Source organism: Entelurus aequoreus, unplaced genomic scaffold, assembly GCF_033978785.1.
Source record: "Entelurus aequoreus isolate RoL-2023_Sb unplaced genomic scaffold, RoL_Eaeq_v1.1 HiC_scaffold_40, whole genome shotgun sequence".
Lineage (NCBI taxonomy): Eukaryota > Metazoa > Chordata > Actinopteri > Syngnathiformes > Syngnathidae > Entelurus > Entelurus aequoreus.
This window is the reverse complement of record NW_026907972.1, coordinates 302,995-375,083: the sequence shown is the minus strand read 5'-3', so window position 1 is coordinate 375,083 and position 72,089 is coordinate 302,995.

Genomic DNA, 72,089 nt, shown 5'->3' with positions numbered 1-72,089 from the left:
CAGCAGCACAATTCTGGTGCTGTAGTTGTAGGAGATGTCTCAAAACGTCATCAGGAGTCCCGACTAAACCCGTAAATGTAAGAAAATGTAAGAAAATGCATTTTTTAAGAAAAAGATTTTTTGCTAAAATGTCGTAAGGGGGGACCCTGTCGTAAAAATGCCAAAAAACGGACTTACTTCAGCAGTACAATTCTGGTGCTGTAGTTGTAGGAAATGTCTCAAAACGTCATCAGGAGTCCCTACAAAACCTAAAAATGGCATAAAATGCTTTTTTTGGGAAAACTTTTTTTTTACAAAAAAAAATTCCAAAAAACGGACTTGCTTCAGCAGCACAATTCTGGTGCTGTAGTTGTAGGAGATGTCTCAAAACGTCATCAGGAGTCCCGACTAAACCCGTAAATGTAAGAAAATGCATTTTTTAAGAAAAACATTTTTTGCTAAAATGTCGTCAGGGGGGACCCTGTCGTAAAAATGCCAAAAAACGGACTTGCTTCAGCAGCACAATTCTGGTGCTGTAGTTGTAGGAGATGTCTCAAAACGTCATCAGGAGTCCCTACAAAACCTAAAAATGGCATAAAATGCTTTTTTTGGGAAAACTTTTTTTTTACAAAAAAAAATTCAAAAAACAGACTTGCTTCAGCAGCACAATTCTGGTGCTGTAGTTGTAGGAGATGTCTCAAAACGTCATCAGGAGTCCCGACTAAACCCGTAAATGTAAGAAAATGTAAGAAAATGCATTTTTTACGAAAAACATTTTTTGCTAAAATGTCGTAAGGGGGGACCCTGTCGTAAAAATGCCAAAAAACGGACTTGCTTCAGCAGTACAATTCTGGTGCTGTAGTTGTAGGAGATGTCTCAAAACGTCATCAGGAGTCCCTACAAAACCTAAAAATGGCATAAAATGCTTTTTTTGGGAAAACTTTTTTTTTACAAAAAAAATTTCAAAAATCAGACTTGCTTCAGCAGCACAATTCTGGTGCTGTAGTTGTAGGAGATGTCTCAAAACGTCATCAGGAGTCCCGACTAAACCCGTAAATGTAAGAAAATGTAAGAAAATGCATTTTTTAAGAAAAACATTTTTTGCTAAAATGTCGTAAGGGGGGACCCTGTCGTAAAAATGCCAAAAAACCGACTTGCTTCAGCAGTACAATTCTGGTGCTGTAGTTGTAGGAGATGTCTCAAAACGTCATCAGGAGTCCCTACAAAACCTAAAAATGGCATAAAATGCTTTTTTGGGAAAACTTTTTTTTTACAAAAAAAAATTCAAAAATCAGACTTGCTTCAGCAGCACAATTCTGGTGCTGTAGTTGTAGGAGATGTCTCAAAACGTCATCAGGAGTCCCGACTAAACCCGTAAATGTAAGAAAATGTAAGAAAATGCATTTTTTAAGAAAAACATTTTTTGCTAAAATGTCGTAAGGGGGGACCCTGTCGTAAAAATGCCAAAAAACGGACTTGCTTCAGCAGCACAATTCTGGTGCTGTAGTTGTAGGAGATGTCTCAAAACGTCATCAGGAGTCCCGACTAAACCCGTAAATGTAAGAAAATGTAAGAAAATGCATTTTTTAAGAAAAACATTTTTTGCTAAAATGTCGTAAGGGGGGACCCTGTCGTAAAAATGCCAAAAAACTGATTTGCTTCAGCAGCACAATTGTGGTGCTGTAGTTGTAGGAGATGTCTCAAAACGTCATCAGGAGTCCCGACTAAACCCGTAAATGTAAGAAAATGTAAGAAAATGCATTTTTTACGAAAAAGATTTTTTGCTAAAATGTCGTAAGGGGGGACCCTGTCGTAAAAATTCCAAAAAACTGACTTGCTTCAGCAGCACAATTCTGGTGCTGTAGTTGTAGGAGATGTCTTAAAACGTCATCAGGAGTCCCTACAAAACCTAAAAATGGCATAAAATGCTTTTTTTGGGAAAACTTTTTTTTTACAAAAAAAAATTCAAAAAACAGACTTGCTTCAGCAGCACAATTCTGGTGCTGTAGTTGTAGGAGATGTCTCAAAACGTCATCAGGAGTCCCGACTAAACCCGTAAATGTAAGAAAATGTAAGAAAATGCATTTTTTAAGAAAAACATTTTTTGCTAAAATGTCGTAAGGGGGGACCCTGTCGTAAAAATGCCAAAAAACGGACTTACTTCAGCAGTACAATTCTGGTGCTGTAGTTGTAGGAAATGTCTCAAAACGTCATCAGGAGTCCCTACAAAACCTAAAAATGGCATAAAATGCTTTTTTTGGGAAAACTTTTTTTTTACAAAAAAAATTTCCAAAAAACGGACTTGCTTCAGCAGCACAATTCTGGTGCTGTAGTTGTAGGAGATGTCTCAAAACGTCATCAGGAGTCCCGACTAAACCCGTAAATGTAAGAAAATGCATTTTTTAAGAAAAACATTTTTTGCTAAAATGTCGTAAGGGGGGACCCTGTCGTAAAAATGCCAAAAAACGGACTTGCTTCAGCAGCACAATTCTGGTGCTGTAGTTGTAGGAGATGTCTCAAAACGTCATCAGGAGTCCCTACAAAACCTAAAAATGGCATAAAATGCTTTTTTTGGGAAAACTTTTTTTTTACAAAAAAAAATTCAAAAAACAGACTTGCTTCAGCAGCACAATTCTGGTGCTGTAGTTGTAGGAGATGTCTCAAAACGTCATCAGGAGTCCCGACTAAACCCGTAAATGTAAGAAAATGTAAGAAAATGCATTTTTTACGAAAAACATTTTTTGCTAAAATGTCGTAAGGGGGGACCCTGTCGTAAAAATGCCAAAAAACAGACTTGCTTCAGCAGTACAATTCTGGTGCTGTAGTTGTAGGAGATGTCTCAAAACGTCATCAGGAGTCCCTACAAAACCTAAAAATGGCATAAAATGCTTTTTTTGGGAAAACTTTTTTTTTACAAAAAAAAATTCAAAAATCAGACTTGCTTCAGCAGCACAATTCTGGTGCTGTAGTTGTAGGAGATGTCTCAAAACGTCATCAGGAGTCCCGACTAAACCCGTAAATGTAAGAAAATGTAAGAAAATGTATTTTTTACGAAAAACATTTTTTGCTAAAATGTCGTAAGGGGGGACCCTGTCGTAAAAATGCCAAAAAACCGACTTGCTTCAGCAGTACAATTCTGGTGCTGTAGTTGTAGGAGATGTCTCAAAACGTCATCAGGAGTCCCTACAAAACCTAAAAATGGCATAAAATGCTTTTTTGGGAAAACTTTTTTTTTACAAAAAAAAATTCAAAAATCAGACTTGCTTCAGCAGCACAATTCTGGTGCTGTAGTTGTAGGAGATGTCTCAAAACGTCATCAGGAGTCCCGACTAAACCCGTAAATGTAAGAAAATGTAAGAAAATGCATTTTTTAAGAAAAACATTTTTTGCTAAAATGTCGTAAGGGGGGACCCTGTCGTAAAAATGCCAAAAAACGGACTTGCTTCAGCAGCACAATTCTGGTGCTGTAGTTGTAGGAGATGTCTCAAAACGTCATCAGGAGTCCCGACTAAACCCGTAAATGTAAGAAAATGTAAGAAAATGCATTTTTTAAGAAAAACATTTTTTGCTAAAATGTCGTAAGGGGGGACCCTGTCGTAAAAATGCCAAAAAACGGACTTGCTTCAGCAGTACAATTCTGGTGCTGTAGTTGTAGGAGATGTCTCAAAACGTCATCAGGAGTCCCTACAAAACCTAAAAATGGCATAAAATGCTTTTTTTGGGAAAACTTTTTTTTTACAAAAAAAAATTCCAAAAAACGGACTTGCTTCAGCAGCACAATTCTGGTGCTGTAGTTGTAGGAGATGTCTCAAAACGTCATCAGGAGTCCCGACTAAACCCGTAAATGTAAGAAAATGTAAGAAAATGCATTTTTTACGAAAAAGATTTTTTGCTAAAATGTCGTAAGGGGGGACCCTGTCGTAAAAATTCCAAAAAACTGACTTGCTTCAGCAGCACAATTCTGGTGCTGTAGTTGTAGGAGATGTCTTAAAACGTCATCAGGAGTCCCTACAAAACCTAAAAATGGCATAAAATGCTTTTTTTGGGAAAACTTTTTTTTTACAAAAAAAAATTCAAAAAACAGACTTGCTTCAGCAGCACAATTCTGGTGCTGTAGTTGTAGGAGATGTCTCAAAACGTCATCAGGAGTCCCGACTAAACCCGTAAATGTAAGAAAATGTAAGAAAATGCATTTTTTAAGAAAAACATTTTTTGCTAAAATGTCGTAAGGGGGGACCCTGTCGTAAAAATGCCAAAAAACGGACTTACTTCAGCAGTACAATTCTGGTGCTGTAGTTGTAGGAAATGTCTCAAAACGTCATCAGGAGTCCCTACAAAACCTAAAAATGGCATAAAATGCTTTTTTTGGGAAAACTTTTTTTTTACAAAAAAAAATTCCAAAAAACGGACTTGCTTCAGCAGCACAATTCTGGTGCTGTAGTTGTAGGAGATGTCTCAAAACGTCATCAGGAGTCCCGACTAAACCCGTAAATGTAAGAAAATGCATTTTTTAAGAAAAACATTTTTTGCTAAAATGTCGTAAGGGGGGACCCTGTCGTAAAAATGCCAAAAAACGGACTTGCTTCAGCAGCACAATTCTGGTGCTGTAGTTGTAGGAGATGTCTCAAAACGTCATCAGGAGTCCCTACAAAACCTAAAAATGGCATAAAATGCTTTTTTTGGGAAAACTTTTTTTTTACAAAAAAAAATTCAAAAAACAGACTTGCTTCAGCAGCACAATTCTGGTGCTGTAGTTGTAGGAGATGTCTCAAAACGTCATCAGGAGTCCCGACTAAACCCGTAAATGTAAGAAAATGTAAGAAAATGCATTTTTTACGAAAAACATTTTTTGCTAAAATGTCGTAAGGGGGGACCCTGTCGTAAAAATGCCAAAAAACGGACTTGCTTCAGCAGTACAATTCTGGTGCTGTAGTTGTAGGAGATGTCTCAAAACGTCATCAGGAGTCCCTACAAAACCTAAAAATGGCATAAAATGCTTTTTTTGGGAAAACTTTTTTTTTACAAAAAAAAATTCAAAAATCAGACTTGCTTCAGCAGCACAATTCTGGTGCTGTAGTTGTAGGAGATGTCTCAAAACGTCATCAGGAGTCCCGACTAAACCCGTAAATGTAAGAAAATGTAAGAAAATGTATTTTTTACGAAAAACATTTTTTGCTAAAATGTCGTAAGGGGGGACCCTGTCGTAAAAATGCCAAAAAACCGACTTGCTTCAGCAGTACAATTCTGGTGCTGTAGTTGTAGGAGATGTCTCAAAACGTCATCAGGAGTCCCTACAAAACCTAAAAATGGCATAAAATGCTTTTTTGGGAAAACTTTTTTTTTACAAAAAAAAATTCAAAAATCAGACTTGCTTCAGCAGCACAATTCTGGTGCTGTAGTTGTAGGAGATGTCTCAAAACGTCATCAGGAGTCCCGACTAAACCCGTAAATGTAAGAAAATGTAAGAAAATGCATTTTTTAAGAAAAACATTTTTTGCTAAAATGTCGTAAGGGGGGACCCTGTCGTAAAAATGCCAAAAAACGGACTTGCTTCAGCAGCACAATTCTGGTGCTGTAGTTGTAGGAGATGTCTCAAAACGTCATCAGGAGTCCCGACTAAACCCGTAAATGTAAGAAAATGCATTTTTTAAGAAAAACATTTTTTGCTAAAATGTCGTAAGGGGGGACCCTGTCGTAAAAATTCCAAAAAACTGACTTGCTTCAGCAGCACAATTCTGGTGCTGTAGTTGTAGGAAATGTCTCAAAACGTCATCAGGAGTCCCTACAAAACCTAAAAATGGCATAAAATGCTTTTTTTGGGAAAACTTTTTTTTTACAAAAAAAAATTCAAAAAACAGACTTGCTTCAGCAGCACAATTCTGGTGCTGTAGTTGTAGGAGATGTCTCAAAACGTCATCAGGAGTCCCGACTAAACCCGTAAATGTAAGAAAATGTAAGAAAATGCATTTTTTACGAAAAACATTTTTTGCTAAAATGTCGTAAGGGGGGACCCTGTCGTAAAAATTCCAAAAAACTGACTTGCTTCAGCAGCACAATTCTGGTGCTGTAGTTGTAGGAGATGTCTTAAAACGTCATCAGGAGTCCCTACAAAACCTAAAAATGGCATAAAATGCTTTTTTTGGGAAAACTTTTTTTTTACAAAAAAAAATTCAAAAAACAGACTTGCTTCAGCAGCACAATTCTGGTGCTGTAGTTGTAGGAGATGTCTCAAAACGTCATCAGGAGTCCCGACTAAACCCGTAAATGTAAGAAAATGCATTTTTTACGAAAAACATTTTTTGCTAAAATGTCGTAAGGGGGGACCCTGTCGTAAAAATGCCAAAAAACGGACTTGCTTCAGCAGTACAATTCTGGTGCTGTAGTTGTAGGAGATGTCTCAAAACATCATCAGGAGTCCCTACAAAACCTAAAAATGGCATAAAATGCTTTTTTTGGGAAAACTTTTTTTTTACAAAAAAAAATTCCAAAAAACGGACTTGCTTCAGCAGCACAATTCTGGTGCTGTAGTTGTAGGAGATGTCTCAAAACGTCATCAGGAGTCCCGACTAAACCCGTAAATGTAAGAAAATGTAAGAAAATGCATTTTTTACGAAAAACATTTTTTGCTAAAATGTCGTAAGGGGGGACCCTGTCGTAAAAATGCCAAAAAACTGACTTGCTTCAGCAGTACAATTCTGGTGCTGTAGTTGTAGGAGATGTCTCAAAACGTCATCAGGAGTCCCTACAAAACCTAAAAATGGCATGAAATGCTTTTTTTGGGAAAACTTTTTTTTTACAAAAAAAAATTCAAAAAACAGACTTGCTTCAGCAGCACAATTCTGGTGCTGTAGTTGTAGGAGATGTCTTAAAACGTCATCAGGAGTCCCTACAAAACCTAAAAATGGCATAAAATGCTTTTTTTGGGAAAACTCTTTTTTTACAAAAAAAAATTCAAAAAACAGACTTGCTTCAGCAGCACAATTCTGGTGCTGTAGTTATAGGAGACGTCTCAAAACGTCATCAGGAGTCCCGACTAAACCCGTAAATGTAAGAAAATGTAAGAAAATGCATTTTTTAAGAAAAACATGTTTTGCTAAAATGTCGTAAGGGGGGACCCTGTCGTAAAAATGCCAAAAAACTGACTTTCTTCAGCAGTACAATTCTGGTGCTGTAGTTGTAGGAGATGTCTCAAAACGTCATCAGGAGTCCCTACAAAACCTAAAAATGGCATAAAATGCTTTTTTTGGGAAAACTTTTTTTTTACAAAAAAAAATTCAAAAATCAGACTTGCTTCAGCAGCACAATTCTGGTGCTGTAGTTGTAGGAGATGTCTCAAAACGTCATCAGGAGTCCCGACTAAACCCGTAAATGTAAGAAAATGTAAGAAAATGCATTTTTTACGAAAAACATTTTTTGCTAAAATGTCGTAAGGGGGGACCCTGTCGTAAAAATGCCAAAAAAGGGACTTGCTTCAGCAGTACAATTCTGGTGCTGTAGTTGTAGGAGATGTCTCAAAACGTCATCAGGAGTCCCTACAAAACCTAAAAATGGCATAAAATGCTTTTTTGGGAAAACTTTTTTTTTACAAAAAAAAATTCCAAAAAACGGACTTGCTTCAGCAGCACAATTCTGGTGCTGTAGTTGTAGGAGATGTCTCAAAACGTCATCAGGAGTCCCGACTAAACCCGTAAATGTAAGAAAATGCATTTTTTACGAAAAACATTTTTTGCTAAAACGTCGTAAGGGGGGACCCTGTCGTAAAAATGCCAAAAAACCGACTTGCTTCAGCAGTACAATTCTGGTGCTGTAGTTGTAGGAGATGTCTCAAAACGTCATCAGGAGTCCCTACAAAACCTAAAAATGGCATAAAATGCTTTTTTTGGGAAAACTTTTTTTTATAAAAAATTTTTCAAAAAACAGACTTACTTCAGCAGCACAATTCTGGTGCTGTAGTTGTAGGAGATGTCTCAAAACGTCATCAGGAGTCCCGACTAAACCCGTAAATGTAAGAAAATGCATTTTTTAAGAAAAACATTTTTTGCTAAAATGTCGTAAGGGGGGACCCTGTCGTAAAAATGCCAAAAAACGGACTTGCTTCAGCAGCACAATTCTGGTGCTGTAGTTGTAGGAGATGTCTCAAAACGTCATCAGGAGTCCCGACTAAACCCGTAAATGTAAGAAAATGTAAGAAAATGCATTTTTTACGAAAAACATTTTTTGCTAAAATGTCGTAAGGGGGGACCCTGTCATAAAAATTCCAAAAAACTGACTTGCTTCAGCAGCACAATTCTGGTGCTGTAGTTGTAGGAGATGTCTTAAAACGTCATCAGGAGTCCCTACAAAACCTAAAAATGGCATAAAATGCTTTTTTTGGGAAAACTTTTTTTTTACAAAAAAAAATTCAAAAAACAGACTTGCTTCAGCAGCACAATTCTGGTGCTGTAGTTGTAGGAGATGTCTCAAAACGTCATCAGGAGTCCCGACTAAACCCGTAAATGTAAGAAAATGCATTTTTTACGAAAAACATTTTTTGCTAAAATGTCGTAAGGGGGGACCCTGTCGTAAAAATGCCAAAAAACGGACTTGCTTCAGCAGTACAATTCTGGTGCTGTAGTTGTAGGAGATGTCTCAAAACGTCATCGGGAGTCCCTACAAAACCTAAAAATGGCATAAAATGCTTTTTTTGGGAAAACTTTTTTTTTACAAAAAAAATTTCCAAAAAACGGACTTGCTTCAGCAGCACAATTCTGGTGCTGTAGTTGTAGGAGATGTCTCAAAACGTCATCAGGAGTCCCGACTAAACCCGTAAATGTAAGAAAATGTAAGAAAATGCATTTTTTACGAAAAACATTTTTTGCTAAAACGTCGTAAGGGGGGACCCTGTCGTAAAAATGCCAAAAAACGGACTTGCTTCAGCAGCACAATTCTGGTGCTGTAGTTGTAGTAGATGTCTCAAAACGTCATCAGGAGTCCCTACAAAACCTAAAAATGGCATAAAATGCTTTTTTTGGGAAAACTTTTTTTTATAAAAAAAAATTCAAAAAACAGACTTACTTCAGCAGCACAATTCTGGTGCTGTAGTTGTAGGAGATGTCTCAAAACGTCATCAGGAGTCCCGACTAAACCCGTAAATGTAAGAAAATGTAAGAAAATGCATTTTTTACGAAAAACATTTTTTGCTAAAATGTCGTAAGGGGGGACCCTGTCGTAAAAATGCCAAAAAACGGACTTGCTTCAGCAGCACAATTCTGGTGCTGTAGTTGTAGGAGATGTCTCAAAACGTCATCAGGAGTCCCTACAAAACCTAAAAATGGCATAAAATGTTTTTTTTGGAAAACTTTTTTTTTACAAAAAAAAATTCCAAAAAACGGACTTGCTTCAGCAGCACAATTCTGGTGCTGTAGTTGTAGGAGATGTCTCAAAACGTCATCAGGAGTCCCGACTAAACCCGTAAATGTAAGAAAATGTAAGAAAATGCATTTTTTACGAAAAACATTTTTTGCTAAAATGTCGTAAGGGGGGACCCTGTCGTAAAAATGCCAAAAAAGGGACTTGCTTCAGCAGTACAATTCTGGTGCTGTAGTTGTAGGAGATGTCTCAAAACGTCATCAGGAGTCCCTACAAAACCTAAAAATGGCATAAAATGCTTTTTTTGGGAAAACTTTTTTTTTACAAAAAAAAATTCCAAAAAACGGACTTGCTTCAGCAGCACAATTCTGGTGCTGTAGTTGTAGGCGATGTCTCAAAACGTCATCAGGAGTCCCGACTAAATCCGTAAATGTAAGAAAATGTAAGAAAATGCATTTTTTACGAAAAACATTTTTTGCTAAAATGTCGTAAGGAGGGACCCTGTCGTAAAAATTCCAAAAAACTGACTTGCTTCAGCAGCACAATTCTGGTGCTGTAGTTGTAGGAGATGTCTCAAAACGTCATCAGGAGTCCCGACTAAACCCGTAAATGTAAGAAAATGCATTTTTTACGAAAAACATTTTTTGCTAAAATGTCGTAAGGGGGGACCCTGTCGTAAAAATGCCAAAAAAGTGACTTGCTTCAGCAGTACAATTCTGGTGCTGTAGTTGTAGGAGATGTCTCAAAACGTCATCAGGAGTCCCTACAAAACCTAAAAATGGCATGAAATGCTTTTTTTGGGAAAACTTTTTTTTTACAAAAGAAATTTCAAAAAACAGACTTGCTTCAGCAGCACAATTCTGGTGCTGTAGTTGTAGGAGATGTCTCAAAACGTCATCAGGAGTCCCGACTAAACCCGTAAATGTAAGAAAATGCATTTTTTAAGAAAAACATTTTTTGCTAAAATGTCGTAAGGGGGGACCCTGTCGTAAAAATGCCAAAAAACGGACTTGCTTCAGCAGCACAATTCTGGTGCTGTAGTTGTAGGAGATGTCTCAAAACGTCATCAGGAGTCCCTACAAAACCTAAAAATGGCATAAAATGCTTTTTTTGGGAAAACTTTTTTTTTACAAAAAAAAATTCAAAAAACAGACTTGCTTCAGCAGCACAATTCTGGTGCTGTAGTTGTAGGAGATGTCTCAAAACGTCATCAGGAGTCCCGACTAAACCCGTAAATGTAAGAAAATGTAAGAAAATGCATTTTTTACGAAAAACATTTTTTGCTAAAATGTCGTAAGGGGGGACCCTGTCGTAAAAATTCCAAAAAACTGACTTGCTTCAGCAGCACAATTCTGGTGCTGTAGTTGTAGGAGATGTCTTAAAACGTCATCAGGAGTCCCTACAAAACCTAAAAATGGCATAAAATGCTTTTTTTGGGAAAACTTTTTTTTTACAAAAAAAAATTCAAAAAACAGACTTGCTTCAGCAGCACAATTCTGGTGCTGTAGTTGTAGGAGATGTCTCAAAACGTCATCAGGAGTCCCGACTAAACCCGTAAATGTAAGAAAATGCATTTTTTACGAAAAACATTTTTTGCTAAAATGTCGTAAGGGGGGACCCTGTCGTAAAAATGCCAAAAAACCGACTTGCTTCAGCAGTACAATTCTGGTGCTGTAGTTGTAGGAGATGTCTCAAAACGTCATCAGGAGTCCCTACAAAACCTAAAAATGGCATAAAATGCTTTTTTGGGAAAACTTTTTTTTTACAAAAAAAAATTCCAAAAAACGGACTTGCTTCAGCAGCACAATTCTGGTGCTGTAGTTGTAGGAGATGTCTCAAAACGTCATCAGGAGTCCCGACTAAACCCGTAAATGTAAGAAAATGTAAGAAAATGCATTTTTTACGAAAAACATTTTTTGCTAAAACGTCGTAAGGGGGGACCCTGTCGTAAAAATGCCAAAAAACCGACTTGCTTCAGCAGTACAATTCTGGTGCTGTAGTTGTAGGAGATGTCTCAAAACGTCATCAGGAGTCCCTACAAAACCTAAAAATGGCATAAAATGCTTTTTTTGGGAAAACTTTTTTTTATAAAAAAATTTTCAAAAAACAGACTTACTTCAGCAGCACAATTCTGGTGCTGTAGTTGTAGGAGATGTCTCAAAACGTCATCAGGAGTCCCGACTAAACCCGTAAATGTAAGAAAATGCATTTTTTAAGAAAAACATTTTTTGCTAAAATGTCGTAAGGGGGGACCTGTCGTAAAAATGCCAAAAAACGGACTTGCTTCAGCAGCACAATTCTGGTGCTGTAGTTGTAGGAGATGTCTCAAAACGTCATCAGGAGTCCCTACAAAACCTAAAAATGGCATAAAATGCTTTTTTTGGGAAAACTTTTTTTTTACAAAAAAAAATTCAAAAAACAGACTTGCTTCAGCAGCACAATTCTGGTGCTGTAGTTGTAGGAGATGTCTCAAAACGTCATCAGGAGTCCCGACTAAACCCGTAAATGTAAGAAAATGTAAGAAAATGCATTTTTTACGAAAAACATTTTTTGCTAAAATGTCGTAAGGGGGGCATAAAAATTCCAAAAAACTGACTTGCTTCAGCAGCACAATTCTGGTGCTGTAGTTGTAGGAGATGTCTTAAAACGTCATCAGGAGTCCCTACAAAACCTAAAAATGGCATAAAATGCTTTTTTTGGGAAAACTTTTTTTTTACAAAAAAAAATTCAAAAAACAGACTTGCTTCAGCAGCACAATTCTGGTGCTGTAGTTGTAGGAGATGTCTCAAAACGTCATCAGGAGTCCCGACTAAACCCGTAAATGTAAGAAAATGCATTTTTTACGAAAAACATTTTTTGCTAAAATGTCGTAAGGGGGGACCCTGTCGTAAAAATGCCAAAAAACGGACTTGCTTCAGCAGTACAATTCTGGTGCTGTAGTTGTAGGAGATGTCTCAAAACATCATCGGGAGTCCCTACAAAACCTAAAAATGGCATAAAATGCTTTTTTTGGGAAAACTTTTTTTTTACAAAAATTTTTTCCAAAAAACGGACTTGCTTCAGCAGCACAATTCTGGTGCTGTAGTTGTAGGAGATGTCTCAAAACGTCATCAGGAGTCCCGACTAAACCCGTAAATGTAAGAAAATGTAAGAAAATGCATTTTTTACGAAAAACATTTTTTGCTAAAACGTCGTAAGGGGGGACCCTGTCGTAAAAATGCCAAAAAAACGACTTGCTTCAGCAGTACAATTCTGGTGCTGTAGTTGTAGGAGATGTCTCAAAACGTCATCAGGAGTCCCTACAAAACCTAAAAATGGCATAAAATGCTTTTTTTGGGAAAACTTTTTTTTATAAAAAAAAATTCAAAAAACAGACTTACTTCAGCAGCACAATTCTGGTGCTGTAGTTGTAGGAGATGTCTCAAAACGTCATCAGGAGTCCCGACTAAACCCGTAAATGTAAGAAAATGTAAGAAAATGCATTTTTTACGAAAAACATTTTTTGCTAAAATGTCGTAAGGGGGGACCCTGTCGTAAAAATGCCAAAAAACGGACTTGCTTCAGCAGTACAATTCTGGTGCTGTAGTTGTAGGAGATGTCTCAAAACGTCATCAGGAGTCCCTACAAAACCTAAAAATGGCATAAAATGTTTTTTTTGGAAAACTTTTTTTTTACAAAAAAAAATTCCAAAAAACGGACTTGCTTCAGCAGCACAATTCTGGTGCTGTAGTTGTAGGAGATGTCTCAAAACGTCATCAGGAGTCCCGACTAAACCCGTAAATGTAAGAAAATGTAAGAAAATGCATTTTTTAAGAAAAACATTTTTTGCTAAAATGTCGTAAGGGGGGACCCTGTCGTAAAAATGCCAAAAAACGGACTTGCTTCAGCAGTACAATTCTGGTGCTGTAGTTGTAGGAGATGTCTCAAAACGTCATCAGGAGTCCCTACAAAACCTAAAAATGGCATAAAATGCTTTTTTTGGGAAAACTTTTTTTTTACAAAAAAATTTTCCAAAAAACGGACTTGCTTCAGCAGCACAATTCTGGTGCTGTAGTTGTAGGAGATGTCTCAAAACGTCATCAGGAGTCCCGACTAAATCCGTAAATGTAAGAAAATGTAAGAAAATGCATTTTTTACGAAAAACATTTTTTGCTAAAATGTCGTAAGGAGGGACCCTGTCGTAAAAATTCCAAAAAACTGACTTGCTTCAGCAGCACAATTCTGGTGCTGTAGTTGTAGGAGATGTCTCAAAACGTCATCAGGAGTCCCGACTAAACCCGTAAATGTAAGAAAATGCATTTTTTACGAAAAACATTTTTTGCTAAAATGTCGTAAGGGGGGACCCTGTCGTAAAAATGCCAAAAAAGTGACTTGCTTCAGCAGTACAATTCTGGTGCTGTAGTTGTAGGAGATGTCTCAAAACGTCATCAGGAGTCCCTACAAAACCTAAAAATGGCATGAAATGCTTTTTTTGGGAAAACTTTTTTTTTACAAAAAAAATTTCAAAAAACAGACTTGCTTCAGCAGCACAATTCTGGTGCTGTAGTTGTAGGAGATGTCTCAAAACGTCATCAGGAGTCCCGACTAAACCCGTAAATGTAAGAAAATGCATTTTTTAAGAAAAACATTTTTTGCTAAAATGTCGTAAGGGGGGACCCTGTCGTAAAAATGCCAAAAAACGGACTTGCTTCAGCAGCACAATTCTGGTGCTGTAGTTGTAGGAGATGTCTCAAAACGTCATCAGGAGTCCCTACAAAACCTAAAAATGGCATAAAATGCTTTTTTTGGGAAAACTTTTTTTTTACAAAAAAAAATTCAAAAAACAGACTTGCTTCAGCAGCACAATTCTGGTGCTGTAGTTGTAGGAGATGTCTCAAAACGTCATCAGGAGTCCCGACTAAACCCGTAAATGTAAGAAAATGTAAGAAAATGCATTTTTTACGAAAAACATTTTTTGCTAAAATGTCGTAAGGGGGGACCCTGTCATAAAAATTCCAAAAAACTGACTTGCTTCAGCAGCACAATTCTGGTGCTGTAGTTGTAGGAGATGTCTCAAAACGTCATCAGGAGTCCCGACTAAACCCGTAAATGTAAGAAAATGCATTTTTTACGAAAAACATTTTTTGCTAAAATGTCGTAAGGGGGGACCCTGTCGTAAAAATGCCAAAAAACGGACTTGCTTCAGCAGTACAATTCTGGTGCTGTAGTTGTAGGAGATGTCTCAAAACATCATCGGGAGTCCCTACAAAACCTAAAAATGGCATAAAATGCTTTTTTTGGGAAAACTTTTTTTTTACAAAAATTTTTTCCAAAAAACGGACTTGCTTCAGCAGCACAATTCTGGTGCTGTAGTTGTAGGAGATGTCTCAAAACGTCATCAGGAGTCCCGACTAAACCCGTAAATGTAAGAAAATGTAAGAAAATGCATTTTTTACGAAAAACATTTTTTGCTAAAACGTCGTAAGGGGGGACCCTGTCGTAAAAATGCCAAAAAAACGACTTGCTTCAGCAGTACAATTCTGGTGCTGTAGTTGTAGGAGATGTCTCAAAACGTCATCAGGAGTCCCTACAAAACCTAAAAATGGCATAAAATGCTTTTTTTGGGAAAACTTTTTTTTATAAAAAAAAATTCAAAAAACAGACTTACTTCAGCAGCACAATTCTGGTGCTGTAGTTGTAGGAGATGTCTCAAAACGTCATCAGGAGTCCCGACTAAACCCGTAAATGTAAGAAAATGTAAGAAAATGCATTTTTTACGAAAAACATTTTTTGCTAAAATGTCGTAAGGGGGGACCCTGTCGTAAAAATGCCAAAAAACGGACTTGCTTCAGCAGTACAATTCTGGTGCTGTAGTTGTAGGAGATGTCTCAAAACGTCATCAGGAGTCCCTACAAAACCTAAAAATGGCATAAAATGTTTTTTTTGGAAAACTTTTTTTTTACAAAAAAAATTCCAAAAAACGGACTTGCTTCAGCAGCACAATTCTGGTGCTGTAGTTGTAGGAGATGTCTCAAAACGTCATCAGGAGTCCCGACTAAACCCGTAAATGTAAGAAAATGTAAGAAAATGCATTTTTTAAGAAAAACATTTTTTGCTAAAATGTCGTAAGGGGGGACCCTGTCGTAAAAATGCCAAAAAACGGACTTGCTTCAGCAGTACAATTCTGGTGCTGTAGTTGTAGGAGATGTCTCAAAACGTCATCAGGAGTCCCTACAAAACCTAAAAATGGCATAAAATGCTTTTTTTGGGAAAACTTTTTTTTTACAAAAAAAAATTCCAAAAAACGGACTTGCTTCAGCAGCACAATTCTGGTGCTGTAGTTGTAGGAGATGTCTCAAAACGTCATCAGGAGTCCCTACAAAACCTAAAAATGGCATAAAATGCTTTTTTTGGGAAAACTTTTTTTTTACAAAAAAAAATTCAAAAAACAGACTTGCTTCAGCAGCACAATTCTGGTGCTGTAGTTGTAGGAGATGTCTCAAAACGTCATCAGGAGTCCCGACTAAACCCGTAAATGTAAGAAAATGCATTTTTTACGAAAAACATTTTTTGCTAAAATGTCGTAAGGGGGGACCCTGTCGTAAAAATGCCAAAAAACTGACTTGCTTCAGCAGTACAATTCTGGTGCTGTAGTTGTAGGAGATGTCTCAAAACGTCATCAGGAGTCCCTACAAAACCTAAAAATGGCATGAAATGCTTTTTTTGGGAAAACTTTTTTTTTACAAAAAATTTTTCAAAAAACAGACTTGCTTCAGCAGCACAATTCTGGTGCTGTAGTTGTAGGAGATGTCTCAAAACGTCATCAGGAGTCCCGACTAAACCCGTAAATGTAAGAAAATGTAAGAAAATGCATTTTTTAAGAAAAACATTTTTTGCTAAAATGTCGTAAGGGGGGACCCTGTCGTAAAAATGCCAAAAAACCGACTTGCTTCAGCAGTACAATTCTGGTGCTGTAGTTGTAGGAGATGTCTCAAAACGTCATCAGGAGTCCCTACAAAACCTAAAAATGGCATAAAATGCTTTTTTTGGGAAAACTTTTTTTTTACAAAAAAAAATTCAAAAAACAGACTTGCTTCAGCAGCACAATTCTGGTGCTGTAGTTGTAGGAGATGTCTCAAAACGTCATCAGGAGTCCCGACTAAACCCGTAAATGTAAGAAAATGCATTTTTTACGAAAAACATTTTTTGCTAAAATGTCGTAAGGGGGGACCCTGTCGTAAAAATGCCAAAAAACGGACTTGCTTCAGCAGTACAATTCTGGTGCTGTAGTTGTAGGAGATGTCTCAAAACATCATCAGGAGTCCCTACAAAACCTAAAAATGGCATAAAATGCTTTTTTTGGGAAAACTTTTTTTTTACAAAATTTTTTTCAAAAAACAGACTTGCTTCAGCAGCACAATTCTGGTGCTGTAGTTGTAGGAGATGTCTCAAAACGTCATCAGGAGTCCCGACTAAACCCGTAAATGTAAGAAAATGTAAGAAAATGCATTTTTTACGAAAAACATTTTTTGCTAAAATGTCGTAAGGGGGGACCCTGTCGTAAAAATTCCAAAAAACTGACTTGCTTCAGCAGCACAATTCTGGTGCTGTAGTTGTAGGAGATGTCTTAAAACGTCATCAGGAGTCCCTACAAAACCTAAAAATGGCATAAAATGCTTTTTTTGGGAAAACTTTTTTTTTACAAAAAAAAATTCAAAAAACAGACTTGCTTCAGCAGCACAATTCTGGTGCTGTAGTTGTAGGAGATGTCTCAAAACGTCATCAGGAGTCCCGACTAAACCCGTAAATGTAAGAAAATGTAAGAAAATGCATTTTTTAAGAAAAACATGTTTTGCTAAAATGTCGTAAGGGGGGACCCTGTCGTAAAAATGCCAAAAAACTGACTTGCTTCAGCAGTACAATTCTGGTGCTGTAGTTGTAGGAGATGTCTCAAAACGTCATCAGGAGTCCCTACAAAACCTAAAAATGGCATGAAATGCTTTTTTTGGGAAAACTTTTTTTTTACAAAAAAAAATTCAAAAAACAGACTTGCTTCAGCAGCACAATTCTGGTGCTGTAGTTGTAGGAGATGTCTTAAAACGTCATCAGGAGTCCCTACAAAACCTAAAAATGGCATAAAATGCTTTTTTTGGGAAAACTCTTTTTTTACAAAAAAAAATTCAAAAAACAGACTTGCTTCAGCAGCACAATTCTGGTGCTGTAGTTATAGGAGATGTCTCAAAACGTCATCAGGAGTCCCGACTAAACCCGTAAATGTAAGAAAATGTAAGAAAATGCATTTTTTACGAAAAACATTTTTTGCTAAAATGTCGTAAGGGGGGACCCTGTCGTAAAAATGCCAAAAAACTGACTTTCTTCAGCAGTACAATTCTGGTGCTGTAGTTGTAGGAGATGTCTCAAAACGTCATCAGGAGTCCCTACAAAACCTAAAAATGGCATAAAATGCTTTTTTTGGGAAAACTTTTTTTTTACAAAAAAAAATTCAAAAATCAGACTTGCTTCAGCAGCACAATTCTGGTGCTGTAGTTGTAGGAGATGTCTCAAAACGTCATCAGGAGTCCCGACTAAACCCGTAAATGTAAGAAAATGTAAGAAAATGCATTTTTTACGAAAAACATTTTTTGCTAAAATGTCGTAAGGGGGGACCCTGTCGTAAAAATGCCAAAAAACGGACTTGCTTCAGCAGTACAATTCTGGTGCTGTAGTTGTAGGAGATGTCTCAAAACGTCATCAGGAGTCCCTACAAAACCTAAAAATGGCATAAAATGCTTTTTTTGGGAAAACTTTTTTTTTATAAAAAATTTTTCAAAAAACAGACTTACTTCAGCAGCACAATTCTGGTGCTGTAGTTGTCGGAGATGTCTCAAAACGTCATCAGGAGTCCCGACTAAACCCGTAAATGTAAGAAAATGTAAGAAAATGCATTTTTTACGAAAAACATTTTTTGCTAAAATGTCGTAAGGGGGGAGGGACCCTGTCGTAAAAATGCCAAAAAACGGACTTGCTTCAGCAGTACAATTCTGGTGCTGTAGTTGTAGGAGATGTCTCAAAACGTCATCAGGAGTCCCTACAAAACCTAAAAATGGCATAAAATGTTTTTTTTGGAAAACTTTTTTTTTACAAAAATTTTTTCCAAAAAACGGACTTGCTTCAGCAGCACAATTCTGGTGCTGTAGTTGTAGGAGATGTCTCAAAACGTCATCAGGAGTCCCGACTAAACCCGTAAATGTAAGAAAATGCATTTTTTAAGAAAAACATTTATTGCTAAAATGTCGTAAGGGGGGACCCTGTCGTAAAAATGCCAAAAAACGGACTTGCTTCAGCAGTACAATTCTGGTGCTGTAGTTGTAGGAGATGTCTCAAAACGTCATCAGGAGTCCCTACAAAACCTAAAAATGGCATAAAATGCTTTTTTTGGGAAAACTTTTTTTTTACAAAAAAAAATTCCAAAAAACGGACTTGCTTCAGCAGCACAATTCTGGTGCTGTAGTTGTAGGAGATGTCTCAAAACGTCATCAGGAGTCCCGACTAAACCCGTAAATGTAAGAAAATGTAAGAAAATGCATTTTTTACGAAAAAAAATTTTTGCTAAAATGTCGTAAGGGGGGACCCTGTCGTAAAAATGCCAAAAAACGGACTTGCTTCAGCAGCACAATTCTGGTGCTGTAGTTGTAGGAGATGTCTTAAAACGTCATCAGGAGTCCCTACAAAACCTAAAAATGGCATAAAATGCTTTTTTTGGGAAAACTTTTTTTTTACAAAAAAAAATTCAAAAAACAGACTTGCTTCAGTAGCACAATTCTGGTGCTGTAGTTGTAGGAGATGTCTCAAAACGTCATCAGGAGTCCCGACTAAACCCGTAAATGTAAGAAAATGTAAGAAAATGCATTTTTTACGAAAAACATTTTTTGCTAAAATGTCGTAAGGGGGGACCCTGTCGTAAAAATGCCAAAAAACCGACTTGCTTCAGCAGTACAATTCTGGTGCTGTAGTTGTAGGAGATGTCTCAAAACGTCATCAGGAGTCCCTACAAAACCTAAAAATGGCATAAAATGCTTTTTTGGGAAAACTTTTTTTTTACAAAAAAAAATTCAAAAATCAGACTTGCTTCAGCAGCACAATTCTGGTGCTGTAGTTGTAGGAGATGTCTCAAAACGTCATCAGGAGTCCCGACTAAACCCGTAAATGTAAGAAAATGTAAGAAAATGCATTTTTTACGAAAAACATTTTTTGCTAAAATGTCGTAAGGGGGGACCCTGTCGTAAAAATTCCAAAAAACTGACTTGCTTCAGCAGCACAATTCTGGTGCTGTAGTTGTAGGAGATGTCTTAAAACGTCATCAGGAGTCCCTACAAAACCTAAAAATGGCATAAAATGCTTTTTTTGGGAAAACTTTTTTTTTACAAAAAAAATTTCAAAAAACAGACTTGCTTCAGCAGCACAATTCTGGTGCTGTAGTTGTAGGAGATGTCTCAAAACGTCATCAGGAGTCCCGACTAAACCCGTAAATGTAAGAAAATGCATTTTTTACGAAAAACATTTTTTGCTAAAATGTCGTAAGGGGGCACCCTGTCGTAAAAATGCCAAAAAACGGACTTGCTTCAGCAGTACAATTCTGGTGCTGTAGTTGTAGGAGATGTCTCAAAACATCATCAGGAGTCCCTACAAAACCTAAAAATGGCATAAAATGCTTTTTTTGGGAAAACTTTTTTTTTACAAAAAAAAATTCCAAAAAACGGACTTGCTTCAGCAGCACAATTCTGGTGCTGTAGTTGTAGGAGATGTCTCAAAACGTCATCAGGAGTCCCGACTAAACCCGTAAATGTAAGAAAATGTAAGAAAATGCATTTTTTACGAAAAACATTTTTTGTCGTAAAAATTCCAAAAAACTGACTTGCTTCAGCAGCACAATTCTGGTGCTGTAGTTGTAGGAGATGTCTTAAAACGTCATCAGGAGTCCCTACAAAACCTAAAAATGGCATAAAATGCTTTTTTTGGGAAAACTTTTTTTTTACAAAAAAAAATTCAAAAAACAGACTTGCTTCAGCAGCACAATTCTGGTGCTGTAGTTGTAGGAGATGTCTTAAAACGTCATCAGGAGACCCTACAAAACCTAAAAATGGCATAAAATGCTTTTTTTGGGAAAACTTTTTTTTTACAAAATTTTTTTCAAAAAACAGACTTGCTTCAGCAGCACAATTCTGGTGCTGTAGTTGTAGGAGATGTCTCAAAACGTCATCAGGAGTCCCGACTAAACCCGTAAATGTAAGAAAATGCATTTTTTACGAAAAACATTTTTTGCTAAAATGTCGTAAGGGGGGACCCTGTCGTAAAAATTCCAAAAAACTGACTTGCTTCAGCAGCACAATTCTGGTGCTGTAGTTGTAGGAGATGTCTTAAAACGTCATCAGGAGACCCTACAAAACCTAAAAATGGCATAAAATGCTTTTTTTGGGAAAACTTTTTTTTTACAAAATTTTTTTCAAAAAACAGACTTGCTTCAGCAGCACAATTCTGGTGCTGTAGTTGTAGGAGATGTCTCAAAACGTCATCAGGAGTCCCGACTAAACCCGTAAATGTAAGAAAATGCATTTTTTACGAAAAACATTTTTTGCTAAAATGTCGTAAGGGGGGACCCTGTCGTAAAAATGCCAAAAAACGGACTTGCTTCAGCAGTACAATTCTGGTGCTGTAGTTGTAGGAGATGTCTCAAAACGTCATCAGGAGTCCCTACAAAACCTAAAAATGGCATAAAATGCTTTTTTTGGGAAAACTTTTTTTTTACAAAAAAAAATTCAAAAAACAGACTTGCTTCAGCAGCACAATTCTGGTGCTGTAGTTGTAGGAGATGTCTCAAAACGTCATCAGGAGTCCCGACTAAACCCGTAAATGTAAGAAAATGTAAGAAAATGCATTTTTTAAGAAAAACATGTTTTGCTAAAATGTCGTAAGGGGGGACCCTGTCGTAAAAATGCCAAAAAACTGACTTGCTTCAGCAGCACAATTCTGGTGCTGTAGTTGTAGGAGATGTCTTAAAACGTCATCAGGAGTCCCTACAAAACCTAAAAATGGCATAAAATGCTTTTTTTGGGAAAACTTTTTTTTTACAAAAAAAATTTCAAAAAACAGACTTGCTTCAGCAGCACAATTCTGGTGCTGTAGTTGTAGGAGATGTCTCAAAACGTCATCAGGAGTCCCGACTAAACTCGCAAATGTAAGAAAATGCATTTTTTACGAAAAACATTTTTTGCTAAAATGTCGTAAGGGGGGAGACCCTGTCGTAAAAATGCCAAAAAACCGACTTGCTTCAGCAGTACAATTCTGGTGCTGTAGTTGTAGGAGATGTCTCAAAACGTCATCAGGAGTCCCTACAAAACCTAAAAATGGCATAAAATGCTTTTTTTGGGAAAACTTTTTTTTTACAAATTTTTTTTCCAAAAAACGGACATGCTTCAGCAGCACAATTCTGGTGCTATAGTTGTAGGAGATGTCTCAAAACGTCATCAGGAGTCCCGACTAAACCCCTAAATGTAAGAAAATTTAAGAAAATGCATTTTTTACGAAAAACATTTTTTGCTTAAACGTCGTAAGGGGGGACCCTGTCGTAAAAATGCCAAAAAACCGACTTGCTTCAGCAGTACAATTCTGGTGCTGTAGTTGTAGGAGATGTCTCAAAACGTCATCAGGAGTCCCTACCAAACCTAAAAATGGCATAAAATGCTTTTTTTGGGAAAACTTTTTTTTTATAAAAATTTTTTCAAAAAACAGACTTGCTTCAGCAGCACAATTCTGGTGCTGTAGTTGTAGGAGATGTCTCAAAACGTCATCAGGAGTCCCGACTAAACCCGTAAATGTAAGAAAATGCATTTTTTACGAAAAAGATTTTTTGCTAAAATGTCGTAAGGGGGGACCCTGTCGTAAAAATGCCAAAAAACGGACTTGCTTCAGCAGCACAATTCTGGTGCTGTAGTTGTAGGAGATGTCTTAAAACGTCATCAGGAGTCCCTACAAAACCTAAAAATGGCATAAAATGCTTTTTTTGGGAAAACTTTTTTTTTACAAAAAAAAATTCAAAAAACAGACTTGCTTCAGCAGCACAATTCTGGTGCTGTAGTTGAAGGAGATGTCTCAAAACGTCATCAGGAGTCCCGACTAAACCCGTAAATGTAAGAAAATGTAAGAAAATGCATTTTTTACGGAAAACATTTTTTGCTAAAATGTCGTAAAAATGCCAAAAAACCGACTTGCTTCAGCAGTACAATTCTGGTGCTGTAGTTGTAGGAGATGTCTCAAAACGTCATCAGGAGTCCCTACAAAACCTAAAAATGGCATAAAATGCTTTTTTTGGGAAAACTTTTTTTTTACAAAAAAAATTTCAAAAAACAGACTTGCTTCAGCAGCACAATTCTGGTGCTGTAGTTGTAGGAGATGTCTCAAAACGTCATCAGGAGTCCCGACTAAACCCGTAAATGTAAGAAAATGCATTTTTTAAGAAAACATTCTTTTGCTAAAATGTCGTAAGGGGGGACCCTGTCGTAAAAATGCCAAAAAACGGACTTGCTTCAGCAGCACAATTCTGGTGCTGTAGTTGTAGGAGATGTCTCAAAACGTCATCAGGAGTCCCGACTAAACCCGTAAATGTAAGAAAATGTAAGAAAATGCATTTTTTAAGAAAAACATTTTTTGCTAAAATGTCGTAAGGGGGGACCCTGTCGTAAAAATGCCAAAAAACGGACTTGCTTCAGCAGCACAATTCTGGTGCTGTAGTTGTAGGAGATGTCTCAAAACGTCATCAGGAGTCCCGACTAAACCCGAAAATGGAAGAAATTAGAAGAAAATGCATATTTTACGGAAAAAAAATATTTTGCAAAATGTCGTAAAAAAAATTCAAAAAGACGGACTTGCTTCAGCAGCACAATTCTGGTGCTGTAGTTGTAGGAGATTTCTCAAAACGTCATCAGGAGTCCCGACTAAACCCGTAAATGTAAGAAAATGTAAGGAAATGCATTTTTTACGAAAAACATTTTTTGCTAAAATGTCGTAAGGGGGGACCCTGTCGTTAAAATTCCAAAAAACTGACTTGCTTCAGCAGCACAATTCTGGTGCTGTAGTTGTAGGAGATGTCTCAAAACGTCATCAGGAGTCCCTACAAAACCTAAAAATGGCATAAAATGCTTTTTTTGGGAAAACTTTTTTTTTACAAAAAAAAATTCAAAAAACAGACTTGCTTCAGCAGCACAATTCTGGTGCTGTAGTTGTAGGAGATGTCTCAAAACGTCATCAGGAGTCCCGACTAAACCCGTAAATGTAAGAAAATGTAAGAAAATGCATTTTTTACGAAAAACATTTTTTGCTAAAACGTCGTAAGGGGGGACCCTGTCGTAAAAATGCCAAAAAACGACTTGCTTCAGCAGTACAATTCTGGTGCTGCAGTTGTAGGAGATGTCTCAAAACGTCATCAGGAGTCCCTACAAAACCTAAAAATGGCATAAAATGCTTTTTTTGGGAAAACTTTTTTTTATAAAAAAAATTTCAAAAAACAGACTTACTTCAGCAGCACAATTCTGGTGCTGTAGTTGTAGGAGATGTCTCAAAACGTCATCAGGAGTGCCGACTAAACCCGTAAATGTAAGAAAATGTAAGAAAATGCATTTTTTACGAAAAACATTTTTTGCTAAAATGTCGTAAGGGGGGACCCTGTCGTAAAAATTCCAAAAAACTGACTTGCTTCAGCATCACAATTCTGGTGCTGTAGTTGTAGGAGATGTCTCAAAACGTCATCAGGAGTCCCTACAAAACCTAAAAATGGCATAAAATGCTTTTTTTGGGAAAACTTTTTTTTTACAAAAAAAAATTCCAAAAAACGGACTTGCTTCAGCAGCACAATTCTGGTGCTGTAGTTGTAGGAGATGTCTCAAAACGTCATCAGGAGTCCCGACTAAACCCGTAAATGTAAGAAAATGCATTTTTTAAGAAAAACATTTTTTGCTAAAATGTCGTAAGGGGGGACCCTGTCGTAAAAATGCCAAAAAACGGACTTGCTTCAGCAGCACAATTCTGGTGCTGTAGTTGTAGGAGATGTCTCAAAACGTCATCAGGAGTCCCTACAAAACCTAAAAATGGCATAAAATGCTTTTTTTGGGAAAACTTTTTTTTTACAAAAAAAAATTCAAAAAACAGACTTGCTTCAGCAGCACAATTCTGGTGCTGTAGTTGTAGGAGATGTCTCAAAACGTCATCAGGAGTCCCGACTAAACCCGTAAATGTAAGAAAATGTAAGAAAATGCATTTTTTACGAAAAACATTTTTTGCTAAAATGTCGTAAGGGGGGACCCTGTCGTAAAAATTCCAAAAAACTGACTTGCTTCAGCATCACAATTCTGGTGCTGTAGTTGTAGGAGATGTCTCAAAACGTCATCAGGAGTCCCTACAAAACCTAAAAATGGCATAAAATGCTTTTTTTGGGAAAACTTTTTTTTTACAAAAAAAAATTCCAAAAAACGGACTTGCTTCAGCAGCACAATTCTGGTGCTGTAGTTGTAGGAGATGTCTCAAAACGTCATCAGGAGTCCCGACTAAACCCGTAAATGTAAGAAAATGCATTTTTTAAGAAAAACATTTTTTGCTAAAATGTCGTAAGGGGGGACCCTGTCGTAAAAATGCCAAAAAACGGACTTGCTTCAGCAGCACAATTCTGGTGCTGTAGTTGTAGGAGATGTCTCAAAACGTCATCAGGAGTCCCTACAAAACCTAAAAATGGCATAAAATGCTTTTTTTGGGAAAACTTTTTTTTTACAAAAAAAAATTCAAAAAACAGACTTGCTTCAGCAGCACAATTCTGGTGCTGTAGTTGTAGGAGATGTCTCAAAACGTCATCAGGAGTCCCGACTAAACCCGTAAATGTAAGAAAATGTAAGAAAATGCATTTTTTACGAAAAACATTTTTTGCTAAAATGTCGTAAGGGGGGACCCTGTCGTAAAAATTCCAAAAAACTGACTTGCTTCAGCATCACAATTCTGGTGCTGTAGTTGTAGGAGATGTCTCAAAACGTCATCAGGAGTCCCTACAAAACCTAAAAATGGCATAAAATGCTTTTTTTGGGAAAACTTTTTTTTTACAAAAAAAAATTCCAAAAAACGGACTTGCTTCAGCAGCACAATTCTGGTGCTGTAGTTGTAGGAGATGTCTCAAAACGTCATCAGGAGTCCCGACTAAACCCGTAAATGTAAGAAAATGCATTTTTTAAGAAAAACATTTTTTGCTAAAATGTCGTAAGGGGGGACCCTGTCGTAAAAATGCCAAAAAACGGACTTGCTTCAGCAGCACAATTCTGGTGCTGTAGTTGTAGGAGATGTCTCAAAACGTCATCAGGAGTCCCTACAAAACCTAAAAATGGCATAAAATGCTTTTTTTGGGAAAACTTTTTTTTTACAAAAAAAAATTCAAAAAACAGACTTGCTTCAGCAGCACAATTCTGGTGCTGTAGTTGTAGGAGATGTCTCAAAACGTCATCAGGAGTCCCGACTAAACCCGTAAATGTAAGAAAATGTAAGAAAATGCATTTTTTACGAAAAACATTTTTTGCTAAAATGTCGTAAGGGCCCTGTTGTAAAAATGCCAAAAAACTGACTTGCTTCAGCAGTACAATTCTGGTGCTGTAGTTGTAGGAGATGTCTCAAAACGTCATCAGGAGTCCCTACAAAACCTAAAAATGGCATGAAATGCTTTTTTTGGGAAAACTTTTTTTTTACAAAAAATTTTTCAAAAAACAGACTTGCTTCAGCAGCACAATTCTGGTGCTGTAGTTGTAGGAGATGTCTCAAAACGTCATCAGGAGTCCCGACTAAACCCCTAAATGTAAGAAAATGTAAGAAAATGCATTTTTTACGAAAAACATTTTTTGCTAAAACATCGTAAGGGGGGACCCTGTCGTAAAAATGCCAAAAAACCGACTTGCTTCAGCAGTACAATTCTGGTGCTGTAGTTGTAGGAGATGTCTCAAAACGTCATCAGGAGTCCCTACAAAACCTAAAAATGGCATAAAATGCTTTTTTTGGGAAAAAAAAATTTTTACAAAAAAAAATTCAAAAAACAGACTTGCTTCAGCAGCACAATTCTGGTGCTGTAGTTGTAGGAGATGTCTCAAAACGTCATCAGGAGTCCCGACTAAACCCGTAAATGTAAGAAAATGTAAGAAAATGCATTTTTTAAGAAAAACATTTTTTGCTAAAATGTCGTAAGGGGGGACCCTGTCGTAAAAATGCCAAAAAACGGACTTGCTTCAGCAGTACAATTCTGGTGCTGTAGTTGTAGGAGATGTCTCAAAACGTCATCAGGAGTCCCTACAAAACCTAAAAATGGCATAAAATGCTTTTTTTGGGAAAACTTTTTTTTTACAAAAAAAAATTCAAAAAACAGACTTGCTTCAGCAGCACAATTCTGGTGCTGTAGTTGTAGATGTCTCAAAACGTCATCAGGAGTCCCGACTAAACCCGTAAATGTAAGAAAATGTAAGAAAATGCATTTTTTAAGAAAAACATGTTTTGCTAAAATGTCGTAAGGGGGGACCCTGTCGTAAAAATGCCAAAAAACTGACTTGCTTCAGCAGCACAATTCTGGTGCTGTAGTTGTAGGAGATGTCTTAAAACGTCATCAGGAGTCCCTACAAAACCTAAAAATGGCATAAAATGCTTTTTTTGGGAAAACTTTTTTTTTACAAAAAAAAATTCAAAAAACAGACTTGCTTCAGCAGCACAATTCTGGTGCTGTAGTTGTAGGAGATGTCTCAAAACGTCATCAGGAGTCCCGACTAAACCCGTAAATGTAAGAAAATGTAAGAAAATGCATTTTTTAAGAAAAACATTTTTTGCTAAAATGTCGTAAGGGGGGACCCTGTCGTAAAAATGCCAAAAAACGGACTTGCTTCAGCAGCACAATTCTGGTGCTGTAGTTGTAGGAGATGTCTCAAAACGTCATCAGGAGTCCCGACTAAACCCGAAAATGGAAGAAATTAGAAGAAAATGCATATTTTACGGAAAAAAAATATTTTGCAAAATGTCGTAAAAAAAATTCAAAAAGACGGACTTGCTTCAGCAGCACAATTCTGGTGCTGTAGTTGTAGGAGATGTCTCAAAACATCATCAGGAGTCCCTACAAAACCTAAAAATGGCATAAAATGCTTTTTTTGGGAACACTTTTTTTTTACAAAAAAAAATTCCAAAAAACGGACTTGCTTCAGCAGCACAATTCTGGTGCTGTAGTTGTAGGAGATGTCTCAAAACGTCATCAGGAGTCCCGACTAAACCCGTAAATGTAAGAAAATGTAAGAAAATGCATTTTTTACGAAAAACATTTTTTGCTAAAATGTCGTAAGGGGGGACCCTGTCGTAAAAATTCCAAAAAACTGACTTGCTTCAGCAGCACAATTCTGGTGCTGTAGTTGTAGGAGATGTCTTAAAACGTCATCAGGAGTCCCTACAAAACCTAAAAATGGCATAAAATGCTTTTTTTGGGAAAACTTTTTTTTTACAAAAAAAAATTCAAAAAACAGACTTGCTTCAGCAGCACAATTCTGGTGCTGTAGTTGTAGGAGATGTCTCAAAACGTCATCAGGAGTCCCGACTAAACCCGTAAATGTAAGAAAATGTAAGAAAATGCATTTTTTAAGAAAAACATTTTTTGCTAAAATGTCGTAAAAATGCCAAAAAACGGACTTGCTTCAGCAGTACAATTCTGGTGCTGTAGTTGTAGGAGATGTCTCAAAACGTCATCAGGAGTCCCTACTAAACCTAAAAATGGCATAAAATGCTTTTTTTGGGAAAACTTTTTTTTTACAAAAAAAAATTCGAAAAACAGACTTGCTTCAGCAGCACAATTCTGGTGCTGTAGTTGTAGGAGATGTCTCAAAACGTCATCAGGAGTCCCTACAAAACCTAAAAATGGCATAAAATGCTTTTTTTGGGAAAACTTTTTTTTTACAAAAAAAAATTCAAAAATCAGACTTGCTTCAGCAGCACAATTCTGGTGCTGTAGTTGTAGGAGATGTCTCAAAACGTCATCAGGAGTCCCGACTAAACCCGTAAATGTAAGAAAATGTAAGAAAATGCATTTTTTTACGAAAAACATTTTTTGCTAAAATGTCGTAAGGGGGGACCCTGTCGTAAAAATGCCAAAAAACCGACTTGCTTCAGCAGTACAATTCTGGTGCTGTAGTTGTAGGAGATGTCTCAAAACGTCATCAGGAGTCCCTACAAAACCTAAAAATGGCATAAAATGCTTTTTTTGGGAAAACTTTTTTTTTACAAAAAAAATTTCCAAAAAACGGACTTGCTTCAGCAGCACAATTCTGGTGCTGTAGTTGTAGGAGATGTCTCAAAACGTCATCAGGAGTCCCGACTAAACCCGTAAATGTAAGAAAATGTAAGAAAATGCATTTTTTACGAAAAACATTTTTTGCTAAAACGTCGTAAGGGGGGACCCTGTCGTAAAAATGCCAAAAAACCGACTTGCTTCAGCAGTACAATTCTGGTGCTGTAGTTGTAGGAGATGTCTCAAAACGTCATCAGGAGTCCCTACAAAACCTAAAAATGGCATAAAATGCTTTTTTTGGGAAAACTTTTTTTTTATAAAAAAAATTTCAAAAAACAGACTTACTTCAGCAGCACAATTCTGGTGCTGTAGTTGTCGGAGATGTCTCAAAACGTCATCAGGAGTCCCGACTAAACCCGTAAATGTAAGAAAATGTAAGAAAATGCATTTTTTACGAAAAACATTTTTTGCTAAAATGTCGTAAGGGGGGACCCTGTCGTAAAAATGCCAAAAAACGGACTTGCTTCAGCAGTACAATTCTGGTGCTGTAGTTGTAGGAGATGTCTCAAAACGTCATCAGGAGTCCCTACAAAACCTAAAAATGGCATAAAATGTTTTTTTTGGAAAACTTTTTTTTTACAAAAATTTTTTCCAAAAAACGGACTTGCTTCAGCAGCACAATTCTGGTGCTGTAGTTGTAGGAGATGTCTCAAAACGTCATCAGGAGTCCCGACTAAACCCGTAAATGTAAGAAAATGTAAGAAAATGCATTTTTTAAGAAAAACATTTATTGCTAAAATGTCGTAAGGGGGGACCCTGTCGTAAAAATGCCAAAAAACGGACTTGCTTCAGCAGTACAATTCTGGTGCTGTAGTTGTAGGAGATGTCTCAAAACGTCATCAGGAGTCCCTACAAAACCTAAAAATGGCATAAAATGCTTTTTTTGGGAAAACTTTTTTTTTACAAAAAAAAATTCCAAAAAACGGACTTGCTTCAGCAGCACAATTCTGGTGCTGTAGTTGTAGGAGATGTCTTAAAACGTCATCAGGAGTCCCTACAAAACTTAAAAATGGCATAAAATGCTTTTTTTGGGAAAACTTTTTTTTTTAAAAAAAAAATTCAAAAAACAGACTTGCTTCAGCAGCACAATTCTGGTGCTGTAGTTGTAGGAGATGTCTCAAAACGTCATCAGGAGTCCCGACTAAACCCGTAAATGTAAGAAAATGTAAGAAAATGCATTTTTTACGAAAAACATTTTTTGCTAAAATGTCGTAAGGGGGGACCCTGTCGTAAAAATGCCAAAAAACCGACTTGCTTCAGCAGTACAATTCTGGTGCTGTAGTTGTAGGAGATGTCTCAAAACGTCATCAGGAGTCCCTACAAAACCTAAAAATGGCATAAAATGCTTTTTTGGGAAAACTTTTTTTTTACAAAAAAAAATTCAAAAATCAGACTTGCTTCAGCAGCACAATTCTGGTGCTGTAGTTGTAGGAGATGTCTCAAAACGTCATCAGGAGTCCCGACTAAACCCGTAAATGTAAGAAAATGTAAGAAAATGCATTTTTTACGAAAAACATTTTTTGCTAAAATGTCGTAAGGGGGGACCCTGTCGTAAAAATTCCAAAAAACTGACTTGCTTCAGCAGCACAATTCTGGTGCTGTAGTTGTAGGAGATGTCTCAAAACGTCATCAGGAGTCCCTACAAAACCTAAAAATGGCATAAAATGCTTTTTTTGGGAAAACTTTTTTTTTACAAAAAAAAATTCAAAAAACAGACTTGCTTCAGCAGCACAATTCTGGTGCTGTAGTTGTAGGAGATGTCTCAAAACGTCATCAGGAGTCCCGACTAAACCCGTAAATGTAAGAAAATGCATTTTTTACGAAAAACATTTTTTGCTAAAATGTCGTAAGGGGGGACCCTGTCGTAAAAATGCCAAAAAACGGACTTGCTTCAGCAGTACAATTCTGGTGCTGTAGTTGTAGGAGATGTCTCAAAACATCATCAGGAGTCCCTACAAAACCTAAAAATGGCATAAAATGCTTTTTTTGGGAAAACTTTTTTTTTACAAAAAAAAATTCCAAAAAACGGACTTGCTTCAGCAGCACAATTCTGGTGCTGTAGTTGTAGGAGATGTCTCAAAACGTCATCAGGAGTCCCGACTAAACCCGTAAATGTAAGAAAATGTAAGAAAATGCATTTTTTACGAAAAACATTTTTTGTCGTAAAAATTCCAAAAAACTGACTTGCTTCAGCAGCACAATTCTGGTGCTGTAGTTGTAGGAGATGTCTTAAAACGTCATCAGGAGTCCCTACAAAACCTAAAAATGGCATAAAATGCTTTTTTTGGGAAAACTTTTTTTTTACAAAAAAAAATTCAAAAAACAGACTTGCTTCAGCAGCACAATTCTGGTGCTGTAGTTGTAGGAGATGTCTTAAAACGTCATCAGGAGACCCTACAAAACCTAAAAATGGCATAAAATGCTTTTTTTGGGAAAACTTTTTTTTTACAAAATTTTTTTCAAAAAACAGACTTGCTTCAGCAGCACAATTCTGGTGCTGTAGTTGTAGGAGATGTCTCAAAACGTCATCAGGAGTCCCGACTAAACCCGTAAATGTAAGAAAATGCATTTTTTACGAAAAAAATTTTTTGCTAAAATGTCGTAAGGGGGGACCCTGTCGTAAAAATGCCAAAAAACGGACTTGCTTCAGCAGTACAATTCTGGTGCTGTAGTTGTAGGAGATGTCTCAAAACGTCATCAGGAGTCCCTACAAAACCTAAAAATGGCATAAAATGCTTTTTTTGGGAAAACTTTTTTTTTACAAAAAAAATTTCAAAAAACAGACTTGCTTCAGCAGCACAATTCTGGTGCTGTAGTTGTAGGAGATGTCTCAAAACGTCATCAGGAGTCCCGACTAAACTCGCAAATGTAAGAAAATGCATTTTTTACGAAAAACATTTTTTGCTAAAATGTCGTAAGGGGGGAGACCCTGTCGTAAAAATGCCAAAAAACCGACTTGCTTCAGCAGTACAATTCTGGTGCTGTAGTTGTAGGAGATGTCTCAAAACGTCATCAGGAGTCCCTACAAAACCTAAAAATGGCATAAAATGCTTTTTTTGGGAAAACTTTTTTTTTACAAATTTTTTTTCCAAAAAACGGACATGCTTCAGCAGCACAATTCTGGTGCTATAGTTGTAGGAGATGTCTCAAAACGTCATCAGGAGTCCCGACTAAACCCCTAAATGTAAGAAAATTTAAGAAAATGCATTTTTTACGAAAAACATTTTTTGCTTAAACGTCGTAAGGGGGGACCCTGTCGTAAAAATGCCAAAAAACCGACTTGCTTCAGCAGTACAATTCTGGTGCTGTAGTTGTAGGAGATGTCTCAAAACGTCATCAGGAGTCCCTACCAAACCTAAAAATGGCATAAAATGCTTTTTTTGGGAAAACTTTTTTTTTACAAAAAAAAATTCAAAAAACAGACTTGCTTCAGCAGCACAATTCTGGTGCTGTAGTTGTAGGAGATGTCTCAAAACGTCATCAGGAGTCCCGACTAAACCCGTAAATGTAAGAAAATGCATTTTTTACGAAAAACATTTTTTGCTAAAATGTCGTAAGGGGGGACCCTGTCGTAAAAATGCCAAAAAACGGACTTGCTTCAGCAGCACAATTCTGGTGCTGTAGTTGTAGGAGATGTCTTAAAACGTCATCAGGAGTCCCTACAAAACCTAAAAATGGCATAAAATGCTTTTTTTGGGAAAACTTTTTTTTTACAAAAAAAAATTCAAAAAACAGACTTGCTTCAGCAGCACAATTCTGGTGCTGTAGTTGAAGGAGATGTCTCAAAACGTCATCAGGAGTCCCGACTAAACCCGTAAATGTAAGAAAATGTAAGAAAATGCATTTTTTACGGAAAACATTTTTTGCTAAAATGTCGTAAAAATGCCAAAAAACCGACTTGCTTCAGCAGTACAATTCTGGTGCTGTAGTTGTAGGAGATGTCTCAAAACGTCATCAGGAGTCCCTACAAAACCTAAAAATGGCATAAAATGCTTTTTTTGGGAAAACTTTTTTTTTACAAAAAAAAATTCAAAAAACAGACTTGCTTCAGCAGCACAATTCTGGTGCTGTAGTTGTAGGAGATGTCTCAAAACGTCATCAGGAGTCCCGACTAAACCCGTAAATGTAAGAAAATGCATTTTTTAAGAAAACATTCTTTTGCTAAAATGTCGTAAGGGGGGACCCTGTCGTAAAAATGCCAAAAAACGGACTTGCTTCAGCAGTACAATTCTGGTGCTGTAGTTGTAGGAGATGTCTCAAAACGTAATCAGGAGTCCCTACAAAACCTAAAAATGGCATAAAATGCTTTTTTTGGGCAAACTTTTTTTTTACAAAAAAAAATTCAAAAAACAGACTTGCTTCAGCAGCACAATTCTGGTGCTGTAGTTGTAGGAGATGTCTCAAAACGTCATCAGGAGTCCCGACTAAACCCGTAAATGTAAGAAAATGCATTTTTTAAGAAAAACATTTTTTGCTAAAATGTCGTAAGGGGGGACCCTGTCGTAAAAATGCCAAAAAACGGACTTGCTTCAGCAGCACAATTCTGGTGCTGTAGTTGTAGGAGATGTCTCAAAACGTCATCAGGAGTCCCGACTAAACCCGAAAATGGAAGAAATTAGAAGAAAATGCATATTTTACGGAAAAAAAATATTTTGCAAAATGTCGTAAAAAAAAATCAAAAAGACGGACTTGCTTCAGCAGCACAATTCTGGTGCTGTAGTTGTAGGAGATTTCTCAAAACGTCATCAGGAGTCCCGACTAAACCCGTAAATGTAAGAAAATGTAATAAAATGCATTTTTTACGAAAAACATTTTTTGCTAAAATGTCGTAAGGGGGGACCCTGTCGTAAAAATTCCAAAAAACTGACTTGCTTCAGCAGCACAATTTTGGTGCTGTAGTTGTAGGAGATGTCTTAAAACGTCATCAGGAGTCCCTACAAAACCTAAAAATGGCATAAAATGCTTTTTTTGGGAAAACTTTTTTTTTACAAAAAAAAATTCAAAAAACAGACTTGCTTCAGCAGCACAATTCTGGTGCTGTAGTTGTAGGAGATGTCTCAAAACGTCATCAGGAGTCCCGACTAAACCCGTAAATGTAAGAAAATGCATTTTTTACGAAAAACATTTTTTGCTAAAATGTCGTAAGGGGGGACCCTGTCGTAAAAATGCCAAAAAACTGACTTGCTTCAGCAGTACAATTCTGGTGCTGTAGTTGTAGGAGATGTCTCAAAACGTCATCAGGAGTCCCTACAAAACCTAAAAATGGCATAAAATGCTTTTTTTGGGAAAACTTTTTTTTATAAAAAAAATTTCAAAAAACAGACTTACTTCAGCAGCACAATTCTGGTGCTGTAGTTGTAGGAGATGTCTCAAAACGTCATCAGGAGTGCCGACTAAACCCGTAAATGTAAGAAAATGTAAGAAAATGCATTTTTTACGAAAAACATTTTTTGCTAAAATGTCGTAAGGGGGGACCCTGTCGTAAAAATTCCAAAAAACTGACTTGCTTCAGCATCACAATTCTGGTGCTGTAGTTGTAGGAGATGTCTCAAAACGTCATCAGGAGTCCCTACAAAACCTAAAAATGGCATAAAATGCTTTTTTTGGGAAAACTTTTTTTTTACAAAAAAAAATTCCAAAAAACGGACTTGCTTCAGCAGCACAATTCTGGTGCTGTAGTTGTAGGAGATGTCTCAAAACGTCATCAGGAGTCCCGACTAAACCCGTAAATGTAAGAAAATGCATTTTTTAAGAAAAACATTTTTTGCTAAAATGTCGTAAGGGGGGACCCTGTCGTAAAAATGCCAAAAAACGGACTTGCTTCAGCAGCACAATTCTGGTGCTGTAGTTGTAGGAGATGTCTCAAAACGTCATCAGGAGTCCCTACAAAACCTAAAAATGGCATAAAATGCTTTTTTTGGGAAAACTTTTTTTTTACAAAAAAAAATTCAAAAAACAGACTTGCTTCAGCAGCACAATTCTGGTGCTGTAGTTGTAGGAGATGTCTCAAAACGTCATCAGGAGTCCCAACTAAACCCGTAAATGTAAGAAAATGTAAGAAAATGCATTTTTTACGAAAAACATTTTTTGCTAAAATGTCGTAAGGGGGGACCCTGTCGTAAAAATTCCAAAAAACTGACTTGCTTCAGCATCACAATTCTGGTGCTGTAGTTGTAGGAGATGTCTTAAAACGTCATCAGGAGTCCCTACAAAACCTAAAAATGGCATAAAATGCTTTTTTTGGGAAAACTTTTTTTTTACAAAAAAAAATTCAAAAAACAGACTTGCTTCAGCAGCACAATTCTGGTGCTGTAGTTGTAGGAGATGTCTCAAAACGTCATCAGGAGTCCCGACTAAACCCGTAAATGTAAGAAAATGCATTTTTTACGAAAAACATTTTTTGCTAAAATGTCGTAAGGGGGGACCCTGTCGTAAAAATGCCAAAAAACGGACTTGCTTCAGCAGTACAATTCTGGTGCTGTAGTTGTAGGAGATGTCTCAAAACATCATCAGGAGTCCCTACAAAACCTAAAAATGGCATAAAATGCTTTTTTTGGGAAAACTTTTTTTTTACAAAAAAAAATTCCAAAAAACGGACTTGCTTCAGCAGCACAATTCTGGTGCTGTAGTTGTAGGAGATGTCTCAAAACGTCATCAGGAGTCCCGACTAAACCCGTAAATGTAAGAAAATGTAAGAAAATGCATTTTTTACGAAAAACATTTTTTGCTAAAATGTCGTAAGGGGGGACCCTGTCGTAAAAATTCCAAAAAACTGACTTGCTTCAGCAGCACAATTCTGGTGCTGTAGTTGTAGGAGATGTCTTAAAACGTCATCAGGAGTCCCTACAAAACCTAAAAATGGCATAAAATGCTTTTTTTGGGAAAACTTTTTTTTTACAAAAAAAAATTCCAAAAAACGGACTTGCTTCAGCAGCACAATTCTGGTGCTGTAGTTGTAGGAGATGTCTCAAAACGTCATCAGGAGTCCCGACTAAACCCGTAAATGTAAGAAAATGTAAGAAAATGCATTTTTTACGAAAAACATTTTTTGCTAAAATGTCGTAAGGGGGGACCCTGTCGTAAAAATTCCAAAAAACTGACTTGCTTCAGCAGCACAATTCTGGTGCTGTAGTTGTAGGAGATGTCTTAAAACGTCATCAGGAGTCCCTACAAAACCTAAAAATGGCATAAAATGCTTTTTTTGGGAAAACTTTTTTTTTACAAAAAAAAATTCAAAAAACAGACTTGCTTCAGCAGCACAATTCTGGTGCTGTAGTTGTAGGAGATGTCTTAAAACGTCATCAGGAGTCCCTACAAAACCTAAAAATGGCATAAAATGCTTTTTTTGGGAAAACTTTTTTTTTACAAAAAAAAATTCAAAAAACAGACTTGCTTCAGCAGCACAATTCTGGTGCTGTAGTTATAGGAGATGTCTCAAAACGTCATCAGGAGTCCCGACTAAACCCGTAAATGTAAGAAAATGTAAGAAAATGCATTTTTTAAGAAAAACATGTTTTGCTAAAATGTCGTAAGGGGGGACCCTGTCGTAAAAATGCCAAAAAACTGACTTTCTTCAGCAGTACAATTCTGGTGCTGTAGTTGTAGGAGATGTCTCAAAACGTCATCAGGAGTCCCTACAAAACCTAAAAATGGCATGAAATGCTTTTTTTGGGAAAACTTTTTTTTTACAAAAAAAATTTCAAAAAACAGACTTGCTTCAGCAGCACAATTCTGGTGCTGTAGTTGTAGGAGATGTCTCAAAACGTCATCAGGAGTCCCGACTAAACCCCTAAATGTAAGAAAATGTAAGAAAATGCATTTTTTACGAAAAACATTTTTTGCTAAAACATCGTAAGGGGGGACCCTGTCGTAAAAATGCCAAAAAACCGACTTGCTTCAGCAGTACAATTCTGGTGCTGTAGTTGTAGGAGATGTCTCAAAACGTCATCAGGAGTCCCTACAAAACCTAAAAATGGCATAAAATGCTTTTTTTGGGAAAAAAAATTTCAAAAAACAGACTTGCTTCAGCAGCACAATTCTGGTGCTGTAGTTGTAGGAGATGTCTCAAAACGTCATCAGGAGTCCCGACTAAACCCGTAAATGTAAGAAAATGTAAGAAAATGCATTTTTTAAGAAAAACATTTTTTGCTAAAATGTCGTAAAAATGCCAAAAAACGGACTTGCTTCAGCAGTACAATTCTGGTGCTGTAGTTGTAGGAGATTTCTCAAAACGTCATCAGGAGTCCCGACTAAACCCGTAAATGTAAGAAAATGTAAGAAAATGCATTTTTTACGAAAAACATTTTTTGCTAAAATGTCGTAAGGGGGGACCCTGTCGTAAAAATTCCAAAAAACTGACTTGCTTCAGCAGCACAATTCTGGTGTTGTAGTTGTAGGAGATGTCTTAAAACGTCATCAGGAGTCCCTACAAAACCTAAAAATGGCATAAAATGCTTTTTTTGGGAAAACTTTTTTTTTACAAAAAAAAATTCAAAAAACAGACTTGCTTCAGCAGCACAATTCTGGTGCTGTAGTTGTAGGAGATGTCTCAAAACGTCATCAGGAGTCCCGACTAAACCCGTAAATGTAAGAAAATGCATTTTTTACGAAAAACATTTTTTGCTAAAATGTCGTAAGGGGGGACCCTGTCGTAAAAATGCCAAAAAACTGACTTGCTTCAGCAGTACAATTCTGGTGCTGTAGTTGTAGGAGATGTCTCAAAACGTCATCAGGAGTCCCTACAAAACCTAAAAATGGCATGAAATGCTTTTTTTGGGAAAACTTTTTTTTTACAAAAAAAATTTCAAAAAACAGACTTGCTTCAGCAGCACAATTCTGGTGCTGTAGTTGTAGGAGATGTCTCAAAACGTCATCAGGAGTCCCGACTAAACCCGTAAATGTAAGAAAATGTAAGAAAATGCATTTTTTAAGAAAAACATTTTTTGCTAAAATGTCGTAAGGGGGACCCTGTCGTAAAAATGCCAAAAAACGGACTTGCTTCAGCAGTACAATTCTGGTGCTGTTGTTGTAGGAAATGTCTCAAAACGTCATCAGGAGTCCCTACAAAACCTAAAAATGGCATAAAATGCTTTTTTGGGAAAACTTTTTTTTTACAAAAAAAAATTCCAAAAAACGGACTTGCTTCAGCAGCACAATTCTGGTGCTGTAGTTGTAGGAGATGTCTCAAAACGTCATCAGGAGTCCCGACTAAACCCGTAAATGTAAGAAAATGTAAGAAAATGCATTTTTTACGAAAAACATTTTTTGCTAAAACGTCGTAAGGGGGGACCCTGTCGTAAAAATGCCAAAAAACGACTTGCTTCAGCAGTACAATTCTGGTGCTGTAGTTGTAGGAGATTTCTCAAAACGTCATCAGGAGTCCCTACAAAACCTAAAAATGGCATAAAATGCTTTTTTTGGGAAAACTTTTTTTTATAAAAAAATTTTCAAAAAACAGACTTACTTCAGCAGCACAATTCTGGTGCTGTAGTTGTAGGAGATGTCTCAAAACGTCATCAGGAGTGCCGACTAAACCCGTAAATGTAAGAAAATGTAAGAAAATGCATTTTTTACGAAAAACATTTTTTTCTAAAATGTCGTAAGGGGGGACCCTGTCGTAAAAATTCCAAAAAACTGACTTGCTTCAGCATCACAATTCTGGTGCTGTAGTTGTAGGAGATGTCTCAAAACGTCATCAGGAGTCCCTACAAAACCTAAAAATGGCATAAAATGCTTTTTTTGGGAAAACTTTTTTTTTACAAAAAAAAATTCCAAAAAACGGACTTGCTTCAGCAGCACAATTCTGGTGCTGTAGTTGTAGGAGATGTCTCAAAACGTCATCAGGAGTCCCGACTAAACCCGTAAATGTAAGAAAATGCATTTTTTAAGAAAAACATTTTTTGCTAAAATGTCGTAAGGGGGGACCCTGTCGTAAAAATGCCAAAAAACGGACTTGCTTCAGCAGCACAATTCTGGTGCTGTAGTTGTAGGAGATGTCTCAAAACGTCATCAGGAGTCCCTACAAAACCTAAAAATGGCATAAAATGCTTTTTTTGGGAAAACTTTTTTTTTACAAAAAAAAATTCAAAAAACAGACTTGCTTCAGCAGCACAATTCTGGTGCTGTAGTTGTAGGAGATGTCTCAAAACGTCATCAGGAGTCCCGACTAAACCCGTAAATGTAAGAAAATGTAAGAAAATGCATTTTTTACGAAAAACATTTTTTGCTAAAATTTCGTAAGGGGGGACCCTGTCGTAAAAATTCCAAAAAACTGACTTGCTTCAGCATCACAATTCTGGTGCTGTAGTTGTAGGAGATGTCTTAAAACGTCATCAGGAGTCCCTACAAAACCTAAAAATGGCATAAAATGCTTTTTTTGGGAAAACTTTTTTTTTACAAAAAAAAATTCAAAAAACAGACTTGCTTCAGCAGCACAATTCTGGTGCTGTAGTTGTAGGAGATGTCTCAAAACGTCATCAGGAGTCCCGACTAAACCCGTAAATGTAAGAAAATGTAAGAAAATGCATTTTTTACGAAAAACATTTTTTGCTAAAATGTCGTAAGGGGGGACCCTGTCGTAAAAATGCCAAAAAACGGACTTGCTTCAGCAGTACAATTCTGGTGCTGTAGTTGTAGGAGATGTCTCAAAACATCATCAGGAGTCCCTACAAAACCTAAAAATGGCATAAAATGCTTTTTTTGGGAAAACTTTTTTTTTACAAAAAAAATTTCCAAAAAACGGACTTGCTTCAGCAGCACAATTCTGGTGCTGTAGTTGTAGGAGATGTCTCAAAACGTCATCAGGAGTCCCGACTAAACCCGTAAATGTAAGAAAATGTAAGAAAATGCATTTTTTACGAAAAACATTTTTTGCTAAAATGTCGTAAGGGGGGACCCTGTCGTAAAAATTCCAAAAAACTGACTTGCTTCAGCAGCACAATTCTGGTGCTGTAGTTGTAGGAGATGTCTTAAAACGTCATCAGGAGTCCCTACAAAACCTAAAAATGGCATAAAATGCTTTTTTTGGGAAAACTTTTTTTTTACAAAAAAAAATGCCAAAAAACGGACTTGCTTCAGCAGTACAATTCTGGTGCTGTAGTTGTAGGAGATGTCTCAAAACGTCATCAGGAGTCCCTACAAAACCTAAAAATGGCATAAAATGCTTTTTTTGGGAAAACTTTTTTTTTACAAAAAAAAATTCAAAAAACAGACTTGCTTCAGCAGCACAATTCTGGTGCTGTAGTTATAGGAGATGTCTCAAAACGTCATCAGGAGTCCCGACTAAACCCGTAAATGTAAGAAAATGTAAGAAAATGCATTTTTTAAGAAAAACATGTTTTGCTAAAATGTCGTAAGGGGGGACCCTGTCGTAAAAATGCCAAAAAACTGACTTTCTTCAGCAGTACAATTCTGGTGCTGTAGTTGTAGGAGATGTCTTAAAACGTCATCAGGAGTCCCTACAAAACCTAAAAATGGCATAAAATGCTTTTTTTGGGAAAACTTTTTTTTTACAAAAAAAAATTCAAAAAACAGACTTGCTTCAGCAGCACAATTCTGGTGCTGTAGTTGTAGGAGATGTCTCAAAACGTCATCAGGAGTCCCGACTAAACTCGCAAATGTAAGAAAATGTAAGAAAATGCATTTTTTACGAAAAACATTTTTTGCTAAAATGTCGTAAGGGGGGAGACCCTGTCGTAAAAATGCCAAAAAACCGACTTGCTTCAGCAGTACAATTCTGGTGCTGTAGTTGTAGGAGATGTCTCAAAACGTCATCAGGAGTCCCTACAAAACCTAAAAATGGCATAAAATGCTTTTTTTGGGAAGACTTTTTTTTTATAAAAAAATTTTCAAAAAACAGACTTGCTTCAGCAGCACAATTCTGGTGCTGTAGTTGTAGGAGATGTCTCAAAACGTCATCAGGAGTCCCTACAAAACCTAAAAATGGCATAAAATGCTTTTTTTGGGAAAACTTTTTTTTTACAAAAAAAAATTCAAAAAACAGACTTGCTTCAGCAGCACAATTCTGGTGCTGTAGTTATAGGAGATGTCTCAAAACGTCATCAGGAGTCCCGACTAAACCCGTAAATGTAAGAAAATGTAAGAAAATGCATTTTTTAAGAAAAACATGTTTTGCTAAAATGTCGTAAGGGGGGACCCTGTCGTAAAAATGCCAAAAAACTGACTTTCTTCAGCAGTACAATTCTGGTGCTGTAGTTGTAGGAGATGTCTTAAAACGTCATCAGGAGTCCCTACAAAACCTAAAAATGGCATAAAATGCTTTTTTTGGGAAAACTTTTTTTTTACAAAAAAAAATTCAAAAAACAGACTTGCTTCAGCAGCACAATTCTGGTGCTGTAGTTGTAGGAGATGTCTCAAAACGTCATCAGGAGTCCCGACTAAACTCGCAAATGTAAGAAAATGTAAGAAAATGCATTTTTTACGAAAAACATTTTTTGCTAAAATGTCGTAAGGGGGGAGACCCTGTCGTAAAAATGCCAAAAAACCGACTTGCTTCAGCAGTACAATTCTGGTGCTGTAGTTGTAGGAGATGTCTCAAAACGTCATCAGGAGTCCCTACAAAACCTAAAAATGGCATAAAATGCTTTTTTTGGGAAGACTTTTTTTTTATAAAAAAATTTTCAAAAAACAGACTTGCTTCAGCAGCACAATTCTGGTGCTGTAGTTGTAGGAGATGTCTCAAAACGTCATCAGGAGTCCCGACTAAACCCGTAAATGTAAGAAAATGCATTTTTTACGAAAAATATTTTTTGCTAAAATGTCGTAAGGGGGGACCCTGTCGTAAAAATGCCAAAAAACGGACTTGCTTCAGCAGCACAATTCTGGTGCTGTAGTTGTAGGAGATGTCTCAAAACGTCATCAGGAGTCCCGACTAAACCCGTAAATGTAAGAAAATGTAAGAAAATGCATTTTTTACGGAAAACATTTTTTGCTAAAATGTCGTAAAAATGCCAAAAAAACGACTTGCTTCAGCAGTACAATTCTGGTGCTGTAGTTGTAGGAGATGTCTCAAAACGTCATCAGGAGTCCCTACAAAACCTAAAAATGGCATAAAATGCTTTTTTTGGGAAAACTTTTTTTTTACAAAATAAAATTCAAAAAACAGACTTGCTTCAGCAGCACAATTCTGGTGCTGTAGTTGTAGGAGATGTCTCAAAACGTCATCAGGAGTCCCGACTAAACCCGTAAATGTAAGAAAATGCATTTTTTAAGAAAACATTCTTTTGCTAAAATGTCGTAAGGGGGGACCCTGTCGTAAAAATGCCAAAAAACGGACTTGCTTCAGCAGTACAATTCTGGTGCTGTAGTTGTAGGAGATGTCTCAAAACGTCATCAGGAGTCCCTACAAAACCTAAAAATGGCATAAAATGCTTTTTTTGGGCAAACTTTTTTTTTACAAAAAAAAATTCAAAAAACAGACTTGCTTCAGCAGCACAATTCTGGTGCTGTAGTTGTAGGAGATGTCTCAAAACGTCATCAGGAGTCCCGACTAAACCCGTAAATGTAAGAAAATGTAAGAAAATGCATTTTTTACGAAAAACATTTTTTGCTAAAATGTCGTAAGGGGGGACCCTGTCGTAAAAATGCCAAAAAACGGACTTGCTTCAGCAGCACAATTCTGGTGCTGTAGTTGTAGGAGATGTCTCAAAACGTCATCAGGAGTCCCGACTAAACCCGTAAATGTAAGAAAATGTAAGAAAATGCATTTTTTAAGAAAAAATTTTTTTGCTAAAATGTCGTAAGGGGGGACCCTGTCGTAAAAATGCCAAAAAACGGACTTGCTTCAGCAGCACAATTCTGGTGCTGTAGTTGTAGGAGATGTCTCAAAACGTCATCAGGAGTCCCGACTAAACCCGTAAATGTAAGAAAATGTAAGAAAATGCATATTTTACGGAAAAAAAATATTTTGCAAAATGTCGTAAAAAAAATTCAAAAAGACGGACTTGCTTCAGCAGCACAATTCTGGTGCTGTAGTTGTAGGAGATGTCTCAAAACGTCATCAGGAGTCCCGACTAAACCCGTAAATGTAAGAAAATGTAAGAAAATGCATTTTTTACGATAAACATTTTTTGCTAAAATGTCGTAAGGGGGGACTCTGTCGTAAAAATTCCAAAAAACGGACTTGCTTCAGCAGCACAATTCTGGTGCTGTAGTTGTAGGAGATGTCTCAAAACGTCATCAGGAGTCCCGACTAAACCCGTAAATGTAAGAAAATGTAAGAAAATGATTTTTTAAGAAACATTTTTTTTGCTAAAATGTAAGGGGGGCCCTGTCGTAAAAATGCCAAAAAACGGACTTGCTTCAGCAGCACAATTCTGGTGCTGTAGTTGTAGGAGATGTCTCAAAACGTCATCAGGAGTCCCGACTAAACCCGAAAATGGAAGAAATTAGAAGAAAATGCATATTTTACGGAAAAAAAATATTTTGCAAAATGTCGAAAAAAAAATTCAAAAAAACGGACTTGCTTCAGCAGCACAATTCTGGTGCTGTAGTTGTAGGAGATGTCTCAAAACGTCATCAGGAGTCCCGACTAAACCCGTAAATGTAAGAAAATGTAAGAAAATGCATTTTTAAAGAAAAACATTTTTTGCTAAAATGTCGTAAGGGGGGACCCTGTCGTAAAAATGCCAAAAAACGGACTTTCTTCAGCAGCACAATTCTGGTGCTGTAGTTGTAGGAGATGTCTCAAAACGTCATCAGGAGTCCCTACAAAACCTAAAAATGGCATAAAATGCTTTTTTTGGGAAAACTTTTTTTTTACAAAAAAAAATTCAAAAAACGGACTTGTTTGAGCAGCACAATTCTGGTGCTGTAGTTATAGGAGATGTCTCAAAACGTCATCAGGAGTCCCGACTAAACCCGTAAATGTAAGAAAATGTAAGAAAATGCATTTTTTACGAAAAACATTTTTTGCTAAAATGTCGTAAAAATTCCAAAAAACGGACTTGCTTCAGCAGCACAATTCTGGTGCTGTAGTTGTAGGAGATGTCTCAAAACGTCATCAGGAGTCCCGACTAAACCCGTAAATGTAAGACAATGTAAGAAAATGCATTTTTTAAGAAAAAACATTTTTGCTAAAATGTCGTAAGGGGGGACCCTGTCGTAAAAATGCCAAAAAACGGACTTGCTTCAGCAGCGCAATTCTGGTGCTGTAGTTGTAGGAGATGTCTCAAAACGTCATCAGGAGTCCCGACTAAACCCGTAAATGTAAGAAAATGCATTTTTTTAGAAAAACATTTTTTGCTAAAATGTCGTAAGGGGGGACCCTGTCGTAAAAATGCCAAAAAACGGACTTGCTTCAGCAGCACAATTCTGGTGCTGTAGTTGTAGGAGATGTCTCAAAACGTCATCAGGAGTCCCGACTAAACCCGTAAATGTAAGAAAATGTAAGAAAATGCATTTTTTAAGAAAAAATTTTTTTGCTAAAATGTCGTAAGGGGGGACCCTGTCGTAAAAATGCCAAAAAACGGACTTGCTTCAGCAGTACAATTCTGGTGCTGTAGTTGTAGGAGATGTCTCAAAACGTCATCAGGAGTCCCGACTAAACCCGTAAATGTAAGAAAATGTAAGAAAATGCATTTTTTAAGAAAAACATTTTTTGCTAAAATGTCGTAAGGGGGGACCCTGTCGTAAAAATGCCAGAAAACGGACTTGCTTCAGCAGCACAATTCTGGTGCTGTAGTTGTAGGAGATGTCTCAAAACGTCATCAGGAGTCCCGACTAAACCCGTAAATGTAAGAAAATGTAAGAAAATGCATTTTTTAAGAAAAACATTTTTTGCTAAAATGTCGTAAGGGGGGACCCTGTCGTAAAAATGCCAAAAAACGGACTTGCTTCAGCAGCACAATTCTGGTGCTGTAGTTGTAGGAGATGTCTCAAAACGTCATCAGGAGTCCCGACTAAACCCGAAAATGGAAGAAATTAGAAGAAAATGCATATTTTACGGAAAAAAAATATTTTGCAAAATGTCGTAAAAAAAATTCAAAAAGACGGACTTGCTTCAGCAGCACAATTCTGGTGCTGTAGTTGTAGGAGATGTCTCAAAACGTCATCAGGAGTCCCGACTAAACCCGTAAATGTAAGAAAATGTAAGAAAATGCATTTTTTACGATAAACATTTTTTGCTAAAATGTCGTAAGGGGGGACTCTGTCGTAAAAATTCCAAAAAACGGACTTGCTTCAGCAGCACAATTCTGGTGCTGTAGTTGTAGGAGATGTCTCAAAACGTCATCAGGAGTCCCGACTAAACCCGTAAATGTAAGAAAATGTAAGAAAATGATTTTTTAAGAAACATTTTTTTTGCTAAAATGTAAGGGGGGCCCTGTCGTAAAAATGCCAAAAAACGGACTTGCTTCAGCAGCACAATTCTGGTGCTGTAGTTGTAGGAGATGTCTCAAAACGTCATCAGGAGTCCCGACTAAACCCGAAAATGGAAGAAATTAGAAGAAAATGCATATTTTACGGAAAAAAAATATTTTGCAAAATGTCGAAAAAAAAATTCAAAAAAACGGACTTGCTTCAGCAGCACAATTCTGGTGCTGTAGTTGTAGGAGATGTCTCAAAACGTCATCAGGAGTCCCGACTAAACCCGTAAATGTAAGAAAATGTAAGAAAATGCATTTTTAAAGAAAAACATTTTTTGCTAAAATGTCGTAAGGGGGGACCCTGTCGTAAAAATGCCAAAAAACGGACTTGCTTCAGCAGCACAATTCTGGTGCTGTAGTTGTAGGAGATGTCTCAAAACGTCATCAGGAGTCCCGACTAAACCCGTAAATGTAAGACAATGTAAGAAAATGCATTTTTTAAGAAAAAACATTTTTGCTAAAATGTCGTAAGGGGGGACCCTGTCGTAAAAATGCCAAAAAACGGACTTGCTTCAGCAGCGCAATTCTGGTGCTGTAGTTGTAGGAGATTTCTCAAAACGTCATCAGGAGTCCCGACTAAACCCGTAAATGTAAGAAAATGCATTTTTTTAGAAAAACATTTTTTGCTAAAATGTCGTAAGGGGGGACCCTGTCGTAAAAATGCCAAAAAACGGACTTGCTTCAGCAGTACAATTCTGGTGCTGTAGTTGTAGGAGATGTCTCAAAACGTCATCAGGAGTCCCTACAAAACCTAAAAATGGCATAAAATGCTTTTTTTGGGCAAACTTTTTTTTTACAAAAAAAAATTCAAAAAACAGACTTGCTTCAGCAGCACAATTCTGGTGCTGTAGTTGTAGGAGATGTCTCAAAACGTCATCAGGAGTCCCGACTAAACCCGTAAATGTAAGAAAATGTAAGAAAATGCATTTTTTAAGAAAAACATTTTTTGCTAAAATGTCGTAAGGGGGGACCCTGTCGTAAAAATGCCAAAAAACGGACTTGCTTCAGCAGTACAATTCTGGTGCTGTAGTTGTAGGAGATGTCTCAAAACGTCATCAGGAGTCCCTACAAAACCTAAAAATGACATAAAATGCTTTTTTTGGGAAAACTTTTTTTTTACAAAAAAAAATTCCAAAAAACGGACTTGCTTCAGCAGCACAATTCTGGTGCTGTAGTTGTAGGAGATGTCTCAAAACGTCATCAGGAGTCCCGACTAAACCCGTAAATGTAAGAAAATGTAAGAAAATGCATTTTTTAAGAAAAACATTTTTTGCTAAAATGTCGTAAGGGGGGACCCTGTCGTAAAAATGCCAAAAAACGGACTTGCTTCAGCAGCACAATTCTGGTGCTTTAGTTGTAGGAGATGTCTCAAAACGTCATCAGGAGTCCCTACAAAACCTAAAAATTGCATAAAATGCTTTTTTTGGGAAAACTTCTTTTTTACAAAAAAAAATTCAAAAAACGGACTTGTTTGAGCAGCACAATTCTGGTGCTGTAGTTGTAGGAGATGTCTCAAAACGTCATCAGGAGTCCCGACTAAACCCGTAAATGTAAGAAAATGTAAGAAAATGCATTTTTTACGAAAAACATTTTTTGCTAAAATGTCGTAAAAATGCCAAAAAACCGACTTGCTTCAGCAGTACAATTCTGGTGCTGTAGTTGTAGGAGATGTCTCAAAACGTCATCAGGAGTCCCTACAAAACCTAAAAATGGCATAAAATGCTTTTTTTGGGAAAACTTTTTTTTTACAAAAAAAAATTCAAAAAACAGACTTGCTTCAGCAGCACAATTCTGGTGCTGTAGTTGTAGGAGATGTCTCAAAACGTCATCAGGAGTCCCGACTAAACCCGTAAATGTAAGAAAATGTAAGAAAATGCATTTTTTACGAAAAACATTTTTTGCTAAAATGTCGTAAGGGGGGACCCTGTCGTAAAAATGCCAAAAAACGGACTTGCTTCAGCAGCACAATTCTGGTGCTGTAGTTGTAGGAGATGTCTCAAAACGTCATCAAGAGTCCCGACTAAACCCGTAAATGTAAGAAAATGTAAGAAAATGCATTTTTTAAGAAAAAAATTTTTTGCTAAAATGTCGTAAGGGGGGACCCTGTCGTAAAAATGCCAAAAAACGGACTTGCTTCAGCAGCACAATTCTGGTGCTGTAGTTGTAGGAGATGTCTCAAAACGTCATCAGGAGTCCCGACTAAACCCGAAAATGGAAGAAATTAGAAGAAAATGCATATTTTACGGAAAAAAAATATTTTGCAAAATGTCGTAAAAAAAATTCAAAAAGACGGACTTGCTTCAGCAGCACAATTCTGGTGCTGTAGTTGTAGGAGATGTCTCAAAACGTCATCAGGAGTCCCGACTAAACCCGTAAATGTAAAAAAATGTAAGAAAATGCATTTTTTACGATAAACATTTTTTGCTAAAATGTCGTAAGGGGGGACTCTGTCGTAAAAATTCCAAAAAACGGACTTGCTTCAGCAGCACAATTCTGGTGCTGTAGTTGTAGGAGATGTCTCAAAACGTCATCAGGAGTCCCGACTAAACCCGTAAATGTAAGAAAATGTAAGAAAATGATTTTTTAAGAAACATTTTCTTTGCTAAAATGTAAGGGGGGCCCTGTCGTAAAAATGCCAAAAAACGGACTTGCTTCAGCAGCACAATTCTGGTGCTGTAGTTGTAGGAGATGTCTCAAAACGTCATCAGGAGTCCCGACTAAACCCGTAAATGTAAGAAAATGTAAGAAAATGCATTTTTAAAGAAAAACATTTTTTGCTAAAATGTCGTAAGGGGGGACCCTGTCGTAAAAATGCCAAAAAACGGACTTTCTTCAGCAGCACAATTCTGGTGCTGTAGTTGTAGGAGATGTCTCAAAACGTCATCAGGAGTCCCTACAAAACCTAAAAATGGCATAAAATGCTTTTTTTGGGAAAACTTTTTTTTTACAAAAAAAAATTCAAAAAACGGACTTGTTTGAGCAGCACAATTCTGGTGCTGTAGTTATAGGAGATGTCTCAAAACGTCATCAGGAGTCCCGACTAAACCCGTAAATGTAAGAAAATGTAAGAAAATGCATTTTTTACGAAAAACATTTTTTGCTAAAATGTCGTAAGGGGGGACCCTGTCGTAAAAATGCCAAAAAACGGACTTGCTTCAGCAGCACAATTCTGGTGCTGTAGTTGTAGGAGATGTCTCAAAACGTCATCAGGAGTCCCGACTAAACCCGTAAATGTAAGAAAATGCATTTTTTTAGAAAAACATTTTTTGCTAAAATGTCGTAAGGGGGGACCCTGTCGTGAAAATGCCAAAAAACGGACTTGCTTCAGCAGTACAATTCTGGTGCTGTAGTTGTAGGAGATGTCTCAAAACGTCATCAGGAGTCCCTACAAAACCTAAAAATTGCATAAAATGCTTTTTTTGGGAAAACTTCTTTTTTACAAAAAAAAATTCAAAAAACTGACTTGTTTGAGCAGCACAATTCTGGTGCTGTAGTTGTAGGAGATGTCTCAAAACGTCATCAGGAGTCCCGACTAAACCCGTAAATGTAAGAAAATGTAAGAAAATGCATTTTTTAAGAAAAACATTTTTTGCTAAAATGTCGTAAGGGGGGACCCTGTCGTAAAAATGCCAAAAAACGGACTTGCTTCAGCAGCACAATTCTGGTGCTTTAGTTGTAGGAGATGTCTCAAAACGTCATCAGGAGTCCCTACAAAACCTAAAAATGGCATAAAATGCTTTTTTTGGGAAAACTTTTTTTTTACAAAAAAAAATTCAAAAAACAGACTTGCTTCAGCAGCACAATTCTGGTGCTGTAGTTGAAGGAGATGTCTCAAAACGTCATCAGGAGTCCCGACTAAACCCGTAAATGTAAGAAAATGTAAGAAAATGCATTTTTTACGGAAAACATTTTTTGCTAAAATGTCGTAAAAATGCCAAAAAACCGATTTGCTTCAGCAGTACAATTCTGGTGCTGTAGTTGTAGGAGATGTCTCAAAACGTCATCAGGAGTCCCTACAAAACCTAAAAATGGCATAAAATGCTTTTTTTGGGAAAACTTTTTTTTTACAAAAAAAAATTCAAAAAACAGACTTGCTTCAGCAGCACAATTCTGGTGCTGTAGTTGTAGGAGATGTCTCAAAACGTCATCAGGAGTCCCGACTAAACCCGTAAATGTAAGAAAATGCATTTTTTAAGAAAACATTCTTTTGCTAAAATGTCGTAAGGGGGGACCCTGTCGTAAAAATGCCAAAAAACGGACTTGCTTCAGCAGTACAATTCTGGTGCTGTAGTTGTAGGAGATGTCTCAAAACGTCATCAGGAGTCCCTACAAAACCTAAAAATGGCATAAAATGCTTTTTTTGGGCAAACTTTTTTTTTACAAAAAAAAATGCAAAAAACAGACTTGCTTCAGCAGCACAATTCTGGTGCTGTAGTTGTAGGAGATGTCTCAAAACGTCATCAGGAGTCCCGACTAAACCCGTAAATGTAAGAAAATGTAAGAAAATGCATTTTTTACGAAAAACATTTTTTGCTAAAATGTCGTAAGGGGGGACCCTGTCGTAAAAATGCCAAAAAACGGACTTGCTTCAGCAGCACAATTCTGGTGCTGTAGTTGTAGGAGATGTCTCAAAACGTCATCAGGAGTCCCTACAAAACCTAAAAATGGCATGAAATGCTTTTTTTGGGAAAACTTTTTTTTTACAAAAAAATTTTCAAAAAACAGACTTTCTTCAGCAGCACAATTCTGGTGCTGTAGTTGTAGGAGATGTCTCAAAACGTCATCAGGAGTCCCGACTAAACCCCTAAATGTAAGAAAATGTAAGAAAATGCATTTTTTACGAAAAACATTTTTTGCTAAAACATCGTAAGGGGGGACCCTGTCGTAAAAATGCCAAAAAACCGACTTGCTTCAGCAGTACAATTCTGGTGCTGTAGTTGTAGGAGATGTCTCAAAACGTCATCAGGAGTCCCTACAAAACCTAAAAATGGCATAAAATGCTTTTTTTGGGAAAAAAAATTTTTTACAAAAAAAAATTCAAAAAACAGACTTGCTTCAGCAGCACAATTCTGGTGCTGTAGTTGTAGGAGATGTCTCAAAACGTCATCAGGAGTCCCGACTAAACCCGTAAATGTAAGAAAATGTAAGAAAATGCATTTTTTAATAAAAACATTTTTTTGCTAAAATGTCGTAAGGGGGGACCCTGTCGTAAAAATTCCAAAAAACTGACTTGCTTCAGCAGCACAATTCTGGTGCTGTAGTTGTAGGAGATGTCTTAAAACGTCATCAGGAGACCCTACAAAACCTAAAAATGGCATAAAATGCTTTTTTTGGGAAAACTTTTTTTTTACAAAAATTTTTTCAAAAAACAGACTTGCTTCAGCAGCACAATTCTGGTGCTGTAGTTGTAGGAGATGTCTCAAAACGTCATCAGGAGTCCCGACTAAACCCGTAAATGTAAGAAAATGCATTTTTTACGAAAAACACTTTTTGCTAAAATGTCGTAAGGGGGGACCCTGTCGTAAAAATGCCAAAAAACGGACTTGCTTCAGCAGTACAATTCTGGTGCTGTAGTTGTAGGAGATGTCTCAAAACGTCATCAGGAGTCCCTACAAAACCTAAAAATGGCATAAAATGCTTTTTTTGGGAAAACTTTTTTTTTACAAAAAAAAATTCAAAAAACAGACTTGCTTCAGCAGCACAATTCTGGTGCTGTAGTTGTAGGAGATGTCTCAAAACGTCATCAGGAGTCCCGACTAAACCTGTAAATGTAAGAAAATGTAAGAAAATGCATTTTTTAAGAAAAACATGTTTTGCTAAAATGTCGTAAGGGGGGACCCTGTCGTAAAAATGCCAAAAAACTGACTTGCTTCAGCAGCACAATTCTGGTGCTGTAGTTGTAGGAGATGTCTTAAAACGTCATCAGGAGTCCCTACAAAACCTAAAAATGGCATAAAATGCTTTTTTTGGGAAAACTTTTTTTTTACAAAAAAAATTTCAAAAAACAGACTTGCTTCAGCAGCACAATTCTGGTGCTGTAGTTGTAGGAGATGTCTCAAAACGTCATCAGGAGTCCCGACTAAACTCGCAAATGTAAGAAAATGTAAGAAAATGCATTTTTTACGAAAAACATTTTTTGCTAAAATGTCGTAAGGGGGGACCCTGTCGTAAAAATGCCAAAAAACCGACTTGCTTCAGCAGTACAATTCTGGTGCTGTAGTTGTAGGAGATGTCTCAAAACGTCATCAGGAGTCCCTACAAAACCTAAAAATGGCATAAAATGCTTTTTTTGGGAAAACTTTTTTTTTACAAATTTTTTTTCCAAAAAACGGACATGCTTCAGCAGCACAATTCTGGTGCTGTAGTTGTAGGAGATGTCTCAAAACGTCATCAGGAGTCCCGACTAAACCCCTAAATGTAAGAAAATTTAAGAAAATGCATTTTTTACGAAAAACATTTTTTGCTTAAACGTCGTAAGGGGGGACCCTGTCGTAAAAATGCCAAAAAACCGACTTGCTTCAGCAGTACAATTCTGGTGCTGTAGTTGTAGGAGATGTCTCAAAACGTCATCAGGAGTCCCGACTAAACCCGTAAATGTAAGAAAATGTAAGAAAATGCATTTTTTAATAAAAACATTTTTTTGCTAAAATGTCGTAAGGGGGGACCCTGTCGTAAAAATTCCAAAAAACGGACTTGCTTCAGCAGCACAATTCTGGTGCTGTAGTTGTAGGAGATGTCTTAAAACGTCATCAGGAGACCCTACAAAACCTAAAAATGGCATAAAATGCTTTTTTTGGGAAAACTTTTTTTTTACAAAAAATTTTTCAAAAAACAGACTTGCTTCAGCAGCACAATTCTGGTGCTGTAGTTGTAGGAGATGTCTCAAAACGTCATCAGGAGTCCCGACTAAACCCGTAAATGTAAGAAAATGCATTTTTTACGAAAAAGATTTTTTGCTAAAATGTCGTAAGGGGGGACCCTGTCGTAAAAATGCCAAAAAACGGACTTGCTTCAGCAGCACAATTCTGGTGCTGTAGTTGTAGGAGATGTCTTAAAACGTCATCAGGAGTCCCTACAAAACCTAAAAATGGCATAAAATGCTTTTTTTGGGAAAACTTTTTTTTTACAAAAAAAAATTCAAAAAACAGACTTGCTTCAGCAGCACAATTCTGGTGCTGTAGTTGAAGGAGATGTCTCAAAACGTCATCAGGAGTCCCGACTAAACCCGTAAATGTAAGAAAATGTAAGAAAATGCATTTTTTACGGAAAACATTTTTTGCTAAAATGTCGTAAAAATGCCAAAAAACCAACTTGCTTCAGCAGTACAATTCTGGTGCTGTAGTTGTAGGAGATGTCTCAAAACGTCATCAGGAGTCCCTACAAAACCTAAAAATGGCATAAAATGCTTTTTTTGGGAAAACTTTTTTTTTACAAAAAAAAATTCAAAAAACAGACTTGCTTCAGCAGCACAATTCTGGTGCTGTAGTTGTAGGAGATGTCTCAAAACGTCATCAGGAGTCCCGACTAAACCCGTAAATGTAAGAAAATGCATTTTTTAAGAAAACATTCTTTTGCTAAAATGTCGTAAGGGGGGACCCTGTCGTAAAAATGCCAAAAAACGGACTTGCTTCAGCAGTACAATTCTGGTGCTGTAGTTGTAGGAGATGTCTCAAAACGTAATCAGGAGTCCCTACAAAACCTAAAAATGGCATAAAATGCTTTTTTTGGGCAAACTTTTTTTTTACCAAAAAAAATTCAAAAAACAGACTTGCTTCAGCAGCACAATTCTGGTGCTGTAGTTGTAGGAGATGTCTCAAAACGTCATCAGGAGTCCCGACTAAACCCGTAAATGTAAGAAAATGTAAGAAAATGCATTTTTTAAGAAAAACATTTTTTGCTAAAATGTCGTAAAAATGCCAAAAAACGGACTTGCTTCAGCAGCACAATTCTGGTGCTGTAGTTGTAGGAGATTTCTCAAAACGTCATCAGGAGTCCCGACTAAACCCGTAAATGTAAGAAAATGTAAGAAAATGCATTTTTTACGAAAAACATTTTTTGCTAAAATGTCGTAAGGGGGGACCCTGTCGTAAAAATTCCAAAAAACTGACTTGCTTCAGCAGCACAATTCTGGTGCTGTAGTTGTAGGAGATGTCTTAAAACGTCATCAGGAGTCCCTACAAAACCTAAAAATGGCATAAAATGCTTTTTTTGGGAAAACTTTTTTTTTACAAAAAAAAATTCAAAAAACAGACTTGCTTCAGCAGCACAATTCTGGTGCTGTAGTTGTAGGAGATGTCTCAAAACGTCATCAGGAGTCCCGACTAAACCCGTAAATGTAAGAAAATGCATTTTTTACGAAAAACATTTTTTGCTAAAATGTCGTAAAAATGCCAAAAAACTGACTTGCTTCAGCAGTACAATTCTGGTGCTGTAGTTGTAGGAGATGTCTCAAAACGTCATCAGGAGTCCCTACAAAACCTAAAAATGGCATGAAATGCTTTTTTTGGGAAAACTTTTTTTTTACAAAAAAAATTTCAAAAAACAGACTTGCTTCAGCAGCACAATTCTGGTGCTGTAGTTGTAGGAGATGTCTCAAAACGTCATCAGGAGTCCCGACTAAACCCGTAAATGTAAGAAAATGTAAGAAAATGCATTTTTTAAGAAAAACATTTTTTGCTAAAATGTCGTAAGGGGGACCCTGTCGTAAAAATGCCAAAAAACGGACTTGCTTCAGCAGTACAATTCTGGTGCTGTTGTTGTAGGAAATGTCTCAAAACGTCATCAGGAGTCCCTACAAAACCTAAAAATGGCATAAAATGCTTTTTTTGGGAAAACTTTTTTTTTACAAAAAAAAATTCCAAAAAACGGACTTGCTTCAGCAGCACAATTCTGGTGCTGTAGTTGTAGGAGATGTCTCAAAACGTCATCAGGAGTCCCGAATAAACCCGTAAATGTAAGAAAATGTAAGAAAATGCATTTTTTACGAAAAACATTTTTTGCTAAAATGTCGTAAGGGGGGACCCTGTCGTAAAAATGCCAAAAAACCGACTTGCTTCAGCAGTACAATTCTGGTGCTGTAGTTGTAGGAGATGTCTCAAAACGTCATCAGGAGTCCCTACAAAACCTAAAAATGGCATAAAATGCTTTTTTGGGAAAACTTTTTTTTTACAAAAAAAAATTCCAAAAAACGGACTTGCTTCAGCAGCACAATTCTGGTGCTGTAGTTGTAGGAGATGTCTCAAAACGTCATCAGGAGTCCCGACTAAACCCGTAAATGTAAGAAAATGTAAGAAAATGCATTTTTTACGAAAAACATTTTTTGCTAAAACGTCGTAAGGGGGGACCCTGTCGTAAAAATGCCAAAAAAACGACTTGCTTCAGCAGTACAATTCTGGTGCTGTAGTTGTAGGAGATGTCTCAAAACGTCATCAGGAGTCCCTACAAAACCTAAAAATGGCATAAAATGCTTTTTTTGGGAAAACTTTTTTTTATAAAAAATTTTTCAAAAAACAGACTTACTTCAGCAGCACAATTCTGGTGCTGTAGTTGTAGGAGATGTCTCAAAACGTCATCAGGAGTGCCGACTAAACCCGTAAATGTAAGAAAATGTAAGAAAATGCATTTTTTACGAAAAACATTTTTTGCTAAAATGTCGTAAGGGGGGACCCTGTCGTAAAAATTCCAAAAAACTGACTTGCTTCAGCATCACAATTCTGGTGCTGTAGTTGTAGGAGATGTCTCAAAACGTCATCAGGAGTCCCTACAAAACCTAAAAATGGCATAAAATGCTTTTTTTGGGAAAACTTTTTTTTTACAAAAAAAAATTCCAAAAAACGGACTTGCTTCAGCAGCACAATTCTGGTGCTGTAGTTGTAGGAGATGTCTCAAAACGTCATCAGGAGTCCCGACTAAACCCGTAAATGTAAGAAAATGCATTTTTTAAGAAAAACATTTTTTGCTAAAATGTCGTAAGGGGGGACCCTGTCGTAAAAATGCCAAAAAACGGACTTGCTTCAGCAGCACAATTCTGGTGCTGTAGTTGTAGGAGATGTCTCAAAACGTCATCAGGAGTCCCTACAAAACCTAAAAATGGCATAAAATGCTTTTTTTGGGAAAACTTTTTTTTTACAAAAAAAAATTCAAAAAACAGACTTGCTTCAGCAGCACAATTCTGGTGCTGTAGTTGTAGGAGATGTCTCAAAACGTCATCAGGAGTCCTGACTAAACCCGTAAATGTAAGAAAATGTAAGAAAATGCATTTTTTACGAAAAACATTTTTTGCTAAAATGTCGTAAGGGGGGACCCTGTCGTAAAAATTCCAAAAAACTGACTTGCTTCAGCATCACAATTCTGGTGCTGTAGTTGTAGGAGATGTCTTAAAACGTCATCAGGAGTCCCTACAAAACCTAAAAATGGCATAAAATGCTTTTTTTGGGAAAACTTTTTTCTTACAAAAAAAAATTCAAAAATCAGACTTGCTTCAGCAGCACAATTCTGGTGCTGTAGTTGTAGGAGATGTCTCAAAACGTCATCAGGAGTCCCGACTAAACCCGTAAATGTAAGAAAATGTAAGAAAATGCATTTTTTACGAAAAACATTTTTTGCTAAAATGTCGTAAGGGGGGACCCTGTCGTAAAAATGCCAAAAAACGGACTTGCTTCAGCAGTACAATTCTGGTGCTGTAGTTGTAGGAGATGTCTCAAAACATCATCAGGAGTCCCTACAAAACCTAAAAATGGCATAAAATGCTTTTTTTGGGAAAACTTTTTTTTTACAAAAAAAAATTCCAAAAAACGGACTTGCTTCAGCAGCACAATTCTGGTGCTGTAGTTGTAGGAGATGTCTCAAAACGTCATCAGGAGTCCCGACTAAACCCGTAAATGTAAGAAAATGTAAGAAAATGCATTTTTTACGAAAAACATTTTTTGCTAAAATGTCGTAAGGGGGGACCCTGTCGTAAAAATTCCAAAAAACTGACTTGCTTCAGCAGCACAATTCTGGTGCTGTAGGTGTAGGAGATGTCTTAAAACGTCATCAGGAGTCCCTACAAAACCTAAAAATGGCATAAAATGCTTTTTTCGGGAAAACTTTTTTTTTACAAAAAAAAATTCAAAAAACAGACTTGCTTCAGCAGCACAATTCTGGTGCTGTAGTTGTAGGAGATGTCTTAAAACGTCATCAGGAGTCCCTACAAAACCTAAAAATGGCATAAAATGCTTTTTTTGGGAAAACTTTTTTTTTACAAAAAAAAATTCAAAAAACAGACTTGCTTCAGCAGCACAATTCTGGTGCTGTAGTTATAGGAGATGTCTCAAAACGTCATCAGGAGTCCCGACTAAACCCCTAAATGTAAGAAAATGTAAGAAAATGCATTTTTTACGAAAAACATTTTTTGCTAAAACATCGTAAGGGGGGACCCTGTCGTAAAAATGCCAAAAAACCGACTTGCTTCAGCAGTACAATTCTGGTGCTGTAGTTGTAGGAGATTTCTCAAAACGTCATCAGGAGTCCCTACAAAACCTAAAAATGGCATAAAATGCTTTTTTTGGGAAAAAAAAATTTTTACAAAAAAAAATTCAAAAAACAGACTTGCTTCAGCAGCACAATTCTGGTGCTGTAGTTGTAGGAGATGTCTCAAAACGTCATCAGGAGTCCCGACTAAACCCGTAAATGTAAGAAAATGTAAGAAAATGCATTTTTTAAGAAAAACATTTTTTGCTAAAATGTCGTAAGGGGGGACCCTGTCGTAAAAATGCCAAAAAACGGACTTGCTTCAGCAGTACAATTCTGGTGCTGTAGTTGTAGGAGATGTCTCAAAACGTCATCAGGAGTCCCTACAAAACCTAAAAATGGCATAAAATGCTTTTTTTGGGAAAACTTTTTTTTTACAAAAAAAAATTCAAAAAACAGACTTGCTTCAGCAGCACAATTCTGGTGCTGTAGTTGTAGGAGATGTCTCAAAACGTCATCAGGAGTCCCGACTAAACCCGTAAATGTAAGAAAATGTAAGAAAATGCATTTTTTAAGAAAAACATGTTTTGCTAAAATGTCGTAAGGGGGGACCCTGTCGTAAAAATGCCAAAAAACTGACTTGCTTCAGCAGCACAATTCTGGTGCTGTAGTTGTAGGAGATGTCTCAAAACGTCATCAGGAGTCCTTACAAAACCTAAAAATGGCATAAAATGCTTTTTTTGGGCAAACTTTTTTTTTCCAAAAAAAAATTCAAAAAACAGACTTGCTTCAGCAGCACAATTCTGGTGCTGTAGTTGTAGGAGATGTCTCAAAACGTCATCAGGAGTCCCGACTAAACCCGTAAATGTAAGAAAATGTAAGAAAATGCATTTTTTAAGAAAAAATTTTTTTGCTAAAATGTCGTAAGGGGGGACCCTGTCGTAAAAATGCCAAAAAACGGACTTGCTTCAGCAGTACAATTCTGGTGCTGTAGTTGTAGGAGATGTCTCAAAACGTCATCAGGAGTCCCGACTAAACCCGTAAATGTAAGAAAATGTAAGAAAATGCATTTTTTAAGAAAAACATTTTTTGCTAAAATGTCGTAAGGGGGGACCCTGTCGTAAAAATGCCAAAAAACGGACTTGCTTCAGCAGCACAATTCTGTTGCTGTAGTTGTAGGAGATGTCTCAAAACGTCATCAGGAGTCCCGACTAAACCCGAAAATGGAAGAAATTAGAAGAAAATGCATATTTTACGGAAAAAAAATATTTTGCAAAATGTCGTAAAAAAAATTCAAAAAGACGGACTTGCTTCAGCAGCACAATTCTGGTGCTGTAGTTGTAGGAGATGTCTCAAAACGTCATCAGGAGTCCCGACTAAACCCGTAAATGTAAGAAAATGTAAGAAAATGCATTTTTTACGATAAACATTTTTTGCTAAAATGTCGTAAGGGGGGACTCTGTCGTAAAAATTCCAAAAAACGGACTTGCTTCAGCAGCACAATTCTGGTGCTGTAGTTGTAGGAGATGTCTCAAAACGTCATCAGGAGTCCCGACTAAACCCGTAAATGTAAGAAAATGTAAGAAAATGATTTTTTAAGAAACATTTTTTTTGCTAAAATGTAAGGGGGGCCCTGTCGTAAAAATGCCAAAAAACGGACTTGCTTCAGCAGCACAATTCTGGTGCTGTAGTTGTAGGAGATGTCTCAAAACGTCATCAGGAGTCCCGACTAAACCCGAAAATGGAAGAAATTAGAAGAAAATGCATATTTTACGGAAAAAAAATATTTTGCAAAATGTCGAAAAAAAAATTCAAAAAAACGGACTTGCTTCAGCAGCACAATTCTGGTGCTGTAGTTGTAGGAGATGTCTCAAAACGTCATCAGGAGTCCCGACTAAACCCGTAAATGTAAGAAAATGTAAGAAAATGCATTTTTTAAGAAAAACATTTTTTGCTAAAATGTCGTAAGGGGGGACCCTGTCGTAAAAATGCCAAAAAACGGACTTGCTTCAGCAGCACAATTCTGGTGCTTTAGTTGTAGGAGATGTCTCAAAACGTCATCAGGAGTCCCTACAAAACCTAAAAATTGCATAAAATGCTTTTTTTGGGAAAACTTCTTTTTTACAAAAAAAAATTCAAAAAACTTACTTGTTTGAGCAGCACAATTCTGGTGCTGTAGTTGTAGGAGATGTCTCAAAACGTCATCAGGAGTCCCGACTAAACCCGTAAATGTAAGAAAATGTAAGAAAATGCATTTTTTACGAAAAACATTTTTTGCTAAAATGTCGTAAGGGGGGACCCTGTCGTAAAAATGCCAAAAAACGGACTTGCTTCAGCAGCACAATTCTGGTGCTGTAGTTGTAGGAGATGTCTTAAAACGTCATCAGGAGTCCCTACAAAACCTAAAAATGGCATAAAATGCTTTTTTTGGGAAAACTTTTTTTTTACAAAAAAAATTCAAAAAACAGACTTGCTTCAGCAGCACAATTCTGGTGCTGTAGTTGAAGGAGATGTCTCAAAACGTCATCAGGAGTCCCGACTAAACCCGTAAATGTAAGAAAATGTAAGAAAATGCATTTTTTACGGAAAACATTTTTTGCTAAAATGTCGTAAAAATGCCAAAAAACCGACTTGCTTCAGCAGTACAATTCTGGTGCTGTAGTTGTAGGAGATGTCTCAAAACGTCATCAGGAGTCCCTACAAAACCTAAAAATGGCATAAAATGCTTTTTTTGGGAAAACTTTTTTTTTACAAAAAAAAATTCAAAAAACAGACTTGCTTCAGCAGCACAATTCTGGTGCTGTAGTTGTAGGAGATGTCTCAAAACGTCATCAGGAGTCCCGACTAAACCCGTAAATGTAAGAAAATGCATTTTTTAAGAAAACATTCTTTTGCTAAAATGTCGTAAGGGGGGACCCTGTCGTAAAAATGCCAAAAAACGGACTTGCTTCAGCAGTACAATTCTGGTGCTGTAGTTGTAGGAGATGTCTCAAAACGTCATCAGGAGTCCCTACAAAACCTAAAAATGGCATAAAATGCTTTTTTTGGGCAAACTTTTTTTTTACAAAAAAAAATTCAAAAAACAGACTTGCTTCAGCAGCACAATTCTGGTGCTGTAGTTGTAGGAGATGTCTCAAAACGTCATCAGGAGTCCCGACTAAACCCGTAAATGTAAGAAAATGTAAGAAAATGCATTTTTTAAGAAAAACATTTTTTGCTAAAATGTCGTAAAAATGCCAAAAAACGGACTTGCTTCAGCAGCACAATTCTGGTGCTGTAGTTGTAGGAGATTTCTCAAAACGTCATCAGGAGTCCCGACTAAACCCGTAAATGTAAGAAAATGTAAGAAAATGCATTTTTTACGAAAAACATTTTTTGCTAAAATGTCGTAAGGGGGGACCCTGTCGTAAAAATTCCAAAAAACTGACTTGCTTCAGCAGCACAATTCTGGTGCTGTAGTTGTAGGAGATGTCTTAAAACGTCATCAGGAGTCCCTACAAAACCTAAAAATGGCATAAAATGCTTTTTTTGGGAAAACTTTTTTTTTACAAAAAAAAATTCAAAAAACAGACTTGCTTCAGCAGCACAATTCTGGTGCTGTAGTTGTAGGAGATGTCTCAAAACGTCATCAGGAGTCCCGACTAAACCCGTAAATGTAAGAAAATGCATTTTTTACGAAAAACATTTTTTGCTAAAATGTCGTAAAAATGCCAAAAAACTGACTTGCTTCAGCAGTACAATTCTGGTGCTGTAGTTGTAGGAGATGTCTCAAAACGTCATCAGGAGTCCCTACAAAACCTAAAAATGGCATGAAATGCTTTTTTTGGGAAAACTTTTTTTTTACAAAAAAAATTTCAAAAAACAGACTTGCTTCAGCAGCACAATTCTGGTGCTGTAGTTGTAGGAGATGTCTCAAAACGTCATCAGGAGTCCCGACTAAACCCGTAAATGTAAGAAAATGTAAGAAAATGCATTTTTTAAGAAAAACATTTTTTGCTAAAATGTCGTAAGGGGGACCCTGTCGTAAAAATGCCAAAAAACGGACTTGCTTCAGCAGTACAATTCTGGTGCTGTTGTTGTAGGAAATGTCTCAAAACGTCATCAGGAGTCCCTACAAAACCTAAAAATGGCATAAAATGCTTTTTTTGGGAAAACTTTTTTTTTACAAAAAAAAATTCCAAAAAACGGACTTGCTTCAGCAGCACAATTCTGGTGCTGTAGTTGTAGGAGATGTCTCAAAACGTCATCAGGAGTCCCGAATAAACCCGTAAATGTAAGAAAATGTAAGAAAATGCATTTTTTACGAAAAACATTTTTTGCTAAAATGTCGTAAGGGGGGACCCTGTCGTAAAAATGCCAAAAAACCGACTTGCTTCAGCAGTACAATTCTGGTGCTGTAGTTGTAGGAGATGTCTCAAAACGTCATCAGGAGTCCCTACAAAACCTAAAAATGGCATAAAATGCTTTTTTGGGAAAACTTTTTTTTTACAAAAAAAAATTCCAAAAAACGGACTTGCTTCAGCAGCACAATTCTGGTGCTGTAGTTGTAGGAGATGTCTCAAAACGTCATCAGGAGTCCCGACTAAACCCGTAAATGTAAGAAAATGTAAGAAAATGCATTTTTTACGAAAAACATTTTTTGCTAAAACGTCGTAAGGGGGGACCCTGTCGTAAAAATGCCAAAAAAACGACTTGCTTCAGCAGTACAATTCTGGTGCTGTAGTTGTAGGAGATGTCTCAAAACGTCATCAGGAGTCCCTACAAAACCTAAAAATGGCATAAAATGCTTTTTTTGGGAAAACTTTTTTTTATAAAAAATTTTTCAAAAAACAGACTTACTTCAGCAGCACAATTCTGGTGCTGTAGTTGTAGGAGATGTCTCAAAACGTCATCAGGAGTGCCGACTAAACCCGTAAATGTAAGAAAATGTAAGAAAATGCATTTTTTACGAAAAACATTTTTTGCTAAAATGTCGTAAGGGGGGACCCTGTCGTAAAAATTCCAAAAAACTGACTTGCTTCAGCATCACAATTCTGGTGCTGTAGTTGTAGGAGATGTCTCAAAACGTCATCAGGAGTCCCTACAAAACCTAAAAATGGCATAAAATGCTTTTTTTGGGAAAACTTTTTTTTTACAAAAAAAAATTCCAAAAAACGGACTTGCTTCAGCAGCACAATTCTGGTGCTGTAGTTGTAGGAGATGTCTCAAAACGTCATCAGGAGTCCCGACTAAACCCGTAAATGTAAGAAAATGCATTTTTTAAGAAAAACATTTTTTGCTAAAATGTCGTAAGGGGGGACCCTGTCGTAAAAATGCCAAAAAACGGACTTGCTTCAGCAGCACAATTCTGGTGCTGTAGTTGTAGGAGATGTCTCAAAACGTCATCAGGAGTCCCTACAAAACCTAAAAATGGCATAAAATGCTTTTTTTGGGAAAACTTTTTTTTTACAAAAAAAAATTCAAAAAACAGACTTGCTTCAGCAGCACAATTCTGGTGCTGTAGTTGTAGGAGATGTCTCAAAACGTCATCAGGAGTCCTGACTAAACCCGTAAATGTAAGAAAATGTAAGAAAATGCATTTTTTACGAAAAACATTTTTTGCTAAAATGTCGTAAGGGGGGACCCTGTCGTAAAAATTCCAAAAAACTGACTTGCTTCAGCATCACAATTCTGGTGCTGTAGTTGTAGGAGATGTCTTAAAACGTCATCAGGAGTCCCTACAAAACCTAAAAATGGCATAAAATGCTTTTTTTGGGAAAACTTTTTTCTTACAAAAAAAAATTCAAAAATCAGACTTGCTTCAGCAGCACAATTCTGGTGCTGTAGTTGTAGGAGATGTCTCAAAACGTCATCAGGAGTCCCGACTAAACCCGTAAATGTAAGAAAATGTAAGAAAATGCATTTTTTACGAAAAACATTTTTTGCTAAAATGTCGTAAGGGGGGACCCTGTCGTAAAAATGCCAAAAAACGGACTTGCTTCAGCAGTACAATTCTGGTGCTGTAGTTGTAGGAGATGTCTCAAAACATCATCAGGAGTCCCTACAAAACCTAAAAATGGCATAAAATGCTTTTTTTGGGAAAACTTTTTTTTTACAAAAAAAAATTCCAAAAAACGGACTTGCTTCAGCAGCACAATTCTGGTGCTGTAGTTGTAGGAGATGTCTCAAAACGTCATCAGGAGTCCCGACTAAACCCGTAAATGTAAGAAAATGTAAGAAAATGCATTTTTTACGAAAAACATTTTTTGCTAAAATGTCGTAAGGGGGGACCCTGTCGTAAAAATTCCAAAAAACTGACTTGCTTCAGCAGCACAATTCTGGTGCTGTAGTTGTAGGAGATGTCTTAAAACGTCATCAGGAGTCCCTACAAAACCTAAAAATGGCATAAAATGCTTTTTTCGGGAAAACTTTTTTTTTACAAAAAAAAATTCAAAAAACAGACTTGCTTCAGCAGCACAATTCTGGTGCTGTAGTTGTAGGAGATGTCTTAAAACGTCATCAGGAGTCCCTACAAAACCTAAAAATGGCATAAAATGCTTTTTTTGGGAAAACTTTTTTTTTACAAAAAAAAATTCAAAAAACAGACTTGCTTCAGCAGCACAATTCTGGTGCTGTAGTTATAGGAGATGTCTCAAAACGTCATCAGGAGTCCCGACTAAACCCCTAAATGTAAGAAAATGTAAGAAAATGCATTTTTTACGAAAAACATTTTTTGCTAAAACATCGTAAGGGGGGACCCTGTCGTAAAAATGCCAAAAAACCGACTTGCTTCAGCAGTACAATTCTGGTGCTGTAGTTGTAGGAGATTTCTCAAAACGTCATCAGGAGTCCCTACAAAACCTAAAAATGGCATAAAATGCTTTTTTTGGGAAAAAAAAATTTTTACAAAAAAAAATTCAAAAAACAGACTTGCTTCAGCAGCACAATTCTGGTGCTGTAGTTGTAGGAGATGTCTCAAAACGTCATCAGGAGTCCCGACTAAACCCGTAAATGTAAGAAAATGTAAGAAAATGCATTTTTTAAGAAAAACATTTTTTGCTAAAATGTCGTAAGGGGGGACCCTGTCGTAAAAATGCCAAAAAACGGACTTGCTTCAGCAGTACAATTCTGGTGCTGTAGTTGTAGGAGATGTCTCAAAACGTCATCAGGAGTCCCTACAAAACCTAAAAATGGCATAAAATGCTTTTTTTGGGAAAACTTTTTTTTTACAAAAAAAAATTCAAAAAACAGACTTGCTTCAGCAGCACAATTCTGGTGCTGTAGTTGTAGGAGATGTCTCAAAACGTCATCAGGAGTCCCGACTAAACCCGTAAATGTAAGAAAATGTAAGAAAATGCATTTTTTAAGAAAAACATGTTTTGCTAAAATGTCGTAAGGGGGGACCCTGTCGTAAAAATGCCAAAAAACTGACTTGCTTCAGCAGCACAATTCTGGTGCTGTAGTTGTAGGAGATGTCTCAAAACGTCATCAGGAGTCCTTACAAAACCTAAAAATGGCATAAAATGCTTTTTTTGGGCAAACTTTTTTTTTCCAAAAAAAAATTCAAAAAACAGACTTGCTTCAGCAGCACAATTCTGGTGCTGTAGTTGTAGGAGATGTCTCAAAACGTCATCAGGAGTCCCGACTAAACCCGTAAATGTAAGAAAATGTAAGAAAATGCATTTTTTAAGAAAAAATTTTTTTGCTAAAATGTCGTAAGGGGGGACCCTGTCGTAAAAATGCCAAAAAACGGACTTGCTTCAGCAGTACAATTCTGGTGCTGTAGTTGTAGGAGATGTCTCAAAACGTCATCAGGAGTCCCGACTAAACCCGTAAATGTAAGAAAATGTAAGAAAATGCATTTTTTAAGAAAAACATTTTTTGCTAAAATGTCGTAAGGGGGGACCCTGTCGTAAAAATGCCAAAAAACGGACTTGCTTCAGCAGCACAATTCTGGTGCTGTAGTTGTAGGAGATGTCTCAAAACGTCATCAGGAGTCCCGACTAAACCCGAAAATGGAAGAAATTAGAAGAAAATGCATATTTTACGGAAAAAAAATATTTTGCAAAATGTCGTAAAAAAAATTCAAAAAGACGGACTTGCTTCAGCAGCACAATTCTGGTGCTGTAGTTGTAGGAGATGTCTCAAAACGTCATCAGGAGTCCCGACTAAACCCGTAAATGTAAGAAAATGTAAGAAAATGCATTTTTTACGATAAACATTTTTTGCTAAAATGTCGTAAGGGGGGACTCTGTCGTAAAAATTCCAAAAAACGGACTTGCTTCAGCAGCACAATTCTGGTGCTGTAGTTGTAGGAGATGTCTCAAAACGTCATCAGGAGTCCCGACTAAACCCGTAAATGTAAGAAAATGTAAGAAAATGATTTTTTAAGAAACATTTTTTTTGCTAAAATGTAAGGGGGGCCCTGTCGTAAAAATGCCAAAAAACGGACTTGCTTCAGCAGCACAATTCTGGTGCTGTAGTTGTAGGAGATGTCTCAAAACGTCATCAGGAGTCCCGACTAAACCCGAAAATGGAAGAAATTAGAAGAAAATGCATATTTTACGGAAAAAAAATATTTTGCAAAATGTCGAAAAAAAAATTCAAAAAAACGGACTTGCTTCAGCAGCACAATTCTGGTGCTGTAGTTGTAGGAGATGTCTCAAAACGTCATCAGGAGTCCCGACTAAACCCGTAAATGTAAGAAAATGTAAGAAAATGCATTTTTTAAGAAAAACATTTTTTGCTAAAATGTCGTAAGGGGGGACCCTGTCGTAAAAATGCCAAAAAACGGACTTGCTTCAGCAGCACAATTCTGGTGCTTTAGTTGTAGGAGATGTCTCAAAACGTCATCAGGAGTCCCTACAAAACCTAAAAATTGCATAAAATGCTTTTTTTGGGAAAACTTCTTTTTTACAAAAAAAAATTCAAAAAACTTACTTGTTTGAGCAGCACAATTCTGGTGCTGTAGTTGTAGGAGATGTCTCAAAACGTCATCAGGAGTCCCGACTAAACCCGTAAATGTAAGAAAATGTAAGAAAATGCATTTTTTACGAAAAACATTTTTTGCTAAAATGTCGTAAGGGGGGACCCTGTCGTAAAAATGCCAAAAAACGGACTTGCTTCAGCAGCACAATTCTGGTGCTGTAGTTGTAGGAGATGTCTTAAAACGTCATCAGGAGTCCCTACAAAACCTAAAAATGGCATAAAATGCTTTTTTTGGGAAAACTTTTTTTTTACAAAAAAAATTCAAAAAACAGACTTGCTTCAGCAGCACAATTCTGGTGCTGTAGTTGAAGGAGATGTCTCAAAACGTCATCAGGAGTCCCGACTAAACCCGTAAATGTAAGAAAATGTAAGAAAATGCATTTTTTACGGAAAACATTTTTTGCTAAAATGTCGTAAAAATGCCAAAAAACCGACTTGCTTCAGCAGTACAATTCTGGTGCTGTAGTTGTAGGAGATGTCTCAAAACGTCATCAGGAGTCCCTACAAAACCTAAAAATGGCATAAAATGCTTTTTTTGGGAAAACTTTTTTTTTACAAAAAAAAATTCAAAAAACAGACTTGCTTCAGCAGCACAATTCTGGTGCTGTAGTTGTAGGAGATGTCTCAAAACGTCATCAGGAGTCCCGACTAAACCCGTAAATGTAAGAAAATGCATTTTTTAAGAAAACATTCTTTTGCTAAAATGTCGTAAGGGGGGACCCTGTCGTAAAAATGCCAAAAAACGGACTTGCTTCAGCAGTACAATTCTGGTGCTGTAGTTGTAGGAGATGTCTCAAAACGTCATCAGGAGTCCCTACAAAACCTAAAAATGGCATAAAATGCTTTTTTTGGGCAAACTTTTTTTTTACAAAAAAAAATTCAAAAAACAGACTTGCTTCAGCAGCACAATTCTGGTGCTGTAGTTGTAGGAGATGTCTCAAAACGTCATCAGGAGTCCCGACTAAACCCGTAAATGTAAGAAAATGTAAGAAAATGCATTTTTTACGAAAAACATTTTTTGCTAAAATGTCGTAAGGGGGGACCCTGTCGTAAAAATGCCAAAAAACGGACTTGCTTCAGCAGCACAATTCTGGTGCTGTAGTTGTAGGAGATGTCTTAAAACGTCATCAGGAGTCCCTACAAAACCTAAAAATGGCATAAAATGCTTTTTTTGGGAAAACTTTTTTTTTACAAAAAAAATTCAAAAAACAGACTTGCTTCAGCAGCACAATTCTGGTGCTGTAGTTGAAGGAGATGTCTCAAAACGTCATCAGGAGTCCCGACTAAACCCGTAAATGTAAGAAAATGTAAGAAAATGCATTTTTTACGGAAAACATTTTTTGCTAAAATGTCGTAAAAATGCCAAAAAACCGACTTGCTTCAGCAGTACAATTCTGGTGCTGTAGTTGTAGGAGATGTCTCAAAACGTCATCAGGAGTCCCTACAAAACCTAAAAATGGCATAAAATGCTTTTTTTGGGAAAACTTTTTTTTTACAAAAAAAAATTCAAAAAACAGACTTGCTTCAGCAGCACAATTCTGGTGCTGTAGTTGTAGGAGATGTCTCAAAACGTCATCAGGAGTCCCGACTAAACCCGTAAATGTAAGAAAATGCATTTTTTAAGAAAACATTCTTTTGCTAAAATGTCGTAAGGGGGGACCCTGTCGTAAAAATGCCAAAAAACGGACTTGCTTCAGCAGTACAATTCTGGTGCTGTAGTTGTAGGAGATGTCTCAAAACGTCATCAGGAGTCCCTACAAAACCTAAAAATGGCATAAAATGCTTTTTTTGGGCAAACTTTTTTTTTACAAAAAAAAATTCAAAAAACAGACTTGCTTCAGCAGCACAATTCTGGTGCTGTAGTTGTAGGAGATGTCTCAAAACGTCATCAGGAGTCCCGACTAAACCCGTAAATGTAAGAAAATGTAAGAAAATGCATTTTTTAAGAAAAACATTTTTTGCTAAAATGTCGTAAAAATGCCAAAAAACGGACTTGCTTCAGCAGCACAATTCTGGTGCTGTAGTTGTAGGAGATTTCTCAAAACGTCATCAGGAGTCCCGACTAAACCCGTAAATGTAAGAAAATGTAAGAAAATGCATTTTTTACGAAAAACATTTTTTGCTAAAATGTCGTAAGGGGGGACCCTGTCGTAAAAATTCCAAAAAACTGACTTGCTTCAGCAGCACAATTCTGGTGCTGTAGTTGTAGGAGATGTCTTAAAACGTCATCAGGAGTCCCTACAAAACCTAAAAATGGCATAAAATGCTTTTTTTGGGAAAACTTTTTTTTTACAAAAAAAAATTCAAAAAACAGACTTGCTTCAGCAGCACAATTCTGGTGCTGTAGTTGTAGGAGATGTCTCAAAACGTCATCAGGAGTCCCGACTAAACCCGTAAATGTAAGAAAATGCATTTTTTACGAAAAACATTTTTTGCTAAAATGTCGTAAAAATGCCAAAAAACTGACTTGCTTCAGCAGTACAATTCTGGTGCTGTAGTTGTAGGAGATGTCTCAAAACGTCATCAGGAGTCCCTACAAAACCTAAAAATGGCATGAAATGCTTTTTTTGGGAAAACTTTTTTTTTACAAAAAAAATTTCAAAAAACAGACTTGCTTCAGCAGCACAATTCTGGTGCTGTAGTTGTAGGAGATGTCTCAAAACGTCATCAGGAGTCCCGACTAAACCCGTAAATGTAAGAAAATGTAAGAAAATGCATTTTTTAAGAAAAACATTTTTTGCTAAAATGTCGTAAGGGGGACCCTGTCGTAAAAATGCCAAAAAACGGACTTGCTTCAGCAGTACAATTCTGGTGCTGTTGTTGTAGGAAATGTCTCAAAACGTCATCAGGAGTCCCTACAAAACCTAAAAATGGCATAAAATGCTTTTTTTGGGAAAACTTTTTTTTTACAAAAAAAAATTCCAAAAAACGGACTTGCTTCAGCAGCACAATTCTGGTGCTGTAGTTGTAGGAGATGTCTCAAAACGTCATCAGGAGTCCCGAATAAACCCGTAAATGTAAGAAAATGTAAGAAAATGCATTTTTTACGAAAAACATTTTTTGCTAAAATGTCGTAAGGGGGGACCCTGTCGTAAAAATGCCAAAAAACCGACTTGCTTCAGCAGTACAATTCTGGTGCTGTAGTTGTAGGAGATGTCTCAAAACGTCATCAGGAGTCCCTACAAAACCTAAAAATGGCATAAAATGCTTTTTTTGGGAAAACTTTTTTTTATAAAAAATTTTTCAAAAAACAGACTTACTTCAGCAGCACAATTCTGGTGCTGTAGTTGTAGGAGATGTCTCAAAACGTCATCAGGAGTGCCGACTAAACCCGTAAATGTAAGAAAATGTAAGAAAATGCATTTTTTACGAAAAACATTTTTTGCTAAAATGTCGTAAGGGGGGACCCTGTCGTAAAAATTCCAAAAAACTGACTTGCTTCAGCATCACAATTCTGGTGCTGTAGTTGTAGGAGATGTCTCAAAACGTCATCAGGAGTCCCTACAAAACCTAAAAATGGCATAAAATGCTTTTTTTGGGAAAACTTTTTTTTTACAAAAAAAAATTCCAAAAAACGGACTTGCTTCAGCAGCACAATTCTGGTGCTGTAGTTGTAGGAGATGTCTCAAAACGTCATCAGGAGTCCCGACTAAACCCGTAAATGTAAGAAAATGCATTTTTTAAGAAAAACATTTTTTGCTAAAATGTCGTAAGGGGGGACCCTGTCGTAAAAATGCCAAAAAACGGACTTGCTTCAGCAGCACAATTCTGGTGCTGTAGTTGTAGGAGATGTCTCAAAACGTCATCAGGAGTCCCTACAAAACCTAAAAATGGCATAAAATGCTTTTTTTGGGAAAACTTTTTTTTTACAAAAAAAAATTCAAAAAACAGACTTGCTTCAGCAGCACAATTCTGGTGCTGTAGTTGTAGGAGATGTCTCAAAACGTCATCAGGAGTCCTGACTAAACCCGTAAATGTAAGAAAATGTAAGAAAATGCATTTTTTACGAAAAACATTTTTTGCTAAAATGTCGTAAGGGGGGACCCTGTCGTAAAAATTCCAAAAAACTGACTTGCTTCAGCATCACAATTCTGGTGCTGTAGTTGTAGGAGATGTCTTAAAACGTCATCAGGAGTCCCTACAAAACCTAAAAATGGCATAAAATGCTTTTTTTGGGAAAACTTTTTTCTTACAAAAAAAAATTCAAAAATCAGACTTGCTTCAGCAGCACAATTCTGGTGCTGTAGTTGTAGGAGATGTCTCAAAACGTCATCAGGAGTCCCGACTAAACCCGTAAATGTAAGAAAATGTAAGAAAATGCATTTTTTACGAAAAACATTTTTTGCTAAAATGTCGTAAGGGGGGACCCTGTCGTAAAAATGCCAAAAAACGGACTTGCTTCAGCAGTACAATTCTGGTGCTGTAGTTGTAGGAGATGTCTCAAAACATCATCAGGAGTCCCTACAAAACCTAAAAATGGCATAAAATGCTTTTTTTGGGAAAACTTTTTTTTTACAAAAAAAAATTCCAAAAAACGGACTTGCTTCAGCAGCACAATTCTGGTGCTGTAGTTGTAGGAGATGTCTCAAAACGTCATCAGGAGTCCCGACTAAACCCGTAAATGTAAGAAAATGTAAGAAAATGCATTTTTTACGAAAAACATTTTTTGCTAAAATGTCGTAAGGGGGGACCCTGTCGTAAAAATTCCAAAAAACTGACTTGCTTCAGCAGCACAATTCTGGTGCTGTAGTTGTAGGAGATGTCTTAAAACGTCATCAGGAGTCCCTACAAAACCTAAAAATGGCATAAAATGCTTTTTTCGGGAAAACTTTTTTTTTACAAAAAAAAATTCAAAAAACAGACTTGCTTCAGCAGCACAATTCTGGTGCTGTAGTTGTAGGAGATGTCTTAAAACGTCATCAGGAGTCCCTACAAAACCTAAAAATGGCATAAAATGCTTTTTTTGGGAAAACTTTTTTTTTACAAAAAAAAATTCAAAAAACAGACTTGCTTCAGCAGCACAATTCTGGTGCTGTAGTTATAGGAGATGTCTCAAAACGTCATCAGGAGTCCCGACTAAACCCCTAAATGTAAGAAAATGTAAGAAAATGCATTTTTTACGAAAAACATTTTTTGCTAAAACATCGTAAGGGGGGACCCTGTCGTAAAAATGCCAAAAAACCGACTTGCTTCAGCAGTACAATTCTGGTGCTGTAGTTGTAGGAGATTTCTCAAAACGTCATCAGGAGTCCCTACAAAACCTAAAAATGGCATAAAATGCTTTTTTTGGGAAAAAAAAATTTTTACAAAAAAAAATGCAAAAAACAGACTTGCTTCAGCAGCACAATTCTGGTGCTGTAGTTGTAGGAGATGTCTCAAAACGTCATCAGGAGTCCCGACTAAACCCGTAAATGTAAGAAAATGTAAGAAAATGCATTTTTTAAGAAAAACATTTTTTGCTAAAATGTCGTAAGGGGGGACCCTGTCGTAAAAATGCCAAAAAAACGGACTTGCTTCAGCAGTACAATTCTGGTGCTGTAGTTGTAGGAGATGTCTCAAAACGTCATCAGGAGTCCCTACAAAACCTAAAAATGGCATAAAATGCTTTTTTTGGGAAAACTTTTTTTTTACAAAAAAAAATTCAAAAAACAGACTTGCTTCAGCAGCACAATTCTGGTGCTGTAGTTGTAGGAGATGTCTCAAAACGTCATCAGGAGTCCCGACTAAACCCGTAAATGTAAGAAAATGTAAGAAAATGCATTTTTTAAGAAAAACATGTTTTGCTAAAATGTCGTAAGGGGGGACCCTGTCGTAAAAATGCCAAAAAACTGACTTGCTTCAGCAGCACAATTCTGGTGCTGTAGTTGTAGGAGATGTCTCAAAACGTCATCAGGAGTCCTTACAAAACCTAAAAATGGCATAAAATGCTTTTTTTGGGCAAACTTTTTTTTTCCAAAAAAAAATTCAAAAAACAGACTTGCTTCAGCAGCACAATTCTGGTGCTGTAGTTGTAGGAGATGTCTCAAAACGTCATCAGGAGTCCCGACTAAACCCGTAAATGTAAGAAAATGTAAGAAAATGCATTTTTTAAGAAAAAATTTTTTTGCTAAAATGTCGTAAGGGGGGACCCTGTCGTAAAAATGCCAAAAAACGGACTTGCTTCAGCAGTACAATTCTGGTGCTGTAGTTGTAGGAGATGTCTCAAAACGTCATCAGGAGTCCCGACTAAACCCGTAAATGTAAGAAAATGTAAGAAAATGCATTTTTTAAGAAAAACATTTTTTGCTAAAATGTCGTAAGGGGGGACCCTGTCGTAAAAATGCCAAAAAACGGACTTGCTTCAGCAGCACAATTCTGGTGCTGTAGTTGTAGGAGATGTCTCAAAACGTCATCAGGAGTCCCGACTAAACCCGAAAATGGAAGAAATTAGAAGAAAATGCATATTTTACGGAAAAAAAATATTTTGCAAAATGTCGTAAAAAAAATTCAAAAAGACGGACTTGCTTCAGCAGCACAATTCTGGTGCTGTAGTTGTAGGAGATGTCTCAAAACGTCATCAGGAGTCCCGACTAAACCCGTAAATGTAAGAAAAT